Source organism: Tenrec ecaudatus, chromosome 6 (genome assembly GCF_050624435.1).
Source record: "Tenrec ecaudatus isolate mTenEca1 chromosome 6, mTenEca1.hap1, whole genome shotgun sequence".
Lineage (NCBI taxonomy): Eukaryota > Metazoa > Chordata > Mammalia > Afrosoricida > Tenrecidae > Tenrec > Tenrec ecaudatus.
Window position 1 is genome coordinate 125,117,995 of NC_134535.1, and position 72,089 is coordinate 125,190,083.

Below are 72,089 nucleotides of genomic sequence, written 5' to 3' on the forward strand. Positions count from 1 at the left end.
TTTTGGAATGGGTATAAATATGGGTCTCCTAGTCAGTTGGCTAAGTAACTGTCTTCAAAATTTCTTGGCATTTCTTCTATTCTGATTAAATAATCCAAGAAGCGGGACTCTCTTAAGAAGAATGCAACATCAAGATTGGCAGAAGACTCATTAACAACCTGTGATGTGCAGAAAATACTACCTTGCTTGCCGAAAGCAAATAGGACTTGAAGAACGTACTGATAAAGATCAAAGCCATCAATGTGTGTTACACCTCAACATAAACAAAATCAAAATCCTCACATCTAGACTTCGAGACAACATCAAGATAATGGAGAAAAGTTTGAAATTGTCAAGGAGAGAATTTGTTTGGACTCATAATCAATTAAAATCCACAATCAATGCCCATGGAAGCAGGAGTCAAGAAATCAAAGAATGCATTGTGTAGGTTAGATAAATCTGTTGCACAAAACCTCTTTAAAAGGTTGGAGAACAAGGATGTCACTTTGAGGACTAAGCCATTTTCAACCCAAGCCATGGTCTTTTCAATCACTCCGTACGTATGTAACGTGTAGACAGTGAATACGAAAGACCAAGGAAGAATTAACATGCTTGAGTTAGGGTGTTGCACAGAATATTAACTTTTGCACGGATTGTCAAAAGAACAAACAAATCCATATTGGGAAGAAGTACAGCTAACCTGCTCCTTAGAGATAAGAATGAGCTCCTTGGCAGGGAGCACTGGTGCGGCCCACAGTCGAGGTGTTCACATTATGTAGAAATCACTTAAAAGTGATCTGAATAAATTACCGCCACCTCATCTATGAACCTTTCCCAGTTATTCTCAAGGAGAATTGAGATCTACTATGTAAAGTATTAAATAAACAATTCTAAAAATTAAAAAAAGAGAAAGAAATAAGAATGAGGAGACTTCTTCTCAAGTACTTTGGACATGATCTCAGAAGTGACCATTCCCTGGAGAAGGACATCATGCTTATAAAGTAGGTCAATAAAAAGAGGGAGACCTCCAAGAGTTGAATTGACACAGTGGCTGAAAAATTATATTCAAATATAGCAACAATGGTGAGGATGTTACAGGGCGAGGCATGCTTATTTATATTGTGCATAAGTTTATTATGAGTTGGAATAAACTCATTGACACCTAAAAAGAACAGCAAGAGAGACTCTTCAACTACATTAGCTATTGCCAAATTCTCACCAGTTTTAGTGCCCCATATCATTGCCTACAAACAGTGGACATTGATTAATTATTATTATTATTTTACAATCTAGGGTAAGAGAAATGTTCTCCAAGATGCTTAATAGAAAAAAAATTACTTTGGAAATCAAGTATATCCTTAGTACACCACAGACAGACTATTAACTATAGAATGGAGTAGAGACTCCACCTGTGTGGCTTGGCGGTGTGGCAGTGGCTGGTAGAGTTATAGGAAAAGCAAACATCTTTAACTGTAGCTTGGGATCCTTTGCCTAATTACATCCAGCATCTGCCACATGCCTCACGTTCTTGGGATGGAAGGGAGATTCTCTGAGCTTGAGTCATTGCTGCAAACCTCTCTGGGGCCAGTTCTGCATTCTATTGCTGTTGTGGCTGGACAAATGGTATTTTCCTTAATTTAACAGACTTGTCACTCAACGTTCTGATGTGGAACTTCAAGTCAGTGGCACCCAGTGACACATAGGCGTTTCTTTTCGGGGACATGAACCTTCCCCACAGAGGTCAAGGTGACTCTAAGCACATGTACTGTAGGACTCTTGCTCTTTCAGCCTTTCCCCAACTCCTGCCTGTTCTTGAAGGCATTCTTTACTGAAAAGGCAAATAGTGATTGAGCACTTACTGTCATCATTCCAGGTGTTGGGGATACATCGGTAAATAAGGCAGGGAATTTTGGCTTCCTTATCCCTTGGATGTAAAGGTTGCCAAAGTTACAAACGAGGCCAGTTTCACCTGACACAACAGCTGTGGAAAACATTAGCAAGCAATCAATGAGTTGGGTGGGATGGTAACATTTGGATGAAGAGCTGACTTTATTTTAATTAATTTTAAATAATTATGAAAATCATGGTAAGACTCTTTAATTTTATTGTAATTTTATGAACTAAAAAAATCATTTTATTGGGGGCTCCTGCAGCTCTTATAACAATCCACACACCCATTGTATCAAGCACATTTGTAGATATGATACCATCATCCTTTTCAAAACATTTTCTTTCTACTTGAGCCCTTAGTATCAGCTCCCTTCTTTTTCCATCCTTCCCCCACCCCCATGAAACCTTGAAAAATTTCAAATGATTATTATTTTGTTTTATGAACGTTTAAGAATGCTTATCTTTCAATTCCGAACCTAATGCATACTCATTGTAAAAATCTCACAGACATGTGAAATATATATTAAAAAATTCTTTCTCTGCTTCACCATAACCAGTTCAATTTCCAAAATGATGGCTATTATTATTACAAAAAATCATTTTATTGGGGGCTCATACAATTCTTATTAGAGATGGCTATTATTAATTTAGATATATGCCCTTTTCTTAAAAAAAAAGTACTTAGAAGTATTACAACTCATAGAAACCCTATAGGACAGAGTAGAGCTACCCTGGTGGATCTCTGAGCCTATAATTTTTTACAGGAGTTAAAAAAAAAAAGAGTGCCTGCTGGTTCTCAACTTGAGGTTTACAGTGTGGCAACACTACCCCACCAGGGCTGCTATTGGTCTGAATCAGCTCTGAGTTTGGGGATTTTTTGGGGAACTTTTGTAAGTATTTACATTCCTAAATTATGCAAACAGGGGATGCTCAAACACTAACTTAAAAGTTGGCTGTTCCAATCCACTTAGAAGAAAGAGCACGTGATCTGCTCCAGAAAGGCCACAGAATTGAACACCCTCTGGAGTCATTCCACTACACACGGGGTTGTCAGAAGCCAGAGGGCAATTAACAACAGCAAGGGAAGTATGTATATGAGTCTATGTGTGGATTGTGGGCATTTACAGAAGTTTAAATACAGGCATGTACACATGTAAATATATTTATATATGATGAAGGGAAAATAGATCTATGTGCATATATTTATACGTTAAGTATTAAGGTAGCAGATGAACATTGAGCCTCCACTGAAGTTTGTTCTGTTAAACTGGCATTCCATTATGCTCACAAAGATAGAATAAAAACTCCAGGTATATTTATTCTTATGCATATATTTTATAGCCGCCTTCTGATACCCGTGTTTGTACTAGGGGGCTTCAAAAAGTTCATGGGAAAATTCCATGATCTTTTAATTCCATTTTCTACAAACTTTTTGTAGCTCCATCATACTTCTATTGCACATATAGGCATCCATAAGCAATATGCCTTTTATTTTGCATGTTTAAAAATACATATGAATGCTTCTTGATTTACTATTAAAAATTATTATCACTTTCAAAGAAACCCAATCAAACCCACTGCCATAGAATCCATTCTTTTTCATTTTTAAAAATTAAAAAATATATTATTTATTTGTTTTCGAGTCCATTCTTTTTCACAGTGACATAAAAATTGCCAAAGGAGTTTCCTTTTCTCTTTTTCCAGAAGGGACAACTCCTCTGTGGCTCACGTGAAGTTCTTTAATTATTTTATGCCTATCTAGCCTGTATATTATATATATAATTCTTAATAAAAGTGACCTGATATACTTTTTCTTCTGTAGTTTATGTTTTCCAATTTTAAATATACCTTCCCATATTAGCATATATCAATACCTTTCCAATTTTAGCAGGTGCATGATATTTTACTGATGAATATACTACAGATTATCAGTTTAAATTGTTTGGCATTGTTTATATTACTTGCTTTTAAAATTTAAAATTGCAATAAGTAGTCCATCTATCTTTGTGTACTTGGATTACAGTAAGTGAAAAAATATAAAGCTATGCAGAGCCAGGTAAAGCTACACAAGTGTACTGTTTTTGTTCTTTTTTAAAACAAATGTACTGTTTTTGAGCTACTTCCTTATACTAATGTAGTGACTGGAAAGAACATAAATTTTTTAACCATGAGACATGAGGTTCCAGTCCTAATTACGTAACCAGCAATAGCTACAGGACAGCTGATTTACTATAATCAGCATTTAAGTCTTCCATATAAAAAATGTTGGATTCCAATGATAAGTTCCCTAAGGTCAGGTCTAGTTAAAGAAATTTATAAACTACGATTTAAATCTCATTACAATTGTTATCATCACTGCATCTATGGAAATTCCAGGATTTGGCAAAAGGAATCATTTTATGATTGGTAAGTTTAAATCCGTCAAACTTAAAAGTATCTTAAAGAAAGAAAAACAATATAAAACAAATCACAATCATCAACATAACTTTTTGCGTGTGACAGAGGAAAAAGAACTGGGGTCAAGGTAGGGAACAGTCAAGAAAACTGATTTGCTTTTGAGCTTAAACAAAACCTAAAATTAATCCCTCACCACTTATAACAAAAGTGTTCTTGCAGGGATGTCACAGAATCACATCTACTGGGAAAGTCACAAGTATGAGAAGATAGATTTGATTTCAAGTCCAAGATAGTCTCCAGCCCCACCTTCTTCAAGGTGTGTAGCTACTGCCCCCTAGTGGTGGGCAGAGGCGAACTCTAGCCAAGCATTTAAAACGTTATTGATTGCTAAAGGACAAATAATCCCTACCAAAGAGAGCTGAAACGATCACTTCTGAATGGCTGTCCTGTATTCTTACTTTATTCTGGAAATTGTGTGAGGTGCTTGGAAAATACAAACATGTGTCTTGCCCTTGGTAGTTCTTTAGAGTAAGGAAAAGAGAAATGGCAATAAAGAGTAGACGCAATGTGATGACAACTACCATTGAAATATAAACGTGGTGGGAATATAGAGGAAAAACTTACTTATTCTACTTAGAAAATGAAGATATTTACCAAGGATTGAACGGGTTCCAACCACTGACCTTTGGGTTGACAACCAAGTACTTACCGTACCCATGGCACAAATAGGGTTCCTTCAGTATAGATGCATATTAGGGATATTGAAATAAATGGTGTGGCTTACGACCAATAGCAAAGACTAATACAGAATAAAAAACACAAAAGTGCCATACTGAGTTTAGTAAGGGTATCATTTTAGGGAAAACTTTGCTTTAATCATACACAGGGGGCTTTCAAAAGGTTTGTGGAAACAATGAATTAAAAGATAATCAAATAATGAACTTTTTGAAGCTCCCTCATATATTCCAGTATTTTTGTGGGTGCACTGAGTTTTGATATAAAGTGATTTCTTTCGGTGGGTCATTATAAGGAAATAATAATAATAAGACTGTATTAAATAATCCCCAAGGTTTCTCCTAGGTCAATGTCCTTATCTGCCAACCAAAAGGTTAGAGGGTCAAGTCTACCCGAAGGTGCCTTGGAAGAAAGGACTGGAGATCTCTGTCTAAATAAGTCAGTCATTGAAAACTCTATGGGGCACAATACAACTCTACTTATTGCACTGACTCAAGTCACAAGGGCAATTAATAAAAATGATCGTGGAAATCCTTGGTTTGTTTTCTTTCTTCTTAAACTTAGTGGATATGAAAATAGCATGGCAGGGGTGCCTGACTTCCGCCATCTTCCCGAGTAGGAAGAGGCTTAAGATCTACCACCCAAGGCTGAGTACTATGAGGGGGGAGATCAAGTGTATTCCTCTCTTCCGTTCCTGCCCCCCCCCCTCATTATGACAAATGCCCTTTCCACAGCACTCTCCACTTCTCTGCCAAGTTCAATAACTTGTTGCAAGGGCTACACAGAACATACTCAAAATTATGAGGTCCATTAGGTAAGTACTAGATTACAATTCAGGATCAGGAACTGTGACACTCACATAATTTCGTGTCAACTTGAAGATATAGAAAAGTGCTGGGTGGAGTCTAACTTGTCAAACAGGTCACAGCCTCCTTGTGGGTGTGACCTCCTAAGGAGCATCCTGGGAACCTCTCTCTCTCCCTCTCTCTCTGCCTTTACCTTCCTGTTGAGCCACACTGAGACCTGTGCCAACCCTGAAGATGCATCCATTGCTATTGGAGCCACAGGACTTTGCACACACCGGCTGGTGATGTTCCAGCATCTTGCATCATTGCATGTGACTACATGAGTCTTAAGAGGGACTTATGGACCAGTATTGGACATATGGACTTGTGTTGGACTGGGCTGGGATGTTTTCCTGATACAGTTACTTCTTAATATAAAGCTCTTTCTTACTTCTTATTTGTTTCTCTAGGCAGCACGGCCTAACACAGGAACAATTCATGATGCAGTTTTTTTGGTCAGGACAGTTCTTTTACAGTGCTCACAGTTTCTCCTTTGGCCTCTCAGCCTCTGAGCCCTTTGGGCTGGCCCCTGTCCTGCTTATCAAATGTTAACAGCTCTGTAGCTCCTCTGATCAATGTCTAGATGAACCTCAATCTGCTAGGAAACCTTCTGCTTGAAGGCACCTCACTATATGGGTTGGCAACACTTTGCTCAGTGGGCCAGGAAGCCCATTGTGCTGCTTGCATTGGTTTCCTGGTTCTGTGCCCCTATATCTCTGCTGGTGCTTCTTGCTGTCTCCTGCCGTCTCTGGTGTTAGCAAAGATTTTTCTCTTTCTGTGCAGAGACTTCAGCTCCAAAGAACACATTCCACCCTTAATACTTCTTGATGGTAGTGAGGTTCCCTCTTTCTGCCTCTGGGATGGCTCGTTTTAAGCTTAACAGGATGGCAAAACTGACCAATCCTTTGATTAGGGTTCTATGTACCTTATTTGCATTATCAGTAAACTGTCCAATCCACTTGGAGCACTACAAGCACCTTATTTGGACAACGCCACCCAATCATCTGGTGGAAGTGACAAGACTATGATGAGAAAGGCCACGTGAAAACTATCCAAAACTCCCACTACACCGAGGCAAAACACTAAGGGCATGCAACAGAACAGCAAGGGGAGCAGAGCAAGGAAGTCCTGAGGGAGTACCAAAAATAGATTTTGGGGCCAGGGCTTGGCAGCCCATCAAACTCGACTGGAAAAACCTCCTAAAAGTCATCAAACAGAGCTTGAACTATTTACAGGCTTTTCTTTGTCATAGGTTTTGTTTTCTTTTGTTGCTTTGTTTTGCTTTGTCTTGTTTTTGTGCGTATTATTATCTCTGCAGTTCTATCTAAATAAGATAGGTTGGATAAACAATCTAGAGGAGAAAACAATGGGACTGACACTTCTGGGGGGACATGGGAGAGGCGGAGGTGGGGGAAAACAAGTGGTGTTAACAAACCCAGGGACAAGGGAACAACAAGTGATCCAAAATCAGTGATGAGGTGGGTGTAAGAGGCCTGGTAGGACTTGATCAAGGGGAATGTAATCAAGAGGAATTACTGAAACCCAAATGAAGGCTGAGCATGATAGTGTGACAAGAGGAAAGTAAAAGGAAATAGAGGAAAGAAATTGGAAGCAAAGGGCATTTTAGAGGTCTAAATAAGGACATGTACATATGTAAATATATTTACATATGATGATGGGGAAATAGATCTATGTGCATATATTTATAGGTTTAGTATTAAAGTTGCAGATGGACATTGGACCTCCACTCAAGTACTACCTCAATGCAAGAACACTTTGTTCTGTTAAACTGGCATTCCATGATGCTCACCTTCCCGACATGATTGCTGAAGACAAGTGGTGCATAAGTAAATGTGAAGAAAGCTGATGGTGTCCAGCTATCAAAAGATATGGCATCTGGAGTCTTAAAGGATTGAAGGTAAACAAGTGGCCATCTAGCTGAGAAGTAACAAAGCCCACCTGGAAGAAGCACCCCAGCCTCTGTGATCATGAGGTGTTGATGGGCTCAGGTATTAGGCATCAAAGAACAAAAAATCATATCATTGTGAATGAGAGGAAGTGCGGAGTAGAGACCCAAAGCCCATCTGTAGACAACCCCTCCCTCAAAAAAACCCCCCAACTATTTAATACAAAACTATCCACCACATCTCTGTGAAATAGAATTCATTGTCCATTAATTATGGGTTTTCAGAGATGTCCATTATCAGCTTGAGGAATTTTCATTCTAATGCTAGTTGGCTGAGAGTTTTAAAACATTATTTAAATGAGTATTACATTTTTCACATGCCCATTTTTCCTTCTATTTGGTTAAAAAGTTTAACATGATTTATTACATTGATTTATTAATGTTAAATTACCTTAAATGCTTGGTCATGGTGCAGCAACCAATTTACACATCATTAGATTAGATTTGTTGTGTTTTGTTATAAAATTTTGTGTCTATGCTCTTGAAGAATGATACTGGTCTGCACTTTCCCTTCTTTCTTTTTTGGTCTGGTTTTATTATCATAAAATCAGTTGGAAATTGTTCTTTCCCTTTTTCTTAGGGAGCTTGCATATAATTGATATTATTTATTATTATGATTTAATTGTCCAGTAAAATTCAACAGAGAAGTCATGTGGACCTGTAGTTTCCTTTGTGGGATTTTACTTTAAATGGTTGATTTATTTATGGCCAGTGTGCTATTCAGATATTCTATCTCTTCTGAAGTTGTTGTTGGTAAATTGTATCTGTCAAAGATCAATTCAGTTAGGTTACAGAATTGTTTGCAAGAACCCATTCATAATACAGTAAAACCTGTAGCAGCTGGAACCTGTGTAAGGCAGAAACCTGCTGGAGAAGGAAAACCCAGTGACAGAGAAGTGGTAAGAGTGCACCTTGTCAAAGGCTGAAAACTTGTCAAGACCTAAAAAGACAGGGAGTTCCAGCTCTCACAGGTTTTACGGCCCAGGGATGTACAGTATACTTCTATTATCTACTTTATACCCTTCTATACTCTTGTGATACTTTTACAAAGTATTTCTGAAAGTGAGTTTAGCAAGATAGATAAAAATATTAATTGTGAATAGTCTTCATTTTAGTAATTTTACTAATAAGTATTTTGGGCAAACACTTAAGAGAACTGAGAATAGTTTCTCCTCAGAAACGTGGAATTTCTGGGTTGTGTAGAATTGGTTTGGTGGAATTTCTCCGACCTTATCTTTTGGACCTTAAGGCCTTGGAAAATCAGGTTTCTAAAAGTCACCTTTGAATCAAACAATGGTGTACATAACCTGTTTGCCTTCGATTTTTTCTATTTTACAGAATGAGCTATGTGTAGCCAGTTTCCAGGAAAAGATGTCAAAGGTCACACTTTGACAATGTTTTAGGGTGAATCAGTAAATATTTTCATGGTTCTTTAAGCTTTATGGCATCCTTTCTGATAAAGTCTTTGTCCATGTGGTTATGGCCCTTTTCCATGGCCATGTGAATAAGGTGTGGTATTATGAATTTGGGGAGTTTTTCATCTGCTGAACAAGTTTAACTCCTAGTGTAGTGGTTACACATTGGACTGTTACCGAAAGGTTAGTTCAGAACCATCAAAAGTTAGTTTCAGAAACCCACAGGAGCAGTCCTGCTCTGTCCAAAGTGTGGCTATGAGTTGGAAGCCACTCTAAAGCAGTGCCTTTGTATCCCTGGGAATGCGGGAACCCTGGTGGTGCAGCGGGTTACCAGTTGAGCTGCTAATGGAAAAGTTGGCCATTTGAGCCCACAAAGATGAGGCCGTTTGCTTCTGTAGTTTTCTAATCTCCCAAGCCCTACAGATCAGTTGCTGTACTCTATCCCATAGGGCTGCCATGACTGGGAACGAATTCCACCAAAGTGGGTTTGGGTTTTGAGCAGAAATGGTAACGGGTTTGCAAATTATACAAGTGAATAAACAGTCAATCCCCATTGGTAGGATCTGGCTTTTGTTTTAACACTACAAAGTATGTGTAAAAATGCGTATTTCAGCATTGTCAGAATGAATACGTAGAAAGAATGTGGATACCTATCGATAGGACATGGTTATTGGCATATCCATTACTACAGAATATTTAGCGTTTGCATGCAGACTCCCTCTCTCACATATAAATTTAGTTCTTTTGCACAAATTGAAATATACTATGTATTTTGCCATTTTTTCTTCTTTAAAATGTTGTATTTTCTTCTGTGATCTCAACATCTTTAGAGAGATGTTTTAACCAGTGTAAAATATTTGATCTGGTGCCGCCCATGAAATTCCACGATTAAAAAAAGATGCCGTGAAGCAATGAATCAGTCTGGGAATTTTGAATGTTTCGATGATCGAGTTAAAATGCACTGAATTTACATCTGGATCACACGGCTCCTGTAGGCATCCAGTTTGGCATTACCGACTGCACGCAGGCCGGTAACTCTTTTTCTGCAATGGAAACCGCGGGAGACGTGACCCTCGGAAGAAGAAAACGCGCCAGGTTTCAAGACGGTCTGCATCCTGGGCCCCTTCCGGGAGCAAGATGGCGTTTTCCTTCGACGCCTCTCGGGACAGGCGTATCCCACGGAGCGCGTCACGCGGGAAGAGGCCTCTTTGCCGGGACGCCACGTGGGGCGCCGGGCGGCCTCCGCGCTTCCTGGTTCCACCGCGGCCGCGGCACCGCAGCGGTTAATCCCGGAGGACGGCGGCGACGTCACCGGAAGTCGTCGCGCCCCGCAGGCCCCGCCCCCGCCTACGTCCCGCCCCGCCCCGCCCCGCCCCGAGCGGCTGGGCGAGCGGAGCCGAGATGGCGGCCGAGTCGGAGTACGAGTCGGTCCTGTGCGTGAAGCCGGACGTCAGCGTCTACCGCATTCCGCCCCGGGCCTCCAACCGCGGCTACAGGTACGGGTCCCGGGGGCGCTGCCGCCCCGGGCGCCGGGTCCCCTCTCCGGACGCGCTGCCCGCCACCCTGGGCTGGTCAGCCTGCCGCCCCCGGCCCGGGGCGCCGTCCTCCGGTCTGTCAGCCTCCCCGCGGCGGCCGCAGTCTTGTCGCCTTCCTGCCTCCGCCGCCGCCGGCTTCCCTCTCCCGCTCTCGTCGCCCGCAGCCCTCATCCCTGCGCCCCCACACGCGCGCTCCGCGTCGAGCGGCTGCCTCGCGCGCCCTGAAACGCCCCGGCCTCCGGGCCGCTCCGACTCACTGGCCCCGGGGGGCCAGGCCGGACTGCCCCTGAGCGGGGGTGCGGTGGTTTCACACCGCGGACCCTGCGGGCAGCTGCCCCAAGCGTCGCCCTGACTGGCCTCGCTGATGGTCTGGTTTGTCTTCGTTCTGTTGTTGGTCTCGCCATCAAGTGTCAAAGACCATTCAGCCTCCCTTCCGCCCTTCTCCCAGTGGGCGAAGGTCATAATCCTGATTTTTCCATAGGTTGCTCATGATGCCTCGTTTCGTCATATTTTCAGGATGACGATACAGGAATCTCTGCCGTTTCCTCGCTCCCTGCACCTCCCTCTCCCGTAGTGCCCCTCCCCATCCCCCCCGCCCCATGCCCGTGAGGGCCCCTGGACGCTGTGTGATGTCATGCACTTGCATCCGCACTGACAGAGCGACACGCCAGAGATGGGTGCCAGCCCCGCAGCAGTATTGATTTTGGATAGATCCCTTCACCTCTGTCACCTTCCGATTTCTCACCTGCTGATTGGTGGTGGTGGGTAGGCGAACAGTTAAGGATAATAAAATGGACTTAACGTAGGTACCTGACGGGGTTTTTTTTTTTGTTTGCTTGTTTTAAGTTTAAATGAAATCATAAACTGGAAATGTGAAAGAATTGGGGAAACTGACCAGGAAAAAATCCAAACTCCCTGCCAGCGAGTCAATTTTGACTCATAGCGACTGCATAGCACAGGATAGGAAATTTAAAGGACCGTTCGTGATTTCCCTCTTGGCAGTATCATTACCTTGGTTGAGGTTACCTTCTTAGGTCTGTTATTTTGTCTTCTTCTCAGGAGGTTCATTCATCTTGAGAGAGTATCTTTGAGCTGCCCGACCTGTTCACTAGACTTTATGAGGGATATACATTTTGACAGTCTAATTTTTAAAAACTCAAATTGACTGTCAGTAAGCATCTCCTTGCTTTTTTGTTGGTAGTCACGGGTACTCTATAAAAGTGTGACTCACCTTATTAGATATCATCTCTGAGAAGCCCACCCTGACCCTTCTATCGAGCTTAGATGCGCTCTCTGTGCCTTTCCGGGCTTGTCTCCATCGTTCTGTATTGTGATTGGTTTTTGTCACTTCTTTCTCTTTCCCCAGATTAACCTGCATAACCTGAGGTCTATTTAGATTTTATATTCTGTCAAACTCAAAGGGGCATGTAAGTGGGCACTCTGTAAATGTTAAGTGAAAGAAAAATGAGATCACACAGATAAGCCTAATCACGGAAATTGATGTGGATTAAGTTAAAATTGCTCATGACTTCCATTTCTAAGTGTTAAGGCTTTCACATCAAAGAGGGATGCTATTCTTGTTTTTCTACTTCAAGGTTGGGTTTGTTTTCAAGCATCTGCCTCCTTTCACCCGTCTGGTTTCTCTACCTTCTCGTAGGTCCCAGGACCCTATTTGTCATGTCACTTAACTACACTGGGCTTCCAAAGCATTTTCTTAAATTTCCTCTTGTGCCCATTATTTTCCTGTGTCTCCATGATTGTTATTGACATTGCTTATCCTCTCATCAACATCCTTTTCTTAGTTTATTGAGTGAAGAGAGCTGAGCTAACTTTGAGTTCCAGCTCAAATGTTCCTTTGTTACGTTACCTGAGGCAGATCGCATAACTTTTTGATCTTTCCTTTCTTCACTTGTAAAAACTAGGATAATCATGCCTTGCAAGATTCTGCCACTTATTTTTTTCCAATAATGGGCATACTGCCATTAGAAAATCCTTTTTATTTATTTTTTTCTTTTTGTTTGCATAGCCCCTCTTGTCATTTACCAGAACCCAATTTACTTTATGAGCAGGATCTATTCGTTAACCTGCCATTAAAAGAAACAGGGCAAAAAAAGGATACGGTTTCCCCAAAAGTAAGACATCCCCGAAAATAAGACCTTATAGTTCTGCCTCTTGCTGAAATATAAGGCATCTCCCGAAAATAAGACCTCCCCGAAAATAAGGGTTTGGATTGTTATGATGTTCCAGAAGATGATGACATGACTTTCATTGAATAAATGAGTAAATGTACCATAGATTGTTGTACAAGGAAATAATGGTAGTAACAAGAAATTCTTGATACTGTAGGATTCACAGTTTGTCTGGTTATGCTGGTTTGTGATGACATCTACTACCATACCGTATACAGGTAATAAAGTTCCTTTTTTTGTTGTTCAACATAAATGTGTATCGTATTCTCCTTTGTGGAAAAATAAGACATACCCTGAAAATAAGACCTAGCGCATCTTTGGGAGCAAAAATTAATATGAGACACTCTTATTTTCGGGAAACAGAGTAAGCATGGCTTTTTAGCAAGCAGGAGAAATCCTTCCTTTGAGTGAGTAAAAAGGTCAGAGGAACTAAATGCTTTTGATTTACCTAAGGTAGGCTATGGCTTCCCAGACTTTTGCTGGTGAGGCTTCTAGACTATGAAAGGAAAATGTAGTCTAATGAGAAATTTATAAATGAATTTAAAATGATTTTTCAATTTATAATACTGGTTGTTTAAACACAAATATCTTCTCTAGCTAAATCAGCTTTAAACACCCATATGTCTTAATGTAAAGAATGCTGGCCTGAGGCTTAGAAGACGTGAGTGTAGATTGGGTTATCATTACTTACTGTCTTATCCATTTCTTCCTTCAAGAAATAGTGATGATAAGAAACTGCCTACTTTTTTTTATAAGCCACTATAAGGGTTTAATTAAATGTACACGTGAAATCTTTTTTAAAATCATTTTATTGGGGGCTCGTACAACTCTTATCACAATCCATACATACATCCATTGTGTCAAGCACATTTGTACATTTGTTGCCAACATCATTTTCAAAACATTTTCTTTCTACTTGAGCCCGTGGTATTGGCTCTTAATTTTTCCACTCTCCCTCCCCTCCTTCCCTCATGAACCCATCATAATTTATAAATTAATTATTTTTTCATGTCATACACTGATATCTCCCTTGACCCACTTTTCTGTTGTACATCCCCCTGGGAGGGGTTATATATAGATCATTGTGATCAGCTCCACCTTTCTCCTCCCACCTTCCTCTTCCTCTCCTGGTATCAGTATTCTCATTATTGGTCCTGAGGGATTTATCTGTCTTGGATTCCCTGTGTTTCCAGCTCTTATCTGTACCTGTGTACACGCTCTAGTCTAGCCAGATTTGTAAAGTAGAATTGAGGTCATGATAGTGGGGTGGGGGAGAAGCATTAAAGAACTAGGGGAAGGTTTTATGTTTCCTCGTGTGCTATCCCGCACCCTGACCGGTCATACTGTACCCAGACTGGCTATCCCACACCCTGACCGGTCATACTGTACCCAGATTGGCTATACTGCACCCTGACTGGCTTGTCTTTTCTTTGTGACCCTTCTGTAAGGGGATGTCCAATTGTCTACAGATGGACTTTGGGTTTCTACTCCACACTCCCCCCTCAATCACATTGATATGATTTTTTGTTTTGGGTCTTCTGATGCATGATACCCGTTCCCATTGACTCCTCATGATCACACAGGCTGGTGTGCTTCTTCCATGTGGACTTGTTTATCTTGAAACCTTTAAGACCCCAGACACTATATGTATTGTGTTGAGAGAGTACTTGAGTAGAGGCCCAATGTCCATCTGCTAACTTAATACTTAACATATAAACTATATGGACATAGATCTATTTCCCTATCATTATATATAAATATATTTACGTATGTACATGCCTTTATTTGGACTTCTATAAATGCCCTTTTGCCTCCTAGTTCTTTCCTCTATTTCCTTTTACTTTCCTCTTGTCCCACTTTTATGTTCAGCCTTCATTTGGCTTTCAGTAATTCCTCTTAGTTACATTGCCCTTTACCAAGCCCTACCAGGCATACAATGCCCTCCTCGCCATTGATTTTAGATCACTTGTTGTTCCCTTTTCCCTGGGTTTGTTAACATCCACTTCTTTCCCCTCTTTTGTGTACCCCCAGAACCATTGGTCCCATCCATTGTGTTATCCTCTTGATTGTTTTTCCCACCTAGCTTATCTAGATAGACATGCAGGGACAATAACAAGACAGCAAAACAAAACAACAAAAGAAAACCAAAACAACAACAGAAACACAATTGGGGGGGGCGGCAGCGGGAAGACAAGCCTATAAGTAGTTCCAGGTCTGTTTTTGACTTTTAGGAGTGGTTTCCAGTCCAGTCTGATGGGGTGCTATGCCCTGACCCTAAAGTCTATTTTTAGTATTCCCCTGGGATTTCGTTGCTTTGCTCCCCTTGCTTCCCTTGCTGCTCTGTTGCGTATCTTTAGCATTTCATCTTGGTGTGGTGGAGTCAGATTGGCACAGTTCCTTCACTGTGTCTCTGATGTTTACCCTCGTAGTGCTGTGAGTCAGTGAGGGACATCGTGTCTTATGGTGGGGCAGGCCTAAGGTCCTCTCTACATGTGAAATCTTAACGTGACTGTAAGAATGGTTGTATAGATACAGAAAATTTAATTGCTAAGGTTGATACAAATTTGTAGGCCAATTTAGTTTCAGAAGACCAGAAAGAAGAAGAATTTGAGGAATAGAGTCCAGAGGATGATAGATCTTGGAAAGGGAGACGAGCCTGATCTGTGGTGGAGACAAAGTACTGCCTTGAATGACCTTTTTTTTTTTTAAACTAAAACATTCTATAATGTTGTACAGTAGACACACAAGGAGCTTGACCAGAGGATCACATTAGGTTTGTTCTTGGGGCTTTCAGTGGTCTTTTTGTCCCAATATCTACTCGGTGGCCTAACAAAGGACGCAACTCATTTTTGAAAATGTGATAACCAGGGACGTCTAGAGCACTCTCGTCTGGATTAGCTTCAGGTCCTTGGGGATCATGAAGGCAGGCCATCAAGAAGGAAGGGCAATGCAGGGATTAATTTTGCAGATTCTTTAGCACTAAGGTGACCTGGTGGCATACCGGATTATATGTTGGGTTGGTAACCTCAAGGTCAGCAGTTCAAATCCACCAGCTACTTTGTAGGAGAAAGATGATTCTTTCTGATCCTGTACAGATTTGCAGCCTTCTCAACTCAAAGGGGCAGTTCACCCCTGCCCTATGGGGTCACTAGGGGTCAGATTAAGCTAGATGGCAGTGGGGTTGGGTTTCAAAGAACTATCCTAATGTATGTTTTTCTCCTTTTTGCTGTTGGTTAACCATCTTGTTATACTCACTCTTGTTTAGCTTTATCTTAGTGTCATCTTTTTAACCTGCAGCTGTTAGTCTTTGTGTTCAGAGAGGACAATTCATAATCACTTTTACTTTGTGCTACCCTTTCTACACTTCTGCAAAGCAAAATCACAAACGTAATGATTTGTAAGATCTGGCATATTTAAATAATAATGCCTTCAATTACATTCAAATTTATGTGTACAAGATGATAAATCTTCAGTGGTTTCTAACGCTTCCACGTACATTGCTATCTCCAGCCCAGAAATCTTGCTTGAACTGCAGACTCATAAATTCAGCTGACTACATCTCTTCTACATGTCTGCTACACTTCTCAAAGCCCATCTGATCCAAACTCAGCTGCTCTTTCTCCCTAAATATGTGCTACCTTCCTCATCTCAACTTTTGGCAACTTTTTTCTGGAGGCTAAAAGGCAAGAACTATAGTTGTCCTTGACTTCTCTATTTTTCTTATTCACCTGTGCCCCCACCCCACCTCCTTCAATCCATTAGAAAATCCCTTTGGCTCAAATTTAAAGACTGCTAGCTGCTTTTGCTGCTGCCATCTCTTCAAAGCCACACCACTCCTGGATTACTGCAGTTGCTTCTAGAACTAACCCCCCTCCACCTCTCTACTCTCTTCACCTCAAAATAATTTACATTTACGGGAGGTCATATCAGACATCTGCTTCAAAGCCCTGTAATTGTGCCTCTTGTATGCAGAGTGAAAGCCAGCCTCTGACAGCAGCACATACAGCCTTTGTTGTTAGGCACGGGCTAGTTGCTTCATAGTGACCCTGTCTGTAGCTGAATGCAGCACTGCCTGCCCTGCGTCACTACTGCCATTGGGCTCAAGGTTGCATCCCTGTGTGCCACCCACCACTCATTTGTCAGTTTGCCACACCATGGTGGCTTGTGTGGTACTCTGATGCTGGTAGTTATACCACTGGTACTTCAGACACCAGCAGGGGCACCCATGGCCACCAGGTTTCAGTGGAGTTCCCAGAACTAACCAGACTAGGAAAAAGACCTGGCAGTCTACTTGAGGCCCTTGCTGCCCCACATCTGTCCCAGGCTTCCTCCCACTGGGGCACCTTTGTACTGCCTGTTCCCTAGGCTGGGATGCTCTTCTACCAGATAAATGCATATGTAACGTTCTTCCTTTATTTATTTTGCTAAGATTTTACCTTCTTAATCAGTCCTGTTTTACCACTCTCCTGAACCCCAACCTTAGTGCTTTACTGTCAACAGTGTTTTGTATTTTACTTTTTAATGGTGTTTCTTTTTGTCGTCTCTTTTCTATTAAAAAGCAAGCTTCATGAGGGCAGCGATCCCTGGTTTGCTCCTTGGTATATCCAAGCAGCTCGAACAGTGGCTGTGACATGTAAACTCTCTAAATATGAAAGGAACAAGTGTGTGTGTTTTCTGCGGCGAGTTGAGAGGCTTCTGCCATCCAGGGTGTTGCAGTGTGTAGACCTTGATATTACCTATTTAATAAAGCACTATTTTATGGAATATCATCTGCAGTACAAAAATAAACATCATTATAAGAAATTTAAAATAACTATTGCACTGCTTTGAATTTTTATATGTTCTTATTGGTACCCATTGGGCTCTGAAATCCTTTACCTTTTGTCCTTGTTTGGGACTGTGTAACACAAAGCATCTATGTAGAGGTAGTTTTAGTCTCTTGTTGATTATTACAGATAAAGAGGAAGGTTAAGCATTTCAGGAAAAGGGAAAAGACGTATGAGGCAGCTACAGAAAGCTCATGGAAAAATTCTGCTGTCTTTTAATTCTTTTCTTCCGCAAGTTTTCTGAAGCCGTCTTGTAGTACAGGTGATTCTGGGAAGGCTTTAATATGTTCATGACATGGATCTAAGGACTGAGGATTTCTGCTTTTCTGTCTTAGGGCATCTGACTGGAAATTGGATCAGCCTGACTGGACTGGTCGTTTACGAATCACTTCAAAAGGGAAGATTGCCTATATCAAACTCGAGGACAAAGTTTCAGGTAATCTGTGCAGGCGACCTTCATTATATTAAGGGTACTGGTTTGAGAGTACTTTTAGAGTGCTGTTCACACTGGGGACTGGAGTGGAGAAACTTTTGGATTGGAGTTCTCGATTTTTGGTTTCTTTGTTGAAAATAAAGCTGTTTTTAATCTCTCAGGGGAGCTCTTTGCTCAGGCACCGGTAGAACAATACCCGGGCATTGCTGTGGAGACAGTGACAGATTCCAGCCGCTACTTTGTCATCCGGATCCAGGATGGCACTGGTAAGAGAAGGGCCTGGGATTTTGAAGGTTAAATACTCCATGAGCCCCGATGAAACTCTGTGCTTATTGCATTTATCTTATTTCAGTTTACTGCTTTCTCCCCTGCGTAGTTGCTAAAGAGAAGGATTAACATGTTTTTAGTAATAGATGTAAGCAGAAGTACAAGACATAGAGCAATTACTAGGTAAATGAAATGAAAATGCATAGCTAATTGAAAACCCACCTTTTTTCTCCTTAGTGTTTGTGGTGGTGGTCTTTTGTTGGGACTCTTAGCCATCCAACTCTATGGCAGTAGTTTCAAGTCTTTTCCCCTGTGTCTATAGCAAAAGCCAGCGAACTTTCTATGAAGAACCAGATAGTAGGTGTATTAGCTTGCAGGCCAAATAGTCTCTGCTATTGTGTAAGCCTGATGGTCCAGTAGGGTACTTGTTGGGCTGCTAACCAACAACCCACCAGTTTCTCCTCAGGAGAAAGATAAGATGAGGTTTTCTGCTCCCATAAAGATGATCCGTTTAAGAACCTCATAGTGGCAGTTCTACCCTACCCTATAGGGAGGGTCACTGTGGGTCAGAAATGACTCAGTGGGTTTGAAGTGTTTTTTTTTTTTTTTGAGTTGTGCAAAGCATACTCAAACCATACCTGCTGCCACTGAGTCACTTGTGGCTCAGTGACCTGAGACCAAATCTTTACGGGAGCAGCTGCCTTATGTCCCTCCTGAGGACCCGCTAGTGGGTTTAAGCTGTCAGCCGTGCAGTTAGCAGCCCACAGCCAGCCCACAGCATTGCCGGGGCTCCTTTGTGATAGTGCAAAAGATGCCGCAGACCCAACCCTACCCAACCCAACCCTCTGCCACTGAGTTCATCTGAATGATAGTGACCCTGCGGGACAGAGCAGAACTATTCCCTAGATTCCTGAATTTGTAAGTATGTACGAGAGCAGACAGCCTTCGCTCTCTCCTGCACTGTGGCTGGTGGGTTTGACTCGCTGACCTTGCCGTTATCAGCCCAGATGCTTGACCCATTGAGCTACCAGCGCTTCTTAACAACCACCATAGGAAATGTGTAGATGAATCCATGTGGCCGGCTCCCAGTAAAACTGTACTGACAGGAACGAGCTGATGGCAATTTGACAGCGGGGCTGTGGTTTGTGGACTCGGGGCCTGTGAGAAAGGGGGTCAGGAGCATCGGCTGCATCGAGTTAGGTCAAGGGCGGTTTTCTTTGGGCAGACTGTGTGAGGGCCGCTTCCTGTTTGAGTCTTCTCATCTCTTCCACAGGGCGTAGTGCTTTCATTGGCATTGGTTTCACAGATCGGGGCGATGCGTTTGACTTTAATGTCTCCTTGCAAGATCACTTCAAGTGAGTGACGCTTGTCCTTATTTACCAAATTGAATGGCTATGGGAAAGCTGCTTCTCAGATGCATGAGCACTATCTCCTTTCCCTCCTGGTTTCTTAGTTGGCAAACGAGTTCATTACGGAGATCTCTCCATGCATTTGTTTTCCTGCCCCATCACTGTTACCTCGACATTGCCTTTCCTTGCAGCTTGAAATGTGTTGTCAGATCCCTTGTTTAATGGTTTGAGGAGGATGCTTTTTTTTTATGCCTCTGGGGAATTGGCCCTGGAATGTAAGCGGTAGAGGGAGGTGTACAGTAAAAGCGGGGCTGTTTATGAGACAGACATGCCAACTTTGGTGCTTTGTGTAGCTGATGACATTTTGTGCCGATTGCCACGTCTTTTCAATCCATTAGGTTTTGAGGAAGCGCTGGTGGATAGGATAGCCCGTGGCCACTCAGCTTCCGTCCTCAATGTTGGGCATATCTGCCTTCCTACTGTAGGCCTCTAAAACTTTTAAGGCCACTCAGCCAACCTAGGGATGCCACCTGGACAGGCAGTATATTCACACCAGGGGCAGCCCTTAGCCTTGGGGGAAGGGGTTCGGTGAACACATATTTTCCTGAGGGAGGGACAAGTCTAGTGAATTCTATGGGGCTGCTCAGAGTCCTTGGTGGGCATGAATCCCACTTGCTCCCTTTCTTCACTTCGTGGACTTGCACTCCCGCATTCTGGGATCCCCTCTCAAGATAGCGGACGACACCCAAATCTAAATGTTAATGCTCTGCTTTCAGAGAAAGCCAAAGTAAGATGATTTACTGTTTTCCTCAAGGTGGGTAAAGCAGGAATCTGAGATTTCCAAAGAGTCTCAGGAAATGGACACGCGCCCCAAGTTGGATCTGGGCTTCAAGGAAGGACAGACTATCAAATTGAGTATTGGGGTGAGTGCGTTTGACTTTCTTTTTCAGCTGGTTCTGTGTGTGTGTTTCTATAAGCCTGTGACCTTCTTCATGTTCTTCTAACAGAACATTACAACCAAGAAAGGAGGTGCTTCTAAGCCCAAGACTACAGGGTCTGGGGGCCTGAGCTTACTCCCACCCCCACCTGGGGGCAAAGTCACTATTCCTCCGCCTTCCTCCTCAGTGGCCATCAGCAACCATGTCACCCCACCACCCACTCCAAAGTCGAACCAGGGAGGCAGTGATGCAGGTAAATCTCTCCAGTCTCTCTAACTTTATGAAATTATACCTCACGTTCTATTTGAGAAACACTTATTTGCCAAGGTTTTTGTTACGCTTCAAGTCTGACTCAGAGACACTGACCAGGTGACTCTGACAGCCTCTGACAAAGCGTGAGAGCCCTCTCGGGAACCACGAGGCTACAGACGTCTGTGCGCAGGCAGAGCGGGGTGGTTTTAGAGACAGCTTTCTTCATTGCTAGTGGGCCTCTGCGCCAGATGGGCCTTGATTCCCATCAGGCATGTCTCTGCTTCTTTATATTTGAATAAGGTTGGTAATGCTTCCTAAATTTTGAGTTTTACTCAGTTCTCTTGTCTGTGAAATGGAGATGTAAACCTCCTTCAGGACTGTGAAGGGTAAAAGATAAGGCGGCACCTAGCACGGTGGGTGGAGCAGAGTAGCCATTCAGGAAGTGTTACTGTTTCATCCTTCCCGTCGTCGGGAGAAAAGGAGAAGACATCCATGTTTGTGAATACAGCGTCCCTTCTCCCTCATTTACTGTGGGGAAAGATTAGATAACTTCCCTTGTAAAAATTGAGGACATTAAAATTCAGAAAGGAATAGGGTTTTTTTTTTCAAGATTAAAGAACCAGATATTAGAATCTGGACTCTTGGACAACATATTGGACAATGATGATCTTTCATAGCATTGATTATTAGAACTGATAGGTCTTTCTGTAATATTTGAAGTACCAGTGGCTATAGTCTTCCTCTTTTGGTAAGTATTGTCAGAAGGCACTGGGGAGAGACTAAATATCTAATTCCTTCTCACTTTTGACAGCATAATATCATAAGGTTAATTTTGAATGGCTTATTAAAAATTTTTATTTCAAGATTCACATGCATTTGTAAGAGCTAATACGAAGAGTACCCTTTACCAGTTTCCTTCCTTGGCTTGATGGTAATAATATCTTGCAGCTCTGTAGTAGATAACCGCAGCCAGGGGGCTGACATTGAGAGTTCACCGAGCTTATGCAGCTTTCAACTCACCCGCATGTGCTGATTATGTGTATGCTTTTGTGCATTTAGTTCTGTGCAGTTTTGTCATTGTAAGTCTCGGATCCACCACCAACCACAGTCAGGGTACAGGACAGTCTTGCCATCACAAGGCCCCTTCTGTCTCCCTGTTGTAATAGCACCCAACTTCTTTCTGAGCCCTTTCCCCCCACCATTAGCTCTTGAAAAATCACTATTCTGTTCTCCATCTCTATACCATTGTCTTTTCAAGACTTTTAAGATAAATGGAGTCAGACAGGGAGGGAGGGGGAAAATGAGCTGATATCAAGGGCTCAAGTAAAAGCAAATGTTTTGAGAATGATGATGGCAACAAATGTACAAATGTGCCTGACACAATGGATGTATGTATAGATTGTGATAAGAGTTGTATGAGCCCCCAATAAAATGATTTAAATGTCAAAAAAGAAAAAAAGATAAATGGAGCCGTGTGGTATATACCTCTTGGGTTGTCTTTTCCACCAAGTTGCTGGCTCTGTCGATAGTTTGTTCCATTTTACTCTTGTGGAGAATCTAATGGTCTGAATGTGTGCAGTATGCTCACCATTCACCCCCTGAAGGACATCTGTCTTGTTTCTAGATTTTGACTATGATGTTTAAAGCTGTCACAAACATTTCTCTACAGGATTTTTGTGAGCTTATGTTTTCACTGCTAAGAATCCTATGTTTGCCCCTTTCTCCCCCTCTTACCTTGTGTTCAGATATCCTGTTAGATTTGGGCTCGCCAGCACCTGTCACAGCACCAGCATCTGCACCAGCTCCAGTTTCTGCAAGCAACGACTTATGGGGTGACTTTAGCACTGCTTCCAGGTAATGGCTATAGTGAAACCAGCATGTTGTCAATGAGGCCCTCGATGATATGTCCACAGTCAAAGGGAATCTGATCTGGGAAAGCAGGAGAATTTACAGGTCAACGAGCAGTCTTGGCAGTTGTTTAGGGGAAGCAACGAAGGCATTCTGGGATGGTGGGCAAAGCCTGGGGATCTTTTAGGCCCGGGTAAGTGGAATTCATGTGCATTCGGGGCAGTGAGTTCTTGGAAACTACTGAGTAAAGAATAGAATCGTTAAGCTGATATTTTCCCTGTACCTTTCTCTCTGTCCTCCTGTCTTGCAGTTCTGTTTCAAACCAGGCACCACAACCCTCCAACTGGGTCCAGTTCTGAATGTCATTGGCAAGGCAGTAAGGACCGGGTTGAAGACTCATGACGACCCGAGGGCACCAATCCGCGAGGGAAGTTAGAAACCCCTTCCCTCCCCAGAACCAAAATCAATGGACAATCGTTTTCACAGCTTCTCCATTGCTTCCAAGCGGGCATCGGCCCCTCCCCTTTGTTGTTATTTGCTGTTCAGCCGAGAGAGGATCCTGCCCACCCTGCTCACTCCCATGATAAGGGAGTCATGGGTCTTGTCATACATGTGGCTGACATACGGGGCTCACAGGCTAAGGTCTATTTGAGGTGGAAGTGACTATTAACATCTGTAAAATTCTCTGTCTTAAATTCTTTAACTGAATTATGTCATGACTTCTTTGTGAAACCCCATTTATCAAATTCAGACGAGACAAAAACCTTGAAACTTCCTTCTCCAGTGACCCAAGACTCTCAGAGTGGATAGCCTACCCTCAGTGTTTACAGATGAAGAATTTCAATAGGGGAGGTATGGAGGAAGGCCTACTTCCTGGATCTCTGCCAAGCATCCTTCAGGCTTCCCCTATTTAGTAAACATCCACGGCTTTGTGCAGCCCCATCACCCTCTCGTGTGTTTACGTGTCTTCCTGCGATCAGAGGGTTATGTTGGTGGCACCTGCACGATTCTTTCCTGTTCATTGAATAGTGCAACACCTGTGACCAGTGGTGTCCCTTGGATGAAGGAGGTTCAAGGGCTGTGCTCTCCCAGTTAGATGCTAGAGAAGTGTTTGTTTTCTTGCAGCTTCCTGTACTTGCTGCTTCTGAAGCACAGCTTTACTTTGTATTTGCCCCATTATCAGACTTAGAGTTGGAGAGTTTAGAGTTTTTAACCTCCTCTGTTGAGCAGAGAGGTTGAAAGCACTTAACTCTTGTTTGATGCCCACATTGCCTTGCTGCCTGGATATCTGAGTCCTTTCCATACACATTTCTCTTCAGCCCTTCAGCTCTTTGTTAGAGTGCTGCTGCTGTGTATTATTGCCGTTGATGTTTTTCTTTTTTGTATATCGCCATTTATGAAGGAAGTTGGGGTGTCATAGCTTTGTCTGTGACAGGTTTGTCCAAGTGAAAGCTTTGATACTCATCCCCCCGAGTATCTCAGAAGCAAGTTGCTCTCCTACCACATTCCTTTCCCTGTGCCCACCACTCCTTATCCAGTGCTGTGAAGAGAGTGCCCTTTTCAGAGGAAGGACACTGTCCAGTTAGTTGGTCCAGGGGCAACTTTGAGATGTAATTTTTGTCCCCGCCGCGTCCATTTATTTGGATGTGTACACGCTAGTTGAAGGGAATACTATCTAGTTTCTTGCTCTCGGATTTCCTTCTTACGTCTTTTCTCTCTTTGGGTCCATACTCTTTCCATTGCCTCCCCCTTCCAGGCAGCTCTACTCTTGCAGAGCCATGACAGGACATTTTAAAATTCTGATGGAAAACACTACAAAGAAATTCTATGGAATCACTAGTGACTAATTACTGGGAGCCTATTTTCTCAATCTTCTTCCATGTTGTGTTCTTTGTATTTTCAAGATGATAATATATTATGTATTTGAATTGCTGAAAACAAAAATTGAAAATGAAGTTTAAGATATATGTATATAAAGCATATGATGTATTGGTGCAATAATGGTAATTAAATATGTGGAAAATGGTCGTTCCTCTTTTATCTTTCATTTTACATACTTGATGAGTCTGTTATCTAATTTACTCAACACACCTGGTCCAGTAAGTAGTAAAAGGGCATGTCATATTTTTTCTTTTCAATATGTAGCTTCTCAGAAATTGAGACTAGCTCTTAGTGCTCAGCGTTCCAAACCCAAAGAGCACCTAATCATCCCTGGGCTGACTTAACGCTCCCCTGTTAGCTAGTTTGGTGCAATTCATTGGCTTTATTAACTCATACTCATGATCCAGTCGGCCTTCCACATCCCAGAATTCCGCGGACGAAGAGGACCAGTATCAGAGATAGAGACTGAAGCCAGAGTCGAAACTTGGAAAGCCAGAAAAGATCTTGAAATTCTTGTTTAGTGATCATCGCAAGAGATAGATATGAATAGCAAAAATGCTTTCGTATTTAAAAAGAATCTTATAACAATAATACATACTATTCTTGGTAGCGAGCCTGACACACTCTTGGGTCTTACCTTTACCCCCCCCACCCCCCGAGGGCTTAGGGAACATCCCTCCAAAATCAGTAATTTCTCATAATTGCTACGGCTGTGAGGCACTATGATAGGAGGGTAACATAGACCTCAGCTTTTTGTTTAGGAGAAGATAGGGAAAAATCACTTTCTGGCTTAACTTCCCCAATTATGCCTTGGCACCTACCTCTGATGCAGCTGCAGTGTCAGACTTTATTATTCCATTTTCCTTCCTTCTGTTTTCTACCTTTTGACTTGTCTGTAGCTTCCTTTGTCTCCAATCAGGAAGCTGAACTCTGTTCCTACTCCTCACTACCCCCACCCTCTAACCCATTGCCTATCATGGCTTTCTAATTCTCTTTTCCTTATACAACGAAGTCTCAAGTATCAGTCCATCTTTAATTTGGTTTTCCCCTTCACTCAAAATATGTGCCAAAGTACTAGTTTTTAAAATTGTTTTGATGTGTGAAAAACTTTTCTTGACATTTTATAATAATGGGCTTACACAATATTTGTCCTTTTGTGCTTGGCTAATTTCATTCAGCATAATATCCTTCAGGTTCATCCATGTTATGAGATGTTTTGCCGATTTCAGAGTCATTCTTAAAATTAGAGTATTCCATCGTGTTTATGTACCAAAATGTGTTTCTCCATTCTTCCACTGATGGCCATTTCAGTTGCTTCTGTCTTTTTTGTGCTGTGAATAGAGCTACAATGAACATGGGTATCCATACATCCGAGTCAGTCTTTAAACGATTTAAAAACTTGCGCAGAACACCTTCCCTTCTGTCAATATCTGCTTGTGGGAATTCTCATTGTGAAAGATTAGCTTACAGACCATATTTTTACACACACAATATGGGCCTTCAAGGCTTGTTTGCCAATGGCTTCCTCCTGTATGATAGTTCTTAAGCAATTACGCTTGTTTTTCACTGCAGTATGTGAACAAGATTGGCACAGGGGTGCTTACAGAAATACCAGGGGTCGGGGTGGGGGAACAGTTGGCAAACACATAGACGAGTGCCTCATCTGTATAAAAAAAATTCAATATTTGATGGAAGGTTTGCTTATTTCAATCTAAAAAATGATCTCCATTTTTTGTTTGTTGCCAAATTTGTTACTAGTTAGTAAGCTCCGAATATAAGAGTGATGCCTTCATTTTTACGTACCTCGGACTTCACAAACACTTTTTCCTAGCAGGTTCTCCTTAAATACATTTTGAACTAGTAGTAGTATCAGCAGTGACCAGGTGTCTGCAAGTTGGAGATTCCTCCATTTACTCATTTGAGCTTTTTCTAGCAAAATGAATTCAGGATTCACGATGTGCTTTGTCACCTTCACCAGCTTTGCAGAAAATCTCAGGTGGCCACAATATGAAGGTCCCGTAAGCAGACGGAAAGACAAATTGTGCTGTGGTGCACAGATGTGTTGACGTGGGAAAGGGATACTAGGTACTATGTAGCACAGATGCTGCTAAAGTTGGTAGCTTAACTTTTAATGATCCAACTGGCTCACATGGCCTTGAACTTGGCTCATGTCTTAGTTCCTTTTTCCACCTATATATTTTTAAACCATGTGTAATTTCCTCTATACTGTACATGAAGTCAGTACATGTGGTTTATGAATATAGAACTCATACTGAAGCACTTCTCCTCAGACACACTCCCAACAGAGAGAAAAAGGAAGAGACGTACATTGATTTGTGGCCGCCAAGGTCCTGGAGAATGTGAGGAAGTTGGGGTGGCCTTCACAGCAATTTTATGGTCTGGCATCGCTTTCAAAATCTTTTCAGGGTTGCCATTTTCAGATGTCGAGATACGGATGTTATTAAAGAAAAAAAAATTCTGGCATGCTTGAATTACTTGTGTCTGAGTCAGGAGTAACATTGCCAATTGTGATACTGCATTCTATCCATAGCTTTTATTTTTTAAAAAAAATTCCATTTATTGAAATTTTAAGGGCTTTATAGACAAAATTCGTGTATCATATAATTCAATGTTTTAAATACATTAATTGTGCGGTCATCACCACAATCAATTCTTGTATCCATGATTAGTTGCTCCCCGTTTCTCCCCAACCGCCTCACTCACTGACATCGAGTTGATGCTGCTGCACAGCGACCCTGAGAGGACTTGGTAGAACTGCCCCTGTGAGTTTCTGAGGCTGTGGTTGTTTGTTTAATTGTATAGTTGTTATTTTTTTGTATAGTTGTTGTTTAATTGTATAGTTCCTTTAAACAAAGAAATAATTTGGAGTGATCTATTTACATTCTTTTCGAATTTTCATTTTCACTGGCCAAATATATTTCACATAATAATCAACATGTACTTAACTTGATCAGCATTATAAACCTGCCATAACATAGGGTTTTGGGTCCTCCCTGTGTACTCCTTTCAAAGACTATGATTCTCAGTGCTGTTTTACTGTGAGGTATTATCACTCAGGTAGCAGACTGCAGTGAAACGGTCACCAGCCTTTTCCCATCCTCTGAATAACTCCACCACAATTAACGTACCTTGTGAAATTTTAAAAACATTTCATTGTTTCTTTTCATATTCATTAGTTGCAGGTATGGTAAACCAAGTCAAATACAGTTCGCGTCTCCCAAACCTTCAACTTACTACATGCCCTCAAGTTGCGCTTTACTGTCCTTCACATTCTGGCACAGCTACTCGCTTTTGCCTCCTTAAAAACGAAACAAAACACGCAACAACCCACAAAAACCTATTACCAATCACTCTGTTTCTCCTTTTCAGCCCATGCTGAGACTTTCCACTCAGTTTTTAAGGTGGTTTCGTTCAGTAGTCTAGAATATACTAAGTCATTTCATCTACTTCCACCACCCCAAAATGCTACACTTTAATCACTGTAATATTCTTTATTGGCTCAAAACCAGTATGGCTTGGTTTCACTTGGTAAAATAAATATGATTTAAAAATTTATGGGTATATATATATGTGTGCATGTACACACACATTTTAAATAGACGAAAAATACTTTCAGAACATGTTGATTTGAAAAGGCATCAAGTAAAAAAAGTAAAAGCAAATACTAAATGCTACTTCACAAAAGCATTTAAATGATTTGGCAGGTTAAATGAGTGAAAAGCGAGGAATATGCGGTGAAAAATGAACTAATATAAAGCATTCCAGATGATAAAATGGAAAACCTGTAAGGGTTTTATGGTTTGTTTTCCAAGGAAGTTACAACTCAATATAAATTTTGAAATACCACAAAGTATATCTGTATAGTTCATGTAAATTTTAGATGCCAATGTTATCTCAAATTCTGCATGTAAGATTTCTGAAAGAGATACTGGTAAAATTCCAATATTTGAAAAAGTCAAATTTTGGTCAAATATTGTAAATAGCACAATTGGTTGGTATTGCAAAGTCATGACAAATCCACAATCAGGCGAAAACCCATTTTATGCATGTTTCCTTTATCCAAAGATACCAGGCTTGCATGTGCTAAATAAACCAAGAAAATTGTGTTCTTAAAACAAACAAAAATACTACCGTATATACTCGAATATAAGCCGACCCAAGTGTAAACTGAGGCACCTAATTATTACCTGGGAAACGAGAAACACTGACTGACTCGAGTATAAGCCTAGGGTGGAAAAGACATCAATGGGGTAATAAAAGGACAAGTCACTTAACATTAGTAAACCAGCAACATTAGTAAAACAGTAAGTGGAAAATAGGTTCAATAAAAACAATAAGGTATCAACAATGATACCTTAAGAGTACTATTCCCTGAGCTCAATCAACAACCAAGCTAAAATGTAAAGAGTTAAAATCCTTCAAAACTGGATTCCTCATCATCATCCGTATCCCAATGCAGAGCTTCAGCTGGTGTGAGGTCATCATAGACGCTGTCCTCACTGAGATCGCGTCATCACCATCACTGCTGTCATTTTCATACAAAGCACAGTCTTCACTGCCATCCATAGCATTACTAATACTACATTTCTGGAAGGCACGTCGCACCATGTCTTCTGGAATGTCTTCCCATGCATCCCGAACCCACTTTGCTATTAACTCTATGTCAGGCTTCATGAGATATCCTCCTTTTGTTAGTCGGGCGTGACCAGATGACATCCATTCATGCCACATCCTTCGCACATGGTCTTTAAAAGGCTTATTCAAAGATACATCCTGAGGCTGCAGTACAGATGTAAGCCCACCTGGAATAACGGCTAAAGTAACTTGACTAGATTTTGCCAATTTTTTTATGTCATCCGATAGATGGGCTCTGAACATATTCCAAACAAGTAACGATGGCTTTTTCTTTAAGGCTGCTCCTGGTCTTCGGTTCCAAATTTCTTCCAGCCATTTTTTTGTGCTGTCTTCATCTATCCAGTCTTTAACATGTGCATGCACAGTAATTCTTGGTGGGAAATTGATCTTTTTAGGCAAGGTTTTTTTTTTAAAAATAATGACAGGACTCAGCTTAGTTCCATTAGCCAAACATGATAGAACAACTGTAAAGTGTTTTTTTCATTTCCTGTGGTTTTGAGAAAAATGTGTTTTTTTTTCTCCTAAACTTGCCACAGTTCTGTTGCTTGGAAGATCAAAAGTCATGGCAGTTTCTTCCATATTCCCAATATCTGCCAGGTCATAATTATAAATCCTTCTTTGTATTATAATAAATGACTGGAATGGCATACTTTTTTCTTCAAGGTCTTGTAGCAATTTCTGGGAAATCTTTGTTCCTTGTCTCAAACATAGTAGACCAAACCTATTCATGAAGCAGGTACACCATCCTGCTGACATAGCAAATTTTTCAATGTCTGGTGCTTTATATTTGTCATCCTTAGCCATTTGTAGAGCACATATGCGGATTCCCATGCATGTTACGCAGTAACCATTTTGACGACACTCCATAACCCATTTATGCAATTCATTCTCTAGAGTCCCATAAAAAGACGTTAAACCACGATGAGCTTTTGGAATCTGTTCCAAGTCAGCCTTCATTTTCTGCCACTCCCTCACTTGCTTTTTGTCAACACAGAATTCCCTACTTGCAATACTGTTAATGCTCTCTTCTGCTCTTGACACAACCTTCATTTTGAAACCAGCCTCATATGACTGGCGTTTTGGTTTTGGTTCAAGAGTATTCATTTCTAATAGGATAAAAAACCAAGACTTTGAAAAAGAACTTTTATGGTAATGTCCCCCCTCCCCCGCCCCATGATTTGTTAGCTGGGAGGAGGGGGGGCAGTCCATGCGGGCGGGGGATGCAGGATGTGAATTAACACAGAGACCATAGGGGAGCGATGAAGCACAGCCACTGACACATTCTTACCAGTTCAGCTGCTGGTGTAAGTGAATCACTACAGGTGCTTCTGCGAATTGGAGCCTTCCACGTCATAGGACGGCTCTGATTAGTTAGAGGTGAGTAAACAAACATTCAAAGCCCTGCAGTGTTGGTGGGGCTTTGAATTGAACAGCAGAGAAACGGCAATAACCTGCAAGATAACGGGCACTCGTCCCGTTACCTGGGGGAGTGGGGGCCCAGCGAGATGTTACACCTCGCTGGGGTACCACTCACCTGTGTATAAGCCAAACCCCAGTTTTTCAGCACAAAAAATGTGCTGAAAAACTTGGCTTATACATGAGTATATATGGTAATTTACGTGTATGTCTTTAGCTGCCATTAAAACTAACAAAAATTAAACTAAAAAATTAAAGCTAACAAAAACCTGAAAACATGGAGAATATTAATTTGGGTACAAAGTAATCCCTATAATACTTCCACACTCATAAGGAAAACAAAAACAACTGTACACATGTATAAATACAGTGTCCTCATCAGTGAACACAGAGCTTTCTTGATATCAAAGTCTCTTAGTTTGCCACTTAACTGGGCTCCGTCCCTTGCTTTCCAGAACCCAGACTGCATCTGGTTTGCTTTTCCACTCTTGCTCTCTTCAGCTGTTTGCATGCTGGGCCCACATCCGGGAGCATTTTCATCCATGTCTACTTGAAGGACACGGCACTGTTGAAACCCTTCTCAGTGCCCACACGCTGCATGTGGACAGGCTGTTCTCTTTACTCATCACTGAGCTCTGGCAAACCCGTGACGCCATGGGGCTGGTGGCTCCTGGAAAGGGGCCATCGCTGCTCAAATGCAATTGAACCACTGCTGATGATGGAACATGTTGGCTTGGGGTGTATGAGACTGGCAGAGGTTGTGGCAGAGAAACTCGGATATCTTTACCTTTATCTGAGTTGCTGAAAGCACCTGAGAAGGACCCGCCCATCCTCACAGCTCCATCCTGCAGGCCTTCCAGCTCCAGCTCCTGCACTAGAATTGGCTGCTGGTAACCTGGTAAGAGTGGTGCTGAATCTGGGCCAAGTCAAAAGCAAGATGGCTTGAAACAGGAAAATGTAAAGTTTATGTTTATTTTCATTCATCAGTTCCCCATGCCATAGCAATACTTTACTTGCTTCCGTTCCAGGATCCTTCTGCTCTGCATGCTGATATTCCAGTTTGTCAGTGGAGTACTGGGATTCTGATTCACCTTTCCTCCAGTTTATATCAGAGAGAACTCCTTAGATTATCAGTACAGCTTCTTCCAGAAGCTGAACGTCAGGATGGTCTTGGGGAGTATGTCTAAGAATTTCTTTGATCAGTTAAGGGTATTTGGCCAGGTAACTTCAAGGAATATCTAAGAAGCTCCAGAGATGTAGTTTTCAACTGAAAAGGATACTCAGGACATCGCTGGAGGAAGTCTTGAACTCTTGGGTCTTGTTTCTTTTGATCAAGAAGAGCTTTCGCTGCGAGCTGGTTACTACAGTGGACTTGTGGGCATTCAAGCCTGACAACCAGTTCACAAGGATGTGTTCCACTGTTCCATCAGGTTTGGTTGCTTCTATTATTGCCAACAAATCTTCATGCAGAGGTATGTAAGTGCCCAAATCACCAAATGTCTGTGTGAGTTCCTCTCTGACATAATCGACAACTTTAAAAAAATCATTTTACTGAAGTTCGTATAATTCTTATCACAATCCATACATCCATCCATTGTGTCAAGCTCACTTGTACATTTGTTGACATCATCATTCTCAAAACATGTGCTTTCTACTTGAGCCCTTGATATCAGCTCCTCATTTCTCACCCTCCCACTCCCCCCTCCATCATGAACCCTTCATAATTCATAAATTATTATTTTGCATACCTTACACTGTCCGACATCTCCCTTCATCCACTTTTCTGTTGTCCATCCCCCAGGGAGAAGGTTTTATGTAGACCTTGTAATCTGTTCCCCCTTTCTACCTCACCTTCCCTCCACCCTCCAGGTATTGCCACTCTCACCACTAGTCTTGAAGGGATCATCTGTCCTGGATTCCCTGTGTTTCTAGTTCCTGTCTTTACCAATGTACATCCTCTGGTCTATCCAGATTTGTAAGGTAGAATTGGGATCATGATAGTGGGGGGAGGAAGCATTTAAGAACCAGAGAAAAGTTGTATGTTTTATCGTTTTGCTATCCTGCACCGTGACTGGCTCATCTCCTCCCCATAACCCTTCAGTAACGGGGTGAATGGACAGCTTTAACAAGGGATCATGGTAGACCTTTCTTGCAAGTGTGAAAAATTAAATGCTGTTCACCTTGGGGCATTTCGTAGATTTCCCCCTGGCACTCGATTTCTTTGGTATTTAGACTCCTTCATGTTGACGTGTAACATCTTGACCAGAGAACACTGCTTCTCCTTCCGGTGGGTGCTGGGACTGCTGACCTGCTGTTTGACTTCTGCAAGGAAGCCAGGGGTCTGCTGTCTCCACGAAGAGTAATCGACTGTCTCATTTGACCAAAGTGTCTGTCTACTACATTTCTGACAGGAGAGAGTAAGTTTGCCAAGGATGTGACCCGAGCTGGAGGTGGGGCTCTTTCATTGCTTGGCTCCTCGTGTTCTCGGAAGGACAGATTATTACCATCTAGGACTCCAATAGTCCTTTTAAGAGGTAGGAGACCTCCAGTCTCATGCCCACCATGATTTACCAAGGATTCAGGACAGTCTTTTTAAGTGCCCCACTCTGTGCCAGCGCTCCTGATCCAGTACAGTCACTCAGGCTTTTCTTCTGTGTGGCTTCTGCTCAGCCGCCCTTGGCAGCCCGTTACCCGTGTCTCTTCCTTGTGGTGGAGTTAATGGAGTCGGAGGGAAAGGTCCATGAACCTCAAGACCCTGTAGGCGGGGCACCAAGACTCAGACGAGGGTAGAAAGCCCGTCTTTCTCCCGGTCATAACCCCAAAGAACAATAGTTATTGTCTGTGTTGATCTACCTACCCTGGATTTCATGTAATGAAACTAATTTGAAACATAGACAAGTGGAGGGAGGGTGGAGTGGAAAGGGGGAACCGATAACAAGGATCTACATATGACCCCCTCTCTGTGGGACGGACAACAGAAAAGTGGGTGGAGGGAGATGTCGGACAGGGCAAGATATGACAAAACAATAATTTATAAATTACCAAGGGTTCATGAGGGGAGGAGGGAACAGGGAGGGAGGGGAAAAATGAGCTGATGCCAGGGGCTTTAGTGGAGAGCAGATGTTTTGAGAATGGTGGGGGCAAAGAATGTACAAATGTGCTTTACACAATTGATGTATGAGGCCCTAATAAAATGATTAAAAAAGAAAAAAACCCCGACAACGTAAAACGCAGAACAACCTCAATCAAAAAGAAAGCAGAAAATAGAAAAACTAGAACAAGTTATAAAGTAGTCCAAAAGGAAAACAAAGGGTACAATATTGGATTTCAGTCTGTTTCTGTAGTCATTACATTACAGTTCACTCTGAGGATGTGTTTAGTCCGGGTTAACTAGAGAGAGAAGTCCAGGAAGACTCGTGTATAAGAAAGAGCTTAATATAAAAGAGCATTTGTATATTGAGAAAACATCCCAGCCCAATCCAGATCAAGTCTATAACTCCAATATTAGCCCATATGCCCGATACTAGTCCATAAGTTCTTTAGACTCATGCAAAACATGCAATGACACCGAATGCAGGAAGATCGCAGGCCAGCGGGTGGAAAATCTAGTGCAGGGGGCTCACAATCTTTCAGCATGCGAGCTACTTATAAAATGATGAAGTAAAAATGATCTACCAACTACAAAAATGCAAAACATTTATTTTTGTTTATTATATTTATTCATAAATGCATTGAGAATTCTTTATATGTATGTTTATGTACCTTGCATAACTGCATGAGTCCATATAGCACAACACAACACAATTAACTATGTACTTTTTTTTGTCATTACCTGAGTTTACTCTGATGACTTGCACTGAATGGAATGAGCCAGGGATGCATAGTCCTGACAGGAGCTGCTGAGAGCCAGCCTCAAGCACACTTCCAAATGATCATCAGTCATGGTGGAACTGTACTTGGACTTAATGATCTTTATGTGGGAAAAGGCTGACTCACATAAATAAGTAGAGCTGAATAATGCAGTCAAGGAGGTAGCACATTCTCTCATGTTTGGGTACTTTCCCTCTGAGAGTAAGTTCCAGAACTGTGCATGCGCTCTGGACTTCAGCTGAATGTCGGCTTGTAGTGTCAAAATCTCCCATTTCGTATGAAAGTGATATGTTTTTGTCTTCTTACTTGGTTCAGCTCCCCCACTCATTTTAATACCCTTTCTCACGTTTAAGAGAAAAAAAAATCAAGGGCTAAAAATTGGCAATAACTTAGCTTGTCAGTTTTTTTCTTTGTCATTAAAAAATCATTTTATTGGAGGCTCATAAAACTCTTATCACAATCCATACATACATCCATTGTGTCAAGCTCATTTGTACATTTGTTGCTGTCATCATTCTCAAAACATTTGCTCTCCGCTTAAGCCCTTGGCATCAGGTCCTCTTTTTACCCCCCTCCCTCCCCGATCCCCACTCCCTCATGAACCCTTGATAATTTATAATTATTATCTTGTCATATCTTACACTGTCTGGTGTCTCCTTTCACCCACTTTTCTGTTGTCTGTCCCCCAGGCAGGAGGTTATATGTAGATCCTTGTAATCGGTTCCTCCTTTCCACCTCACCCTCCCATCTTGTCAGTTTTGCGCACTTAGCGCAGTTTGCGCATGCGTTTGACACCTAAGATTGCATCTGATTGGCTGCGCTGTATATCAGTTAAGTGACGGGATTGACAATAGGCTTACGTCTATTTTTTTAATGTCATGCGGTCTACCCACACTACGTATTGAGCACCCCTGGTATAGTGGCTGCAGCTGCTGTGAAAGCATCTCAGCGCTGGCAGGGGTCTCCATGTGGCTCCTCCAGCTCCACAGCTCTGGCTCCATCAGTGTGTCTCCATGTGGTTTGTCAATGCGAAGATGAAGCAGAGAGAGAGTGTGTGTCCCACCTTGAGGGAGGAAGTCAGGAGTTCTCAGAATCCTCAGGAGAAGGCCATGCCCACACTGAGGCCCTGTTGGCTGTGGCCTGATTGACAGGCTAGCTCCTTCTCTTTGCAGGTTGACAGATTACATAACTGTCACAGAGGACAAGACAATTCATGTTCCCGATAATGGCTCTAAGTTGCGGACCATTCAGTGGAGGCCTAATGTACGTGGGGACTCTGGCACTGGATTTTGGGCTTTCACTGTCATCCATAACCTGCAAATTGGGTGCTTAGAATTTAAGTTTAATACTATTCCCTCCTCTGGTTTTGGATTGCTCTATCACTTTTTAAATTTTTAGCAGTTTTATTGGCACTTCACCCACAGGTCATACAAGTCAACAGTTGAATCATATCAAGAAGAGTTGTACAATCTTTACCACAATCAATTTTGAAACATTTCTTTTTCCTTGTACTTGTTCATGTATTTTTTTCACTTTAGGCAAGAATATACACAAAACATTCTCTAATTCAACAACTTCTGGATGTATAATTCAGTGCTATTGATTATACTCTTCTTATTGTACAGCCATTATTGATATCCCTCTCCAAATTGCTCCACCACCATTAAAATAAACTCAATGCCACTGAGCAAAAACTCTTCCTCCTCAACCAAGGTAACCATAGATCAGTTGGTTTTTTTCTTTTAAATAGTTTTCTTGATATACCATACATATATCCTGTATCATATCATATACTTTAAAAGTTGTATATACATCATCACAAACATTTCTAATGCTCCCACTTACCTTCCTTATTCATTGATTGCTCCCAAATTCCCTTAGCCCTCCCACTTTCCATCAATCTTAAGGATAGTGTCATTTCTGCAGTTAAGAAATACTCTATCTGTTCTTTGTCATTGCACCAGTAATAGGGAAACCAAAAACTCACCGCTAAGTCAATACGGCTTCATAGAAACCCTATTGGATAGAGTAAAATTGTCCCTGTGGGTTTCCAATACCGTAACTCTTTGTGGGAGTAGAAATCTAATCTTTGTCCTGCAGAGCATTTGGTGGTTTCAGAAGGCTAATCTCAGCAGCCCAAAATTTACACGTTACACTACCAGGGCTCCTAATAGGAGAAATGTCTAAGTCTGTTGTGTGGCTGCTGCATCTGGCTGCAAATCAGGATGAGACCACTAGAGGGTGTGCTCCCTTAGCAACTGCCCCAAAGAGGTAGGTAATACCCACTACAGATGCTCAGAATGCCTGGAGAGAGGGGAAGCACTTGAAAGGTAAGATAGATAAATGGCTTAGTGAAATTTCATTTGTGGAGTTTAAATATACCCCACTCAACGTTTGTTGGGGGTGTAGAAAGAATTGCTTCAGCACACAGAAAGTGAGGAACAAAATTATACTTTTTTGGATACTTTTTTTTTAGAGACTTAACTAGTTAAATCCATATTGGATGGGGGGGTATATGCTTACCAGGAGCCCTGGTGGTGAAGTGGGTTACAAGTTGGGCTGCTAACCTCAAGGTCGACAGTTCGAAATGACCAGCTGCTCTAAGGAGAAAGACGAGGCTTTCTTCAGAAAAGAGTTGAGGAAAAGTTCTACTGTATCCTACAGGATTGCCATGAGCTGGGATCAACCTAAGCGTGAGTGTTACGAGTTTATTAATTTTGACTCCCACGTCATCAATAATAGATGATTAAAAGGCAATAAAGAACACAAGTTCCAACCATGGCGTTGGGAATCACACGGATAGCCTGGGCATAAAATCCTCATTCTGTTACTTTGTTGGATTCCTGATCTTGGATAAGTTAAATTTAATCTTTGCTTCCATGTCCTCATAAAATGAGGGTCATCAGACCTACTTCATAGGATTATTGTGAGGATGTAATACATTAATATGGAGAGGGTTCCACAAAGTTCAAGGGGAAATGGAATTAAAAGATAATGGATATCCACCCTCCTCCTTCAATGTTTTAAAGGTCTCGTGTGTAAAAGCTTAGGGCCTGGAATATGTGAAGTTCCATCTGCATTGACTGCTACTGTTCCTATTGCTACTACTACTTGCATTAGTGCTATTACAATTCCAGCTTTCAGATTGCACAAGGGGGCTTCCAGAAGCTCGTGGAGAAATCCCAGTATCTTTTCAATCCATTTCTTCCCTAACTTTTTGATGCAATCATATAATGGAATGTTAAGTATAAAAGCAAGATACCAGGAATTAGGTTTTTTTAAAACATTTTTATTAGGGGCTCATACAACTCTTATCACAATCCATACATATACAAACATCAACTGTATAAAGCACATCTGTACATTCCCTGCCCTAATCATTTTCAAAGCATTTTCTCTCCACTTAAGCCTTTGCATCAGGTCCTCTTTTTTTCCCCTCCCTCCCCGCTCCCCCTCCCTCATGAGTCCTTGATAATTTATAGATTATTATTTTGTCATATATTGCCCTATCCAGCATCTCCCTTCACCCCCTTTTCTGTTGTCTGTCCCCCAGGGAGGAAGTCACATGTAGATCCTTGTAATCGGTTCCCCCTTTCCTAACCACTCACCCTCTACTCTCCCAGTATCGCCCCTCACACCCCTGGTCCTGAAGGTATCATCCACCTTGGATTCCCTGTGCCTCCAGCTCCTATATGCACCAGTGTACAACCTCTGCTCTATCCAGCCCTGCAAGGTAGAATTCGGATCATGGTAGTTGGGGGTAGGGTGGGGGGAGGAAGCATTTAGGATCTGGGGGAAAGCTGTATTCTTCATCGGTGCTACATTGCACCCTGACTGACTCATCTTCTCCCCTAGACCCCTTTGTGAGGGGATCTCCAGTGGCCGACAAATGGGCTTTGGGTCTCCACTCTGCACTTCCCCCTTCATTCACTATGGTAAGATATTTTTTTGTGTGTGTGATGATGCCTTATACCTGATCCCTTTGGCACCTCGTGATCACACAGGCTGGTGTGCTTCTTCCATGTGGGCTTTGTTGCTTCTGAGCTAGATGGCCGCTTGTTCACCTTCAAGCCTTAAGACCCCAGACACTATCTCTTTTGATAGCCGGGCACCATCAGCTTTCTTCACCACATTTACTTGTTCACCCGCTTTGGCTTCAGCAGTTGTGTTGGAGGGTGAGCATCATAGAATGCCAATTTAATAGAAGAAAGTATTCATGCATTGAGGGAGTGCTTGAGTAGAGGCCCAAGGTCCTTCCGCCACCTTAATACTAAACCTATAAATATAGACACACAGATCTATTTCCCCATCCTCATATATATATTTGCATGTACATGTCTTTATCTAGACCTCTATAAATGCCCTTTAGCTCCCAGCTCTTTCCTCTATTTCCCTTGACTTTCCTCCTGCCCCACTATCATGCTCCGTCCCCACCTGGATTACAGCTATACCTCTTCTTTACATAATCTTACCCTTGATCATTCCCTACCAGGCCTGCCAATCCCCCCTCACCACCAGTTTGGATCCCATGTTGTTGCTTTGTCCCTGGGTTTGTTAACACTACTTTCTTACCCACCCACCTCCCCCTATCCCAAGTTCCCCCGGAACTGTCGGTCCCATTGTATTTTCTCCAGATAGTTCATCCAGCCTGTCTTATTTAGACAGACCTGTGGAGATAATAACATGCACAAAAACAAGACAGAGTAAAACAAAGCAACAGTATGCAACCGGACAGCAAAACATCCACAACAAACCACTGACAAAGAACAAAACAAAACACACGAAGAAAGAAAAGCTTGTAGTTAGTTCAAGGATCATTTGTTGGCCTTTCGGAGTGTTTTCCAGTCCAGTCTGTTGGGGCACCACGCCCTGGCCCCAAAGTCCACTTTCAGCATTCCCTGGGGACCTTGCCACTCCATTCTCTTGGTGTCCCGCTGCACTCCCCCAAGTGCTTTGCCTCGGTGTGGTGGGATCATGTCAGGTGCAATTCGCACTGTGTCTCTGGTGCTGTTCCCTGTAGTGCCATTGGTCACTGAGGGGCATCATGTCTCATAGTGGGGCCAGCCTTTTTGTCCTCTCTGTGAACTGGCTGCTCTAATCAGGAACATCATCCTCACGGCCTGGTGGGCCAGGCTGTGCTCCACTCTCTCCTCCTTCCCCTTCATCTGCTCCCGTGTGCTCCGATCAGATATATCCCTCTCCCGGAGCTGCAGAACCAATGTTGTCCTTTGAAACAAATTATTCTCGGGGGAGGGGCAGGAATCCACTTAATTTTTGGTGCTCCCAGACCTCTCCACTGGTTCCCTACTCCACGCCGGAATGTTCCATTCACACCTTGCGGCACTGGGTTGAAGTCTGGTCCCACTTTCCCTGTGGAGATATAAACAATACCCTCCCCTTGGGTGGGTTAGTGCCCCATGCCCCCACTCCCCTTTTCTTCCTTATATTCATCCTTTTATTTTCCTTTCCCCACCTCCTCCACCATTGTCTACCATGTGCATCCCTGGTTTTGATCTGGTCTCTGCCATACTACACAGTCTTCACCCCAGAAATGTTTGTATACAGTAGCCTTTTCCCTATGCCCTTTTTGCATTTTTTAAAATACTTACCTCAGCAGGCTCATGTTGTACTTGTCCTTTTGTGCCTGACTTACTTCACTTAGCATGATTTCCTCCAGTTCTTCCCATGCCTCTATGTGCCTCATATGTTCATCACTGCTTTTTAGTGATGCGTAGTGCTCCATTGTATGTATATACCACAGTTTTTTAATCCAATCGTCAGTTGATGAAAATATGGGTTGCTTCCAGCTCCTTGCAACTGTGAACTGTGGTTTGTTTCTTGCTTCTTCTGGGTATATGCCCAGTAGGGGGATTAATGGATCATATGGTAACTCTATTTTCATCTGTTTTAGATATCGCCAGATTGATTTCCATAGTGGCTGTACATACTTACAGGCCCACCAGCAGTGGATGAGAGTCAGGAATTAATTTTTATGTTGCTCTGGAGCTAAGTGCCTGAGACTGCGGCATGGAGTAGGGATGACAGAGGAGACGTGTTCCAGAGAACCACACTGTAGGACCACTAGACTGCCACCATTGGCTTTACCTCCTTATTCTGTCTCTTGCTTAACTTTGACTATTAAGTTCTGCACATAATAAAGAACGGTAAACCCAATTGTCTCCTACCCTATATTTTAAAAGCACTTCTCCAGAGATTATAAATCTTCATAATTTGTAGAAATCTAAATATCTAGTAAGACATCTAAATATCTAGTAAGGCTAAGCAAAGTACTGGATATATATATGTATATATATTATATATATATGAAAAGCAATATAAAAATGAAACTGGAGGTGGGGAATGCCAGACTGCAGCACAGTGAATTACTTACTGTGGTTCTTCTAGCCATACTGCATGGAGCCTTGGTGGCATAGTGGGTTATGTGTTAGTTGGCTAACTGCAAGGTGAGGAGTTTGAAATCCCCAGTCACTTCACAGTAGAACAAGGAGGCATTCTACTCCTGTAAAGATCTTATAGTCTTGGAAAACCAGAGAGGCAATTCTACCCTGTCCTATAGGGTTGCAATGAGTCAGAATCAACTAAATGACAGTGAGTGTGAGTTATTTACTAGCTAAGTGCTGTACCTGGATTATCACATTTCATCTTCTCTGAAGAATAGGTAATATATTCCTCCCTGGTTTAAAACTGAGGAAACCAAGACAAAGGCACAAGGAAGTTAAATAAATTGTCCACTTACATAGATTATGCTAATACCAAAGATAATGATTCATGATTTGATTGTTGCCTGTGTCAGGCTAGGTTGTCTAAAGAAACGAACTAGTGAAACTCATTTATGTACAAGAAAGACCTTTATGCCAAGAAGCAACTTTATAGCAAGAAGGCACTGCAGCCCATAAGTCCAATGCTAGCTGGAGCCCTCTTCAGACTCACGTAGCTGCAAGCTGATGTTGCCAAAAGTTGAAGCAGGGAGTAGAGAGATCATAGGCCAATAGGTGTAGAGTCATGTGGACCCAGAGTTGTGTGGAAGTATGGCAGGGCACCAACAGCTTTCAGCATTGGGTGGCCCATATGAGGTTGCCCCTGGAGCAGACACAGAGTCCTAGTGAAGTTCCAGTAAGGAAAAAGGTGAAGGGGCAGCAAGGAATTGTCTCCATTTGATCTTGTTATTTAAAAAAAATTTATAATTTTATTGGGGGTTCATATAATTCTTATCACAATCCATACATACATCCATTCTGTCAAGAACACATGTACATTTGTTGCCATCATCCTCAAAACATTTGCCTTCTACTTGAGCCCTTAATATCTGCTGTTCATTTTCTTCCACCCTCCCCACTTCCCCCTAACTCATGAACCCTTTATCATTCATAAATTATTATTATTTTGTCATATATCACACTGTCCGATGTCTCCCCCCGCCACCTTCTCTGCTGTCCCTCCCCCAGGGAGGAGGCTATACGTAGATTCTTGTAATCAGTTCCCCCTTTTCTACTCCACATTCTCTCCACCCTCCAGGCATTGCCACTCTCACCACTGGTCCTGAAGGAGTCATCTGTCCTGGATTCCCTGTGTTTCCAGTTGCTATCTGTACCTACGTACATCCTCTGGTCTAGCCAGATCTGTAAGGTAGAATTGGGATCATGATAGTGGTGGGAGGAGGTATTTAAGAACTAGAGTAAAGTTACATGTTTCATCATTGCTACCCTGCACCCTAACTGGTTCATCTCCTCCACACAACTCTTCAGTAAGGGGTGTCTGGTTGGCTACCAATAGGCTTTGAGTCTCCAGTTTGCACTCACCTACATTTTCAATGATATGATTTTTTGTTCCTTGATGCTTGATACCTGATTCCCTTTGACAGCTTGTAGACACACAGGCTGGTGTGTTTCTTTTATGTGGGTTTTGTTGCTTCTGAGCTAGATGGCCACTTGTTTATCTTCGAGCCTTTAAGACCCCAGACACTATACCTTTTGATAGCCGGGCACCATCAGCTTTTTTCACCACATTTGCTTATGCACACGTTTGTCTTCATTGATCGTATCAGGGAGGTGTGCACCCATTGATATGATTTTTTGTTCCTTGATGCTTGATACCTGATCCCTTTGACAGCTTGTAGACACACAGGCTAGTGTGCTTCTTCCATGTGGTCTTTGATGCTTCTCAGCTAGATGGCTGCTTGTTCACCTTCAAGCCTTTAAGACCCCAGACACTATATCTTTTGATAGCCGGGAATCATCAGCTTTCTTCACTACATTTGCTTATGCACACATTTTTCTTTAGCAATCTTGTCGGGAAAGTGTGCATCCTGGAATGCCAATTTAATAGAAAAAAGTGTTCTTGCATTGAGTAAGTGTGTGAGTAGAGGCCCAATGTCAATCTGCTGCCTTAATACTAAACCTATAAATAAATGCACATAGATCTGTTTCCCCATACTCATATAAATATATCTACATATGTACATTCTAGTCTTTGGATCTCTATAAATACCCTTTGTCACCTAGTTATTTCCTCTATTTCCTTTTAATTTCCTCTTGTCCCACTATCATGCTCAGCCTCCATTTGGGTTTCAGTAATTTCTTTAGGTTGCCTTGCCCTTGCTGAATCCCTACCAGGACTCTCACACCCTCCTTGCTACTGATTTTCGATTACTTATTGCTCCCCTGTCCCTCAGTTGGTCAGCACCACCTCCTTATCCCCTCCTCCCCCTCTCCCGTATCTCCCTGGAACCATTGGTCTCCTTGTTTTCTCCTCCAGACTATTCATCCAGTTTATCTTATCTACATAGATCTGTAGCAATAATAATATGCACCAAAAGTCAAGTCATAGCAAGATAGGTAATGAGTGAGAACACAGTGATGACAACAAAAAAGGAAACCAATTACCCATAGAAGAATAAATTAATTAAAAGAAAAACCTGTAAGTAGATCAAGGTCTGATTTTTGATCTTTTGGAGTGTCCTTCAGTCAGGTCCAATGGGGTACGTACCATGCTCTGGCCCCAGAGTCTGTCCTTTGTACTCCCTTGGGAGCTCCCTGCTCTACTCCTATGGTTGCTCTGCCGCACGCTTTTAGTGGTTTGCCTCAGTGTCACAGGGTCAGTCTGGGTCAGTCCAGGCCCTGAGTCTCAGTGTTGTCCCCCTTAGGGCCCTGGGCCATCAAGGGATGGTGTGTCTCATAGTGGGATCAGCCATATTGTCCACTCTGTCCATTGGCTGGGGATATCATCCTCCAGACCTGATGGGCCAGGATGTGCTCCACTCTCTCTTCTTCCCCCTTCTTTGCTCCCATTTGCTGTGATCGAACATGCCCCTTTCCCCTAGCTGCAGCTTCAGTGCCATTCTCTCAAGTAAATTCTTCTGGGGTGAGGGGCAGTTGTCCACTTGGCTGGTATGGGGGTCGAGTCCTCAGGCCCCTCCACTGGCTCCCCAGTCCTTGCCGGCACACTGCATTGGTCTGACACTGGCTTTATATCTGGTCCCTTGATCTTGTTCTTATACAAAAGGTCATCCAGCTACCACTTATTGGACGTGTTTAACTCCAGCTGGGAGGGTCTAGTTGACATAACCCCTAACCATCTTCATTAATAATCAAAAGTAACTAAATGAATAAGATATTTGTATTTGATGTGATCATGAGGTGTCAAAGGGAGGAGGTGTCAGGCATCAAAGAACAAAATATCAAATCATTATGAATGAGGGGGAGTACAGATTGGGGACCCAAGACCCATCTGTAGGCAACTGGACATACCCTTAACAGAAGGGTTGCAGGGAGGAGACGAGCCAGTCAGGGTGCAGTGTAGTAACAATGAATTATACAACTTTCCTCTAGTTCCTAAATGTTCGCCCCTCCCCACTATTATGATCCCAATTCTACTTTACAAATCTGGCTAGATCAGAGGATGCACACTGGTACAGATAGGAATTGGAAACACAAGGAATCCAGGGTGGATGATCCCTTTAGGACCAGTGGTGAAAATGGTGATATTGGGAGGGTGGAGAGAAGGTGGGATCGAAAGGGGGAACCAATTACAAGGATCTACATATAACCTCCTCCCTCGGAGATGAACAGCAGAAAAGTGTGTGAAGGGAGACATCGGACAGTTAAGACATGACAAAATAATAATAATTTATAAATTATTGAGGGTTTATGAGGGAGGGGAAAAATGAGCTGATACTAAGGGCTCAAGTAGAAAGCAAATGTTTTGAGAATGATGATGGCAACAAATGTACAAATGTGCTTGACACAATGGATGTATGTATGGATTGTGATAAGAGTTGTATGAGCCCCCAATAAAAAAAAATCAACTGAGAAAAAAAAAAGAATGTTTGTAGTTGAGAGAGGGAGTATTTGGAAAATCTCTGCATGATCTGCTCAGTGTTTTGCAAATCTAAAAATATAAAGTCCTTTTATAAAATTAACAAAGAAAAAAGTCACCTATTTCATCTTCATAGTCCTATCATATTGATCTAATTATATACTTCATTGTCTTTAAAAAGATATACTTTTTATTTTGAACTGTATGCAAGTTTATAGAGTCAATCAGTTTTCCACCTGAAAATTCATACACATTTTGTTTCATGTCATTGGATGAAATTCAAAGTCATATCACTTATCCTACTTCCTCCCTATGTTCCCTGCCTCCATTTTTTCGTATCCCCTCTCATCTATCTGTTTGTCGCTGTGTGCTGTAATGCTGGGAGCGATGCCACCCAGTATATCAAATACTAGCAGGGTCATCCATGGGGAGTGTGTTTCAGTGGAGATTCTAAGAATAGGCTAAGCAGATGGAAGAGGTAATCACTGCTGAAAAACTAGCTGCTGAAAATCTTTTATTAAAAAAATCATTTTATTAGGAGTTCATACAACTCTTTTCACAATCCATACATACATCAAGTGCATAAAGCACATTTGTACATTCATTGCCCTCATCATTCTCAAAACATTTGCCCTCCACGTAAGCCCCTGGCATCAGCTCCTCATTGTTACCCCCCCCTTCCTGCTCCCCCCTCCCTCATGAACCCTTGATAATTTATAAATTATTATTTTGTCATATCTTACACTGTCCAAAATCTCCCTTCACCCACTTTTCTGTTGTCTGTCCCCCAGGGAGGAGGTTATATGTAGATCCTTGTAATCGGTTCTCCCTTTCTAACCCACCCTCCCTCGACCCTTGACCTGCATCGCCACTCACACCACTGGTCCTGAAGGGATCATCCACCCTGGTTTCCCTGTGTTTCCACTTCCTATCTGTACCAGTGTATATCCTCTGGTCTAGCCAGATTTGTAAGGTAGAATTGGGATCATGATAGTCGCGGGGGAGAGGAAGCATTTAAGAACTAGAGGGAAGTTGTATGTTTCATTGTTGCTACACTGCTCCCTGACTGGCTTGTCTCCTCCCCACGACCCTTTTGTAAGGGGATTTTCAGTTGCCTACAGATAGGATTTGGGTCTTCACTACACACTCCCTCTCATTCACAATGATTTGATATTTTGTTCTTTGATGCCTAATACCTCATCCCTTTGACACCTCGTGATCGCATAGGCTGGTGTGCTTCTTCCATGTGGGCTTTGTTGCTTCCGAGCTAGATGGCTGGTTGTTTACCTTCAAGCCTTTAAGACTCAAGACACTATCTCTTTTGATAACTGGGCACCATCAACTTTCTTTACCACATTTGCTTATGTATCCGCTCTTTGCTGAAAATCTTTTAAACAGCAGCAAAACATTGCCTGATCCAGTGTCAGAAGATGAGCTCCTCAGGTTGGAAGGCACTTCAGATAGGATTGGGGAGGAGCTCCCGCCTCCCCAGGGAGAATTGAGCTTAATGGTGTGGATAGAGCAAAGCTATCAAAATCTACACTTGCTGATTGGGCACAACTCACAATGAGGAAATATGGCTGCAAACATTTATCAGTAATCTGAATATGGAATGCATGAAGTAAAAATCTATGAAATTGGAAATCATTAAAAATGAAATGGAATGCATACCATTTATGTCATAGGCATTAGTGAACTTAAATGAATGTGTAATAGACATTTTGAATCAGACAAGCATATTGTTTACTATGGTGAGGTGTAATAGACATTTTGAATCAGACAAGCATATTGTTTACTATGGTGAGAATGACAAATTCAGGAGGGATGTTGGCTGATTCATCATCAAAAGAGAATGTTTCAATAGTTTTCTTGAAATACAATACTGTCTGTGATAAGATATCTATACACCTAGAAGGAATACTATTTAGTACAACTATTCCTTAAATTTATATACTTACCACTAAAGCCAATGATGATAGAATTGAAGAACTCTATTAATTAATGCAGTCTGAAGCTGATCAAACCTGCAGTCATGACACGTAGGGAAATTACTGATGATGACTGGAAAAGAGCTTTCCTTGGAGGGTGGCTTAATTGTAATATAAGTGAACGCCAGAAAGACATGTTTGCATTTTGCTGGATTTGGATCCTGCTTTTGAGTTATCAACCTCTCGTTCTTTGAACTTGAACCAATGGCCTGACATTTTGCCCATCAATTTTGGGAATTATCAGTGGTTGGCCATTTGACCTGCTGAACTTGGATTCATTCACCTCTGCAGCCACCAGTCTGTGGTCTTCGCGCCAATCTTAGTTGGGGCCATCAGCCCTCACAGCTATGTGGAGCAGGAGAAACATCTGACCCATGGATGAGAAACCTGATTGGACTTGGATCTGCCCACTTCTACACCTGTGTGAGCTGTTTCCTGGATATCCATCTCTCTGTGTGTATATATGTGACACTGGTTTTGCTTCTTTACTGAACCCAGCTGAAAACACTATGATGGTTTCAAATGCTTTATATGCATAGGAAAGCTGGACAATGAATAAGGAAGACTGCAGGAGAATCAACACATTTTAATTATAGCATTGGTGAAGACTATTGAGAACCACGGATTGCCAGAAGATCAAATAAAACTGTCTTGCAAGGGGTATGGTCAAAATGCTTCTTAGAAGCGAGGATGGCAAAACTTTATCTCCATCTGGACATGTTGCTAAGAGAGACCAGTCTCTGGAAAAGAATATCATGTAGGGTAACCATCTAAACAGAGAAAGACCCTCCATGCAATGGATTGACACAGCAGCTGAACTATGAGGAAGATGCTGGACTGGACAATTTCATTCTGTTGGATCATTATGAATTGGAAAAATGCAACAGCACCTAACAACAATTTCTCATTTTCTACCCGCTCTTGCCTTCTGAATTTTGTCTTTGGGCATATGCTACCTGTTTGATGTCAAATGACTGATTATTCGGAGGGGCATGTCCCTTTCTCATGTTGCTGTTTACTGTATACACTTTTTAATTGTGTTGCTCAGATGTTTGCTCCGGTGTTTTTGATAAGCTTAAGCAGAAATGATAAAACAAAGTCTTATTCTGTTACATACTTCTGTTTTTAAAAGTGAGGATCATCCTGCCCCTCTCCAAACAACATCCCATTGAATACAGTATCTGGCACATGATATTTACTGGTGAATGAATGACAGGGAATGAGTGAAAAAGGAAATAGAAACAGCTAACTACTAGTGAAAAGTGAGTGTAATTAAAATTTATAATGCCAGACAAGTGTCATAAACCTCATTTAAAAGAATAATTCTTTTAATTAAGGAGGATGTGAATCAAAACCACAATAAAGTAAAAGCTCACATTCACTGGAATAGCTATGATCAAAAAAGTGAAAAATAACAGGTATTTTCAAGTACATGGCAAAAATGGAACTGCCGGCAGGAATGAAAATTAGTAGTTTGCTTTGGAAAAAGTTTGTCAGTTCTGTGAACAGAGCTACCACAGGTCCCAGAAACCCTGAGCCTAAATATATAACCGGAAGAATGCAAAGGAACACAAACAAAAACCCATTAGACTCATGTGCATTGCAGCACTATTTGCAGAAGCCAAAGTGCAGCATTATTCACAGTCTACATGTCAACAACATATAGAATGAGGAATGGATCAACAAACAATACTGTGTACCTTCAATGGAATGTTACTCAACCACAAAGAAAATGAAATCCTAACGCATATTTTGATATGGATAAACCTTGAAAACCTACTTAGTGAAATAACTTACCAGATATACTCATGTATAAGCTGAGTTTTCCAGCCCATTTTTAAATGCAATTTTTGTGGTAAAATGAGATGTCTTGGCTGATATTTGGTCGGCTTATACTTGAGTATATACGGTAGTCATAAAAGGACACATATGGCTAGGCTCCTACTTATATGAGTTAGGCAAATGAATAGAGACCAAAGTTCATTGGTTACTAGAAGTAGAAAGGAGGGGAAAGTGGCCATTATTGCTTTCATAGCACTGAGTTTCTGTTAATGGTGGTGATAATGGTTGTACAGTGTGAAGAATGAAATCAATGAAATGGAATCATACATATAAGAAGAATGGAATCAATGAAACTGAATCATACATATAAGAACCACTGGCATTTCTAAGTCTTTCTTGCAATTTTTCCTTTGCTCTCTTTTTGCTGGGTCAGGGTCCTGCATGTGGCCCATCATTGACCTCTGGTTTTTCCAGCCCATGGCCTGTAGCTGTGTTGCCTGACAATCCAGGGAGTCATTAGCAGCCTGCTAACCTTGGAGTCTTGTGCCTTCAGGGCCTGTTGTATGACCTGCCAATATGGGTTTATCAGTACCTGAGCTACATGAGTCAGAAGGAATCTCTCACTTGACCGCTGGACTTGGAACTTGTCTGCCTCTTCAACTGTGTGAGCCATTTTCTAGATATAACCTGTAATAGGTAGGTTTATTTGGCCAAGAAACACATGTGGGATTAATAAGGTTGCAGTTTAATTGAAGGGCAAATAGATAAATGGCTCAGCAAATCTCGCCTTTCTGTCTCTTACTCTCTGCTGGTCAGAACAGCGTATGGCTGCCTTAGGTAGTTCTCTGCCTCAACTTGCGAGCTACACTATTTGTGGGACACCCAACCTGTGGATTGTGTCACTATAGTTTGAAGTTCCTTCGTGACCTGATTCTCCACACTACTGGTGTATACATCACTTGAGCTGGGGACTGTCGGGCACTTTCATCTGGCTGTTGGTGACCTGCCCTGCTGTTTGCTGCCTGTGGCGGAATTGCTTGTATTGTTCTACAGAAGACTCAGCTGTCTGCTTCCTTGACTGGCATCCAGCAGCCCTCAAGACTTTAAGGACTGCCAGTGTATCAACTGTCTCAGGGAAGTGAGTTGAACTGAACTCACTGTACTGCTCTGTGGAATAATTAGCTGTTTATCCTTTGTACTGTATCTATCTATCATCTATATACTGTATATACTCACATAAAAGCTGACTTTTTAAGCACTTAAAAATCATTTTGTTGGAAGCTCATACAACTCTTATCACAATCCAAATGTACATCAATTGTGTAAAGCACATTTGTACATTTGCTGCCCTCATCATTCTCAAAGCATTTGCTTTCCACTTGGGCTCTTGGAATCAGCTCCTCATTTTTCATTTTTCCACTCCCTCCCCATACATCCTCCCTCATGAACCCTTGATAATTTATAAATTATTACTATGTTATCATATCTTACACTGCCCGATGACTTCCTACACCTACTTTACTGTTGTCCATCCCCCAGGGAGGAGGTTATATGTAGATCCTTGTAATCGGTTTTCCCTTTCTAACCCACCTTCTCTCCACCCTCCCAGTATCACCAATCTCACTACTGATCCTGAGGGGTTCATCTGACCTGGATTCCCTTTGTTTCCAGTTCCTATCTTCACCACTGTACATTCTCTGCTCTAACCAGGGTTGTAAGATAGAATTGGGATCATGATAGTGGGGTGAGGTCGGGGTGGGGGGGATGAATCATTTAAGAACTACAGGAAAGTTGGGTGCTTCATCGATGCTACACTGTACCCTGAGTGACTCATCTCCCCTCTACCCCTCTGCAAAGGGATGTCCAGTTGCCTACAGATGGGCATTGGGTCCCCACCCCACACTTCCCCTCATTGACGATGATATGATTTTTTGTTCTTTGGTGCTTGATACCTGGTCCCTCACACCCCTTGTGATCACACAGACTGGTGTGCTTCTTCAATGTGGGCTTTGTTGCTTCTGGGCTAGATGCCCCCTTGTTTACCTTCAAGGCTTTAAGACCCCAAATGCTATAACTCTCAATAGCTGGGCACCATTAGTCTTCTTCACCACATTTACTTATGCACACATTTGTCTTCAATGTTTGTATGGGGAAGGTGAGCACACAATGATGATTCTTGTTCTTTGGTGTCTGCTACCTGATCCTTTCAACACCCCGTGATGACACAGGCTGTCGTGCTTCTTCCATGTGGACTTTGTTGCTTCTGAGATAGATGGCCGCTTGTTTACCTTCAAGCCTTTAAGGCCCCAGGTGTTATATCTTTTGATAGCTGGGTGCCATCAGTTTGTTTTTTTTAACCACATTGGCTTATGCACACATTTGTCTTCAGTGATCATGTCAGGAAGGTGGGTGTCATGGAATGTCCATTTGGTCGAGCAAAGTGTTCTTGTGTTGAGGGAGTACATGAGTGGAGGCCAAATGTCCATCTGCTACTCTACTACTAAACCTATAAATATATTCACATAGATCTATTTCCCCATCATCATATAAAATATATTTACATATGTGCATGCCTGTATTTAGACCTCTATGTATGCACTTTGCCTCCTACTTCTTTCTTCTATTTCCTTTTACTTTCCTCTTGTCCCACTATCATGCTCAGCCTTCATTTAGGTTTCAGTAATTCCTCTTGGTTACATTACCCTTGATCACTCCCTACCAGTCCTCCCACCCCCTCCTTGCCACTGGTTTTGAATCCCTCGTTGTTCCCTTGTTCCCTGGGTTGGTTAACACCACTTCCCTCCCCCCACCTTCCACTCTCCCATGGCCCCTCAGAACCCTTGGTCCCGTTGTTTTCATCTCATTGTTTATCAGCCTATCTTATCTAGATAGACCTGCAGAGATAATAATATGCACATAAAATCTTGACACCACCAAACAAAGCGACACGGAAAAACAAAGCAATAATGGCAACTACAACCAAACCAAACCAAACAAAAAAAGCCAATGACATACACAATCTAAAACAAAAAAGAAAGAAAAGCCTGTAAATAGTTCAAGGTCTGTGGGTTGACCTTTAGGAGTGTTTTCCAGTAGAGTCTGATGAGGTGCCACACCGTAGCTCCAAAGTCTATTTTGATACCCTTTTGGGACTTCCTTGTTTTGTTCCCCTTGCTGGTCTATTGCACGCCTTTAGTGTTTTGCCTCAGTGTGGTGGGGTCAGCTTAGTCACACATCCCACACTGTGTCTCCAGTGTTGTCCCATGTAGAGCTATGGGTCAGTGCAGAATGTCGCATCTCATAGTGGGGCCGGCCATATGGTCCTCTCTGTGTGTTGGCTGCTCTGAGTGGGGCTGTTGTCCTCTGAGCTTGGTGGGCCAGGGTGTGCTCCACTCTCTTCCTCCCACTTCTTTCGCTTCAGCTTCCGTCTGGGTATGGTAAGTTTGTTCCTTACTAGAGGGTCTATTGTCATTCTCTGTGCACACCCTTCCAGGGTGGGGGTCAGGCTGATTCTGGTTGGGGCCGGGCATATTGTCCAGTCTTTTTATGGATTCCTCCACTTGTTAGGTTGCCCTCCTGGTTTGGTGCATGATATTGGGGTCTGTATGCACATTCCAATTCTGTAGCACATTTTTAAATGCAGTTTTGGTGGTAAAATTAGGTGCCTCAGCTGATATTCGGGTCAGCTTATCCACAAGTTTATACGGTATCTATCTAAAATCATAAGTGTCCTGGTTTTGTTTCTCTAGAGAACCCTGTCTGACACAATTGGTACCAGGAGTGGTTCTAGAGATTTGCTGTGCAAGGATCTTGGGCTTTAGCGGATGCCTGCCACTCTTGCTGGTTGTGAGATCGCTCCTTCTGCATCTCAGCGGGCTCATTTTCTACATAGCACTATGGCAATGCAATGAGTCCTGTTAACAATCACTCACAGGTGAATCCTATTTGTGTCATTGCCCACCTTTTTCCAAAGACAGAGTGCAAGAAGTGGTCATCTGGAAGACATTAGCCGGAAGAATTGCATTAAGGAACTCACTGCTCCTGCAGCAGCAGCAATTGGGTTTCATTGCCAAGAGCTAATGAGTGCTAAGAAGCTCTGGAGATGTTTGGACCTAATGAATATCCCAAATGAACAGGCAAAACATTCATCTTTAACAAATCCCCACACTGGGGAGAAATTGCTGGCCTAGAATCCAAATAGCAGTAGATGGTAGAGAAAAAGGGAAAAATCAAGATAAAAGTGGAAGAGTGGGACTAGGAACAGGCAAGAAAACTGCAACTTCATGTGGGATGCAAAAGGCTTTTTCCCCCAGGTTGTCTCCCACAAGATCCCTGCACAGCAAATCCCCTTAATCCAAAAGACAGCTGGGCTATCAGATAGCCAGAAGTCAGAGCAAGAAACAGGGTCCTCAACTCCCCAGCCCACCTAGCAAAGAAACCTCAGTGATTTCAGGCAGGAGGTTGGCTTGTGGAATCAGGTTTCTGTGAACACTTACTTGGAGGAGCTAGGCTTCCTGACCCATGGAGGTGGAGCTGATGTGCCTTAGGGTTGAGACTTACTGGACTGGGGTGCTTCCGGGCACATAATTAATGGAACTAGATATGTTAGTCTGGGTAGACTAGAGAGGCAAATTCATAGAACACTCATATGTGTACAAAGAAGAGGTTTATATACAAGAGCAGTTGAATATTGAGAAAATGTCCCAATCCAGTCCAGATCAAGTCCCTAAGTCTGATATTAGCCCATATGTCCAATACCAATCTATAAAGTCTTCTTCAGACTCATGAAACACATGCAATGAAGCTGAATGCAGGAAGATCACAGGCCAGTGGGTGGGAAGTCTTGTGGATCCAGTGGCAGTGTAAGCATCTCAGCACTGGCAGGGTTCTCCACATGACTTCTTCAGCTCTGAGGCTCTGGCTGTCGTCAGCCTGTCTCCATGTGGCTTGTCAACAAGAATGTCTAGCAGGGACTGAGCATGTGTCCTGCCTCTAATGAGCTATTTTTCTCCTTAGGGCCTCCAAATGAGATCATCAAGCTGTGATTGGCAGGCTAAACTCCACCCTTTCACTCTCAATTCTCTTAAATTGACAATAGATTATATAACGAGCACACTAGATTTGCTGACCTTTGGAGCTTGAACTGAATGCCTAAGGGTTGATTAGAGTGGCATGCCCTGTGAGCATCATTAGCAGCCCTGAAGGACTTTGTAACATGTCCTGGCTGAAGTGCATGGTTTGTAATGTTACACTCTTGAGAAGTACAATTCCAGTGGCTTGTAATGCTGTAAAGTGACAGTTACAGAATGACGCATTCAGCCCTCATGATGTGAACAGATATAATCAGCCATGACCTCATGGGAAAGAAATAACTAGGGTGAGATGCAACACCTTTCAAAACCCTGTCTGATCTGAAGATAGTTTCCCTGGGGTGTGGTTTGCCAAACAATTTATCTTATGAGAGGTCAGAGATAACCTACTCTTGAAGGGTATTGGCTGAGGATGATAAGAATTCTACCACTGACCACCAGTGAACTTTTAAGCCAACATTTGTTGGTTATTTTGCTTTCAACTCCTTGACTCCCAGTTGTTGTGCTCTGCTTTTTCGGATGACATACAGATCCTATTATTCTGTGCTGCTGTTTAGCTCTACCTGGTTACATTTTAGAGTACAGGAGACTACCTTGTTGTTGTTTGGTAAACGTTTTCATTTTCTTTCTTTTCTTTTTAAAAGGTTTTTTCTATGCTAGATATTCTATGTGCTTTTACAGGGCAGATTATAGGAGATTCAACCCCACCCTTTATTTACTCATAGTTCTTCTAGTAGCTTCTTCAGAACAGAAGCACTGCAAGTAAGTTTTCAGCCCTTGCCTTTCTAAATATGTTTTTTATTCTCACAATATATTTTTTTGATTATAGATTTTAATGCAAAATCACTTTCTGTTACCATGTTGAAGGTACTGCTTAATTTTATTGTAGTAATTGATGTAGTTTTTGAGAAGCACAACTCTGGTTGTAATTTTTATTTTATGTGACCCTGCTTTCTCTTTGACAAGTTTCAGGATCTTGCCTTTTTCTTTTCTTTATTTTTGGTGTGGAAAATCTCCTGTCACTTGTTTTGGTGGGAGCCTTTTGCTGTCCCTGGTCTTTCATTGTGTTGGTACTCTCTTTGTGATAATGTGCAAAATTTTAAATCAGGGACATCTTTGATAATTCATGTTTAGAGTTCCATTGTAACACTGAATAATTCTAGGATTTGGAGTCTAGTGAAGTAACATCAAATGGATGGAAGCAGTTCATTTTTGTGCTGTTTATTTAATAAATGGTTTTAAACATTTAGTTATCTCGAATGCTATAACAGAAATACCACAAATGGGTAGCTTTAACAAAAAGAGATTTATTCTCTGGACCTTGAAGAGGGTAAAATTCTGAATTCAGGGTGTCAGCTCCCAGGAAAAGCTTTCTTCTTCTGTTGGCTTTTGGGGAAGTCTAGGAGCTTCTCAGTGCAGGGACCCCAGGTCCAAATGGTATTCTCTGCTTCTACCTCTTCTTTCTTGGTGTTAGGCAGTCCTGTTCTCTGTTGGCTTCTCTCTCCATTTATCTCTTGTAAGATAAATTGTTTTGCAAACCACACCCCAGGGAAATGATATCAGATCAGGCAAGATTGTGTATTGATGAAGAATGCTGAATCTCACCCTTTACATGGAGTCAGGGCTGATCACGTCAGTTCACATCATGGAGGCTGAATGCATCATTCTGTAACTGCCACATTACATCATTTTAAACTACTGAACTGACGATCATGGCCCAGCTAAGTGGATACTCATTTTTGGGGAACACAATGGCATCCATGGCACTTTGACTAAAATACTGAGCCCTGATATGTACTGACCATCCTGGTTTCACTTTTGGCGAAGGTTTCATGAAAATGAGATGGGTTTTATCTCACTTAACAATTTTTCTCCATCTCCTCAGATACAGGTTTCAACTGTATTTCTCCAAAATTCTTGGCAACAGAGCACTGACTCATTCAGATGACAAAGCTGGAAACTTGTGACCATCTGGAAGGAAATGGATCTGTCATTTGACTTACAGAAGGGGAAGCAGCATTCAAATCTAAAATTCGATGATCACCCATTGCACAGTTTTTGATTTTATTGAATATCGCTAACGTTTGTTTTCCTCGAATATAAAATGGAGATAAAACACTTCCTTTACAGGACTATGGTTAGGTTATATAAAGGAATGGCTATAAAATCATTTTACTGGCTGACATGCTTGCTCTTCTTTGCTTTGTTCTATTTCTCTCCTTGGAATGAAGATGCCCACTAACACTGCCGTTCAGATGATTCTTTTAGGAGCAGCTGGGACTGTAACCAGAACCCCCAAAGCATGGCATGCTCCCATTTACTTCCACTTGAACACTCCATCATTCTATCCTTTTTTATTACTAGAAAATTATTATACAAACATTTTGATGTTGCTGGCAACATCAACCTGTTTGGCTCTATGAAGAACTAAAAGTTGATTCAAATTGAAATAACCAAATTAGATGCCTGATTGGCTTATTTTTTTTAAAAGCAGGTGTGTTAGGTCAGTTGACTAGAGAAACTAATCCCGTGACACTCATATATGTATTAGAAAGAGCTTTATATAAAAAAGTAATTGCATACCAAGAAAGCCTAGCCCAGCCTAGTCCAAGTCAAGTCCATTAAGCCTGATACTAGTCCATAAGTCCCCCTTCAGACTCACACAGCCTGAATGCAATGATGCAGAATGTAGGAAAATCACAGGCCGGTGGGTACAGTCGTGTGCATCCCAGGTTGGTGGAAACATGGCAAGGCTCCAGCAGCACCTCGGGTGGCCAGCCAGCGGGAAGATGAAAGGGGAGGAGAGAGCACAGTTCCCAGGTCTCACACTCTTAGACCAGGAGGAGTCATCAGGCTGCAGCTTGATTTGACAGGTTTGACTCCACCCCTAGCCAGGAGTGTCTGGTTGACAAATCATTTAACTACCACAGCGGGTAATGAACTTAGTCCTGATAAGACAACAAGTTCTGTCTTACTTTCTTTGGCGATGGCTTCAAGGTTAGTTCAGTATTCAAAACTTTTTGCTGCATTGAGTCTGTCTACACACATGCTGCTGAGACGGGGTTCAATTCTCAAAGCCTTTGCTAAGATGCTGTTTCGAGCTTGTCTTACATACAGGCAGCTCCAGGGTGAACCTAGGACTTGTAAACGTTTCCTACACAGAACTGGGGGATGCCCTTCTTCAAACTTTCTTCCCCCAGGGTTCTCCATACATTCTAGGATGCAGAGCCAGAGTTTCCAGAGCTTTGGTGTGCTTCCATAAGCAGGGTCTGCCCTCAAGTGAAACAGAAAGAAAAGAGGACAAGAGAATGGGGAAATTATGCTTTATGGGATCACATTTCCTGCTTGGCTTTGGGGGCACTTTTTTGTTCTAGTTCCTACCCTGTAGGAACCAATGTCAAGGATATATATATATATATATATATATATATATATATATATATATATATATATATTTCAGCTGTCAAACTCAATTTGTTCCAAATTCATGTTCAAACACCAAAAAGTTTGAGAACTGAACATATGCTTCCCATAAGAAATAATGGAAAACCAAACAGTTGGTTCTGAGGCCCCCAAACTACACTTATCAAGTCAGTTCCCCCCAGTATTTTTATTGGCCAGGTTCACAGTTCTATCATTGCCTTATTTGGGTGATGTTCTGTCCAGAAAAGTTCTGACCATTTCCATCCATTTAGCATTCATTTCTTTTCTTAATGGACCAGGCACCGCTCCACACCCCTGCCCCAACCCACCTGTCCCTCCAAGATATTTCCTGAGCTGCCGCCTGCTGTTGCTCCTTCTGGAAATCCTGGAATTCCTCAGTGGTGAGCTCTGCACCATGCTCCTGCACCAACTCTTGCACGCCCTCTTCATCATCCTCTAGACCAGCAGTTCTCAACAGGTGGGTTGCGACCCCTTTGGGGGTCACCTGAGATAATTGGAAAACACATATTTCAATGGTCTTAGGAACCATGACGCCGCTCCTCTACCCGTCTCCAGGCAGGTCTGTCCACATGCAGATATGCCCATGTACGAGTACCCGGTGTGAAGACTAGACTGTTACCCATGCTACATCATGTGTCATGGCAAAATTTCATTGATATGTAATTAGAAATAAATATTTCACAATATATGATTACATATTTTTGTGATTCATCACTATGCTTTAATTGTGTTCAATTTGTAACAAGGAAAATACATTCTGCAGAACAACAAGTGAACTAAAGTCAATGGAAGGAAGGACATAGGATGCCTAGTGGGCCTCAATCAAAGGCAGTGTATCAGTGAGGAATTACTAAACCTGAATGAAGGTCGAACATGATGGTGGGACAAGAGGGAAGTAAAAAGGAAATAGAGGAAAGAACCAGGAGGCAAAGGAAATTTATAGAGGCCTAAATATAGGCATGTACATATGTAAATATATATATGAAAGAGGAATAGAACTATGTACTAATATTTATATGTTAATAATTAAGGTTGCAGATGGACATTGGGCCTCAACTCAAGTACCCCCTTAAGACAAGAACACTTTGTTTTAACAATCCGGCATTCTGTGATGCTCACTTTCTGAGATAGTTTATTGTGCCAGCCTGGCCGATAAACACAAGTGGGATTAATTGAAGGGCGGAGAGATAAGTGGCTTGGTGATCCTCACCTTTCTTGTCTCTCGCTCTTTAGTCATCGGACCTGTGTGCAGCTGCCTTGCTTGGTCTGTGCCTCAATTTAAAGGGCACACTACCTGTGGGATGCCTAGCCTGTGGACTGTGTCTCTGTAAGTTGAGGTCCCTTTAAGACCACATGATTGAAATTTACATCTCCGGAGCTGAGGTCTGACAGTTGGTGACCTGCCTGGCTGTTTTCTGCCTGAGCTGGGATAGCCTAGCTCTCTCTACAGAGGACTACCTAGCGGCTCTCAAGACTTGAAGGACTGCTAGTGTCTAACAACTCTCTCACAGGAGTGAGTTGCACTGAACCATTTGTACTGCTTTATAATTTAACTGTTCATTTCTTGTATTATATATCTATCTGTTTATAATTTAACTGTTCATTTCTTGTATTATCTATTTATCTATCTATCTATATAATTATCAGCAATCTGGTTTTATCTCTCTGGAGAACCCTGTCTAACACACCTTCCCAACACAATCACTGAAGACAAAATGGGTATACAAGCAAATGTGGTGAAGAAAGCTGATGGTGCCCAGCTATCAAAAGATATAGCAACTGAGGTCTTAAAGGCTTGAAGATAAACAAGCAGCCATCTAGCTGAGAAGCAACAAAGCCCACATGGAAGAAGCACTCCAGCCTGTGCGATCACAAGGTGTTGATGTGATCCAGTATCAGGGATCTAAGACCTAAAATAAAACCATACCCAAGGTGAATGGGGGTGGAGAGAGCATGGAATGGAGACCCAAAGTCCATCTGTAGACAATTGGACAACCCCTTACAGAAGGGTCACAGGGAAGAGATGAGCCAGTCAGGGTGCAGTATTCCACTGATGAAACACACAACTTTCCTCTAGTTCTTTGGTGCTTCCTTCATCCCACTTTCATGATCTCAATTCTACCTTACAAATTGGATTAGACCAGAGCATGCACATGGCTACAGATATAAGCCCACAACACAGGGAATCCAGGATAGATTAAACCCCCCAGGGCCAACAAGGAGAGTAGAGATACCAGGAGGATTAGGGGAGGGTGGGGGAAGAAAGGGGGAATCGATCACAAGTACCAAACTAGAACCCCCTCCCAGAGTGTGAGGGGCGATGGAGGACTATGTAAGATATGGAAAAAATAATCTATAACTTATCAAGAGCTTGTGAGGGAGGGTGGGCGTGGGAGGGAGGGGGAAGAAATGGGGAGCCGATAATAGGGGCTCAAGTGGGAAGAGAATGCTTTGAAAATGATGATGGCGGCATAGGTGCAAATGTGTTCGACGCGTTAGAGGAATGTATGGATTGTGATAAAAGATGGAAGAGCCTCCAATAAAAGTATTTAAAAAAATACATCCTGCCTGTCAGATATTTACATTATAATTCATAATAGTAGCAAAATTATAGTTATGAAGTAGCAACAAAATAATTTTATGGTTGGGGTCACCACAACATGAGGAGAACTGTATGAAAAGGTTGTGGCATTAGGAAGGTTGAGAACCACTGCTCTAGACCCATTGACTTGCTGAGAGACACAGTATTCTCCACAATAGGCTCCTCCCCAGAGCCTTCAAGGCCTTCAAATCTCTCAGTCACAGCTTCTGGACCCAACTTTCGCCATGCAGAGTTCATGGTCTTCTACGAGACATCTCTGCAGGCTTTGTTGGTAGGGCTAATGTAGTGGAGGATGTTCCAGAACTCTTGAATGGTCAAATGGGTGTCAGAGGTGATTTGAAAGCACGACTGGAACAGTGCTTTGGCATACAGGTTTAAGAAATGAGCAACGCCTTGCTGGTCCATGGGCTGGATGAGAGGAGTCGTATTGGGGGTAGGGGGTAGGGGCACCAAGAACTTAACAGTGGTGAAGGAGCATTGATCATCCAACTTGCCTTCCAAGCCTGGAGGATAGGCAGGAGCCTTGTTTAGGAGGCATGCACTTCCAGGCAAGTTTTTCTCCTGCAACTATTTTTCATATTTCATGTACTCACTCAGTGAAAAGCTTCCTGGTTACTCATGTTTTATTACTCACCTTCCCATTACACTTAACTTATTTGTCATTATATTTTGTTGTTTAAAAACCCGTGGGTTTTTGGACTGGTACACGGACATGGGCTTTCCTTTAAAATCCCCACTAGCATTCCCACACAACACCAGGATGAGTCTGTCTTTCGTAGCCGTGTGGCCCGGTGATGCCATTTCCTGTTTAGTAATGAAGGTCCCGTTGGGCATTTCCTTCCCAAACGTCTGGTTTCGTGGCAGTTGTACGCTTGCTGGGGAAGAAAACCCTCAGCCCCCATGTATTCAGCAAATCCAGCCACACATTTATTAGCCTGGTGGTTATTTGCAGTTGCCTTTGCCCATGCCTCCCTACACTGTGTATGCTGTTCTCTTATTGAATTTCGCCAACCAGCCAGGGCTGACCTTGAATACTGTGGGCTGCTCAGTGCAGCTCCTATCCATAAAGAGACACTGAATGCAAATGGGTTAAATGCATCAATCAAGAAACAGGGCGCAGAAAATGGATAAGAACACAGGACGCATCAATTTGCTGCTTACAAGGCAACAACTACTATGGGGAGGATTCAACTCATAGGGATCCACTCAGGGTAGGGTAGAGCTGTCCCTGTAGGTTTCTGTGACTGTAACTCTGTATGGGAGTTAAAAACCCTTGCCATTCTCCCAAGGAGCAGGTGGTGGTTTTGAACTGCTGATATTGAAGGTAGCAGCCTAACCCACAAGCACTATACCAGGAAATTTGGAAGACAGCTCTTAGCCAACTGACTGGAAGAGATCCCTATTTGTACCCATTCCAAAGAAAGATGACCCAACAGAATGCTCAAACTACAGAACACTATCATTAATTTCACATGTAAGTCATGTTTTGCTGAAGATCATCCAACAATGCAGCAGTGCAATAACAGGAGCTGCTGGGATGCAGACCAGATTGAGAAAAGGAAGTAGCCGAGAGCAAAGAATACCAGAAATATATTTACATATGCATGTGAAAGTTGAACATTGAATAAAGAAAACCAAGGAAGAATCGATGCATTTGAACGATTTTGCCAGTTCAGAACATTGAAAGTATCATAGACCATCAAAAGAACAAACACATTTGTCTTGGATGAAGTACATCCAGAATGTACCTTAGAGGCAAGGAAGGTGAGTCTTTGTCTCAAGTACTTTGGACATGTTGTCAGAAGATACCAGTCCCTGGAGAAAGACATCATGCTTGCTCCAGTAGCAGGGCAGAGAACAGCGGAAGATCTTCAGCAATATGGATCGACAAAGTGGCTGCACCAATGGACTGAAACCTAAGCGCAATGGTGAGGAAGGCCCGGGATGGGACTGGGTCTCATTCTGCTGAGCATCGGTCACTGTGAGTCCTGACTCAGAGAGCACTGACGGACTCCGTGGCACCTCACAGCCACAAACCTGGGGGAGGGTTCCAATTTTGCCACATCCTCACCAGCACCTGTTATTTTTCACTTTTTAAAAGTCATACTTGTTCTAGTGGGGGTGCAGGTGTACCTCATTGTGGTTGTAATTGGCATCTCCCTAAAATTATACCTTAAAATGAGGCTTATACACATACTGCAGAAGAAAGATGAAGCATTTGCTCACATAAAGAGTTGTAGTCTAGGAAACCCACGGGGTAGTTCTGCCCGGTCGTGGAGGATCACTAACAGTCGAAACGGACTCAGCGGCAGTGAGTTGAGTTTGGTTTGGGGAAACACTTAATCTGGCAATATACACTTTAATTACCTTCACTTCTCATTAAAATTCCATTGTTTCTTGCTTTCCTTTGTTCCTCATTCACTAATAAATCTCTATCATGTACCAAACATTGTATTAAATGAGGTTTTTCGGGGGAGTGGGATGACCCCACTTCTGAAAAGTTGGTGTCTCCCCTTGCTGAAGGGTTGTGGGGAGGAGATTAACCAGGCAGGGAAACATAACTTTCATCTCGTTCTTAAATACTTCCTCCCCCTCACTATCACAATCCCAACTCTATCTTACAAATCTGGCTAGACCAGAGGATGTACATTGGTACAGATAGCAACAGGAAACACAGGGAATCCAGGACAGAGGACTCCTTCAGGACCAGTGGTGAGAGTGGCGATGCCTGGAGGGTGGAGAGAATGTGGGGTAGAACTGGTACATATGAGGGCTCGAGGCACAGGGAATCCAGGGTGGATGATACCTTCAGGACCAAGGGTGTGAGGGGCGATGCTGGGAGAGTGGAGGGTGAGTGGGTTGGAAAGGGGGAACTGATTTTAAGGATCCACATGTGACCTCCTCCCTGGGAGAGGGACGGCAGAGAAGGAGGGGAAGGGAGACTCCGGATAGGGCAAGATATGACAAAATAACGATGTATAAATTACCAAGGGCACATGAGAGAGCGGGGAGTGGGGAGGGAGGGGAAAAAAAAAGAGGACCTGATGCAAAGGCCTTAAGTGGAGAGCAAATGATTTGAGAATGATTGGGGCAGGGAATGTATGGATGTGCTTTATACAACTGATGTATGTATATGTATGGATTGTGATAAGAGTTGTATGAGTCCCTAATAAAATGTAAAAAAAGAAAAAAAAGATGCAAATACTGACAGTGGATGGATGTATATATTGTGATTAGAACTGTATGAGCCCTCAATAAAATGATTTAAAAAAAAAGAATGTGGGGTAGAAAGGGGGAACTGATTACAGGAATCTACATATAGCCTCCCTGGGGGAGGGACAGCAGAGAGGAGGGCAGGGGGAGACGTCGGACAGTGTAACATATGACGAAATAATAATAATAATATATGAATGATGAAGGGTTCACGGGGTGGGGGAATGGGGAGGGAGGGCTAAAACGAGCAGCAGATATTAAGGGCTCAAGTAGAAGGCAATGTTTTGAGAATGATGATGGCAACAAATGCACATATGTTCTTGACACAATGGAAGCATGTATGGATTGTGATAAGAATTGTATGAGCCCCCAATAAAATGATTTCAAAAAAAGTTGACGTCTCTTAGAGAAACGAACAAGGTTTTCAGAACGGTGGTGGAAACACAGTAGTAAGTTGCATCTGATGCCCTGGCAGCACGAAGGAGAAGACTTCATTCCGACTTGAGTTTATCAAAAGCACTGAAGTGTGACTGCAATATTACGATGAAAATTCCCTTCTATTTTGATTACCAATCATTTTGAACAGACCAGGTTTTTAAAAGCAATTTTAGATTTACAGAATAAGTGCGCAGATAGATAATAGATATTTCCTCCACCCTCCCTCTCCCAACTGCACACGGTTTATTTACCTACTTTCTTCCTTACATATATTCAGTAAAGATGCCAACAATCAATTTATTAATCATTATTTGGATACTAGGATAATGCATAGCATTTTAGGTACAAATGGACAAGAATGAACATAATACCTCCTCCCCGGGGGTGTGTGTGAAGATTAACTGGTATAAGCCACATAAAGCTTTTCTCCAGTGCCTGGCAATTATGAAGTGGCATGGGAGGCACTTGTCTACGAGTTTCTTCATGGTGTGAAGGTTTAACGGCAGACAGAATAAGGAGGTAAGGCCTCACTATAAATTCAGTCCAGAGGTCCTGCAGCCTGTTGTCTGCAACATACCTCCTCTGTCATCCTTATGAGCAAACTCGGCCATGCCTGTTCGAGGCATCGACCCCACCTCCAGTGTAACATAAAGCAAGCTCCCAGATTCTTACCTTTGGATGTGCCATTCCACTCTCCCACTTCACAGCTAGAATTAGAATAGAGCTGCCATTAGCTAATGGTGACCGATAAGGCAGAGTAGAGCTGCCTCGCGGAGCTTCTGGGAGCTCTTTCTCATGGAAGATTGGTTAGTGAGTTCAAAGTGCTGACCTTTTAGCTAACAGTCCAATGCTCAGCTTCCTTTGCCACTAGGGTTCTTGGAATTAGAATAAAACCCCCTGCTACTGAGTCCATTCTGACTCATAGGTCTCCTCTCTGGAATTGGTGTAGCAGTAATGTAAATAATGACAGTTCTAGTCCATGGTGACCTGGTGCTTCTGATACACCAGGCCATGTTCTGAGCATTTTGTACATATCAGTTTATTGTATCCCCCAAATAACACCACGGAGAAGGTGATTATCTTCATTTTGCTTATAAGGAAACTGAGAAAAAGAAAAGCTCAAACAACTTATCCAAGGCCACGAAGCCAGTAAGGAGACTTGTGTAGCAAAGTACTCTGCTTCCTCCCCCCAAACATGTGCTCCTGAACCATACTCTTCACTGTCTCTCCATCATTAATGATGGATGGTTTGTCTAGGGAACCCATACGGCAGCACTTATTAAAATTGATAACTGTATTTCCCATTCAAATATTTGTATAACTACTAAAGTCTAAAAGCATCATTCTGTGCCTTGCTTTCTGCCTGCCAAAGTAGCTCTATTTCTACATTATAACAAACATTGTGTGTGGGGGATACAAATTTAGACACCACAGATGAAACCTCACCGACTGTTTTCATTTATTTATTCCTTTTCAAGTGCATCTCCGCTGACCAGGAATCTGAGCAGCATTTCCTACAGTTGCGCTGGAGTTGCTAGAGGAAGTCCACCCTATAGTGCCCCCATGCTGATGTGCAGCCAGATACAGTGGCCTCAGGCTGATGTGCCTCCAGTGCTTGATTAGTTTGCCAAAACATTTGTATTCCATCAATTCCTGATGCCTTTTTTTTTAATGGCTAATGCTTCCATGTAGCTTGATCTTCTTCCTTCTTGCTCATAGGCTACCCCCTGAAATGTTGGAATGTCAACTAGTTCTTTTTAGTACAGTGACTCTGTGTACTCTTTCTATCTTCTTTGGATGCTTCCTGCATCATTAAACATTTTTTTCCCACAGAATCTTTCAATATTGCAGCATGGATTTTTTCTCAAGTTTTCTCAGTTTATGATATATTGAGCATGTTCCTCCTTTTTGGTTTCTAATGCTACGTCTTTGAGCATTTAATGATATAGTTTTAGTTTGTCTTTTCAAGCTACCCTTTGACATTTTCTGTTCAGGTCTTTGACTAAATCATTTCTTCCATTTGCCACTATGTGTTGGGCTGCCATCCACGTGGTTGGAAGTTTGAAACCACCAGCAGTTTCTTGGGAGAAAGATTGGGCGTTTGATTCCCGTAAACAGTTACAGTTTCAGAAAACCACAAGAGGATCACAATGAGTCAGCATTGATTTGATGGCAGTGAGTTTTTGATTTTTTGAGTTTACTCTACAGGAAGAGCAAGTTTCAGATTCTCTTCAGACATCCACTTTGAGCTTTCCTTTCTTTCCTGTCTCTTTATGACCTTTTCCTTTCACAGTCTGGGTGTTCTTGATGTTATTTGACAGCTCTTCGGGTCTTCTGGAATATGTGTTCAGTGAGTCAAAACTGTTCTGGAGATGTTCTCAAAATACAGGTAGGATAGATTCGAGGTCATATTTTGGCTCTCATGGACTTCTTTTAATTTTCTTCAGCTTTAACCTGAATTTAAATATGAGCAATTTGATGGTCTATTTCAAAGGCAGTTTCTGGCCTCACTTTCAGCTGCTGATATTTATCTTTTCCTTCTCTCCCCACAGATACAGTCAGTTTGATTCCTGCGTATCCCATCTGGAAGAACCCATGTGTATAGTCTCCGTTTGTATTGTTGAAGAGGTTATTTTCTACGAAGAAGTTTTTGGTCTTGCAAAATTATGTCATATGACCACCTTCCCCTGTTTCCGATTTCTGAATTCTAGATCCTAATGCTTATCATTCAGGTGGAATCCTGAAATTAGAAGTAGGGTACTAGGGTTTCTCCTGCACCCCTTTTTGCGAGGGATTTCCACTCACCGAGCAAACCAAGAACATTTTAAGGTGCTCTAGCTTCGGCGAGGCCACAGGCGCCGGCTGTGCCCTTACCAGGAGCAGCAATCTCTGCAGGCAGACGGCGGAGAGGGGACAGAATCCCAGACATGAGGGGAACTTCCCTGTGGAGCTCTCCGTGTGGTTGACTGCCTTGAGCCCACGGCCAGGGGAGTGGTGGCGGGTAGCCATAATTTAGAGTAAAAGAAAAAAATATAGTATTACCTTAGGAAGATCCTGGTGTGGGAGAATATAAGTGGAAAGTTGGGAGTCCAGGGAGCAAGTTTAGTTCCAATTGGCTGAGCAGGAAGCAACCCCCTTCTGGGAGACCAGCCAGACAGAGGAAACCCCTCTGGGGGTCAGCCCACCAAGGCCCCAAATCCGAGCACATCACAAGCAAAAAAAAAAAAAGGGTGAAATATATATTATTAGCTTTAAACTCAAATCCAAGTCTGGTTGCTCAACTCCAAGGGAGGCCCTTAACATAAATCAGCATAAGAAGTAACCTAGCTAAGCTAGCTAAGGAATGCCAGAACTCAGCTATAGGGCCTGGCAGCTTTCAGCATAACAGACCTGCTGTAACAAGAGTCAGCTTTAAACAGCAAGGAACTACAGCCCAGCGACTTTGAGAGACAATTACATTTGAGTATATTCTAGCTGGCCAGGGAGATAAAATAAATAAAAAATTAAAATCTTCAGGCTCAACACGCTTGCTTTTTAACTTTTTTGTCTCCCTTTGCCTCTTTCTTGGTCTCTCACATTCTACTGCTAACCTCCAGACCATTCCCCTTAGCCTAGGACATTTACACCTGTGCCACACCAAGCTAGGTGAGCTCCACCCTGGGTAGCTAGATAGGCTGGGAAAAGCCCTGCTGACTCCCACCAGAGGATACTCAGCTCAACTTCTTACTGGGAAATTCCTGCCTGTGTGCCTGGAGGCATTAGGCAGCTCAGCCTACACTGCTCAAAGCTCCAAGCTGCTGCAGGAACCTCTGCCCAACCTCCGCACCACCAAAGCAGGCATCCCTTCTGGGTCAAACCCCTGAGAGGGAAGCCACCGGAGGATACAGTGGTAGGTTAATTCCATAGCGAAATAAGCTATAGGCAGTTCAAAGAAGTTCTCCTATAAGTCTCCTAGAGAGAGTCAGTGCTCTTCGACTCCCAGGAAAATGGCACATGGTTCCTCTAAAACAACGCAATACAAACAGCCATCAGCCCCAACGACCTCAACAAAAAAACGGGAGAAACAGAAGACAATGCCAGAAGATGGCCTGAACATAGTGACATGCATAGAGGAAGCAGACATTGAGCTGCCACAGAAAGAAATTTTCAGAATGCTACTTGGAGTCATACAGGATATGAGTGAAACAATACAGAAAAAGGATGAAATGATAAAAAGTAAAAGCCATAAATCAAAGAGAAATACAGGAGCTTAGGGAGGAGATAACAAAAACCAGTAGCACACTCATGGATCTCAAGAAGCGACTGGAGGAATCAGAGAACCGCATCAGTGACTTGGAGGGCAGCCAAGCTGACTTTAACAAATATGAACAAAAATCTAATAAGATCATCAGAGAAGCTGAAAAAAACTTAAGAGCAATGCCTGATGCTATGAAGCGGAACAACATTAGAATTACAGGCTTACCGGAGGAAGACACAACAAGGAAGTCATCTGCAACAATAGTGAGAGAATTCTTGGAGGAAAGCTTCCCCAGCTTAATGAACGAAAACCAGGCAACCATTCAGGAGGCAGAAAGAACCCCAGCAAGATGGGACCCCAAGAAGAAGTCACCAAGGCACATAATAGTTAAATCATCCAACTTTGAGGAAAAGGAGAAAAGGAAAAGGAGAAAATCGTGAGAGCAACTAGGGAAAAATAAGCAATCACATATAAAGGTTCCCAAGTAAGAATATGCTCAGATCTATCAGCAGAAACTATGAAGAAGAGGAGAGAGTGGAGTAACATATTCCAAAAATTGAAGGAAAACAATTCAGACCCAAGAATACTCTACCCAGACAAACTATAGATCAAGATAGACGGAGAAGTAAGAGTCTTCCCGGACAAGGAAAAACTCAAAGAATACATTAGAAGAAACCCAGCCCTACAAAAGATCCTTCCCGACTCAGCATGGGCAGAAGAACAACGCTCACCAAGCATAAATAAGAGACCACCACATAGAATCTCACCCAGAGGGCAAAACAGAGAAAACAGCCTTCAAGATAGCATTGACTTAAATATAGAAATACTTGAAAGGCTGCTGAAGTAAGCTTAAAAAAAAAAAAGGCAAATGGGACATAGGGAAAAAACTACGGTATACAAATATCCCTGGGGTGAGGACCAGGTAATATGGCAGGGACCAGACCAAATACGGGGATACACATGGTAGACAACTAAAAAAGGAGATGGGGAAAGGAAAAAAAATAATAAAAAAGAAAAGGGTAGAGGGGGCACAGGGTACCAACCCACCCAAGGGGAGGGTATTGTTTGGGTCTCCACAGGGAAAGAGGGACCAGACTTCATTCAGATACTCCATGATGTGAATGCAACATGCCGGTGTGGAGCAGGGAATCAGCCCCAACTACTAAGGGGACATCTGCCCCTCCCCTCAGAAGAATTTATATCAAAGGACGGCACTGAAGCTACAGCTCTGGAAGAGAGACATATTTGATCAGAGCACACGGGAGCAGAGGAAGGAGGAGGAGGAGAGAGTGGAGCACATCATGGCCCACCAGGCCAGGAGGTAGATGTTCTCAATTAGAACAACCAGTTGACAGAGAAGACCACATGGCTGGCCCCACTATGAGACATGACGCCCCTCACAGACCAACCCATAGCCCTACAGGTGACAATACTGGAGACACAGTGAAGGAATTGCACCCGATTAGATCTGCCACACCGAGGCAAAACATTAAGGGGTGCAACAGAACAGCAAGGGAATGGAGCGGCAGGATCCTCAGGGAAAGGTGAAGGTGGACTTTGGGGTCAGGGCATGGTGTCCCAACAGACTGGACTGGAAAACACTCCTAAAGGCCAACAAACAATCCTTGAACTAACTACAAGCTTTTCTTTCTTGTGTTTTGTTTTTGTCATTGGTTTGTTGTTTTGCTGTATATTGTTGCTTGGTTGTGCTCTGTCTTGTTTTTGTGCATGTTACTATCTCCGCAGGTCTGTCTAAATAAGATAGGCTGGATGAACAATTGGAGGAGAAAACAACGGGATCGATAGTTCTGTGGGGACATGGGAGATGGGGAGGTGGGGGGAAAGGTAGTGGTGTTAATAAACCCAGGGACAAGAGAACAACAAGTGATCCAAATTGGTGGTCAGAAGGGTGTGGGAGGCCTACTAGGGCATGATTAAGAGCAACGTAACTAAGAGCAATTGCTGAAACCCTGGTGGGGACGGAGCATGATGGTGGGACAGGAGGGAAGTCAAAGGAAATAGAGGAAAGAGAGGGGAGGCTGAGGTCTAGATAAAGACATACATATGCAAATATATTTATACAGAAGATGGGGATATAGATCTATGTGCATATATTTATAAGGTTAGTATTAAGGCAGCAGAGGGACATTGGACCTCCACTCAAGTACTCCCTCAATGCAAGAATACTTTCTTCTATTATATTGGTATTATATGATGCTCACCTTCCCAACACAACCGCTGAAGACAAAGTGGGTGAACAACTAAATGTGGTGAAGAAAGCTGATGGTGCCCATCTATCAAAAGATACAGCGTCTGGGGTCTTAAAGGTTTGAAGGTAAACAAGCGGCCATCTAGCTCAGAAGCAACAAAGCCCACATGGAAGAAGCACACAAGCCTGTGCGATCACAAGGTGTCAAGGGATCAGGTATCAGGCATCATCAGAACAAAAATCTTACCATAGTGAATGAGCGGGGGAGTGTGAAGTGGAGACCCAAAGACCATTTGTAGGCCACTGGACATCCCCTTACAGAAGGGTCTTGGGGAGGAGACGAGAAAGTCAGGGTGCGACGCAGCAATGATCAAAAATACAACTTTCCTCTAGTTCCTAAATGCTTCCTCTCCACTACTGTCATGGTCCCAATTCTACCTTGCAAGTCTGACTAGTCCAGAGGATGTACACTGGTACAGATGGGAACTGGAAACAGGGAATCCAGGGCTGATGATCCCCTCAGGACCAGTGCTGTGAGTGGCAATACTGGGAGGAGATAAGGAGGGTGGGTTGGAAAGGGGGAACCAATTTCAGAGATCTACATGTGACCTCCTCCCTGGGGATATGCAACATAAAAGTGGGGGAAGGGAGACGTGGGACAGAGCAAGATATGATAAAAAATAATTTATAAATTATTAAGGGTTCATAAGGGATGGGGGAGTGGAGAGGGAGGGGAAAAATGAGGACCTGAATCCAGGGGCTTGGGTAGAGAGCAAATGTTTTGAGAATGATGAAGGCAATGAACATACAAATGTGCTTTACACAATTGATGCATGTATGGATTGTGATAGGAGTTGTATGAGTCCCTAATAAAATGATTTTTTTATAAAGAAAAAAGAATATGATGTGTGAGTCTGAAGAGGAATTTATAGACTGGTATCAGACATATGGGCTTATATCAGACTTATGTACTTGATCTGAACTGGGCTGGGATGTTTTGTTAATATGCAATTTCTGTTGAATATAAAGCTCTCTCTTACATGTACATGAGTGTCACTGGATTTGTTTCTCTAGTCTACCTGAACTACTACTCGTTACTTTACCAAGCATGGTGTCTTTTTCCAGGGACTGGTCCTTCCTTATAACATGCCCAAAGTACATGAAACAAGTCTCACCAACCTTTCTTTTATGGAGCATTCTGGCTATACTTCTTCTATAGTAGATTTGTTTGTTTTTCTGGTAGTTCATGGTATAGGCAGCACTCTTTGCCAAAAGCATAATTCAGAGGCACCAATAAAACTTAATCTTCCTTTTTCATTTTCCAGCTTTCATAGGCATATACAAGGATTAATTGATTACCTGATAGTATTTTATCAATGAAGGATCCCTGGCGGTGCAGTGGTTAAGTACTCAGGGAACACTGAAAGGTCAGCAGTTTGAAACCATCTGCTGTTCCTTTGGACCCGATGTGGCTGTCTGCTTCTGAACGGATCACAATTGATAATGTATCAATGCGGTGGCTAGGTGGCACCAATTACTACTAGACTACTAACTTAAAGATCTCATTCAGAAGTGCCCTCGAAAAAAGACCTGGTAATTTAGCCCTGAAATATCAGTCACTGGAAATCCTTGCGATCACAGTGCTATTGTGGCACATATGGAGTCTCCGTGAGTTGGAATCAAGTCGACAGCAACTGGTTTAACATAGTAATGTTAATCTACTGATTATGATGACTACACTGTGTTACTCAGGATAATATTCTTGTATATAGGAAATATGCACTAAAGTATTTGGGGTGATAGGGCACCAGACCTATAATTTACTACTTTCAAATGTTTCAGGAGCAAAAAAAGTTTTTGTCCTTGTACTTTTTCTGTTTGCAGTTGTTAAAAAAATGAAAAAGAAAAGAGAGAGAAAAAAAGCCAAAAGTCTTGTGAGGTTCAATAGTTACACCCATAACTTCCTTTGGAAGCGTGTCTCTTTTGGTCTTTTAGGCTCAGGAAGGAGGTTCAGTCTGATGGCATGCTTTGCACATCCCTTTGCCCTGAACCCACAGTCACTCC

At 42.4% G+C, this 72,089-nt stretch overlaps 1 protein-coding gene and 1 pseudogene across 2 annotated transcripts; one reads left to right on the top strand and one right to left on the bottom strand.

The window, feature by feature from the left end:
• The first annotated feature begins 10,591 nt into the window (after positions 1 to 10,591).
• NECAP1 (NECAP endocytosis associated 1) lies at positions 10,592 to 24,889 on the top strand. Of its 2 annotated transcripts, XM_075552097.1 has the most exons (9): positions 10,593 to 10,723; positions 13,109 to 13,169; positions 18,113 to 18,213; positions 18,372 to 18,476; positions 19,751 to 19,832; positions 20,641 to 20,749; positions 20,834 to 21,017; positions 22,762 to 22,870; positions 23,175 to 24,889. In XM_075552097.1, exons 2-9 carry the CDS (start codon positions 13,129 to 13,131, stop codon positions 23,221 to 23,223), a joined length of 780 nt encoding a protein of 259 aa, XP_075408212.1. In that variant the 5' UTR covers positions 10,593 to 10,723; positions 13,109 to 13,128; the 3' UTR covers positions 23,224 to 24,889. The 2 variants fall into 2 exon arrangements, with proteins under 2 accessions (XP_075408211.1, XP_075408212.1); XM_075552096.1 differs by lacking the exon at positions 13,109 to 13,169 and having other exon boundaries at positions 10,592 to 10,723.
• A 6,238-nt stretch (positions 24,890 to 31,127) lies between these two features.
• On the bottom strand, positions 31,128 to 49,465 carry LOC142451654 (neuroepithelial cell-transforming gene 1 protein pseudogene; annotated as a pseudogene).
• Between the last annotated feature and the right edge of the window lie 22,624 nt (positions 49,466 to 72,089).

Coding starts and splice junctions, on each gene's coding strand:
- NECAP1 (XM_075552096.1), top strand. CDS start 10,629: ATGGCGGCCGAGTCGGAGTACGAGTCGGTCCTGTGCGTGAAGCCGGAC. Junction 18,477..19,750: donor CCGGATCCAGGATGGCACTG/GTAAGAGAAGGG, acceptor TCTCTTCCACAG/GGCGTAGTGCTTTCATTGGC. Junction 21,018..22,761: donor CCAGGGAGGCAGTGATGCAG/GTAAATCTCTCC, acceptor CCTTGTGTTCAG/ATATCCTGTTAGATTTGGGC.